This window comes from Perissodus microlepis, chromosome 14, assembly GCF_051167445.1.
Source record: "Perissodus microlepis isolate ML-2025 ecotype Zambia chromosome 14, ASM5116744v1, whole genome shotgun sequence".
NCBI classification, from domain to species: Eukaryota; Metazoa; Chordata; class Actinopteri; order Cichliformes; family Cichlidae; genus Perissodus; species Perissodus microlepis.
This window is the reverse complement of record NC_140474.1, coordinates 31,908,978-31,981,066: the sequence shown is the minus strand read 5'-3', so window position 1 is coordinate 31,981,066 and position 72,089 is coordinate 31,908,978. Positions and strand designations below refer to the sequence as shown.

Below are 72,089 nucleotides of genomic sequence, written 5' to 3'. Positions count from 1 at the left end.
ACAACAGAATTAGAATGAAAAAAACTGAATTAGAAGGAAAACAACAGAATTTGAAAGAAAACCCAAGAATTCGAATGACAAGAACAGAATTTGAATGAAAAACAACAGAATTAGAGTGAAAACAACAAAATTTGCATGAAAACAACAGAATTAGAATGAAGAGAACAGAATTTGAATGAAAACAACTCGATTAAAAGGAAAAGAACAGATTTCGAACAAAAACAACAGAATTCGAATGACAACAACGGAATTTGAATGAAAACAACAGAATTAGAGTGAAAACAACATAATTTGAATGAGAACAACAGAATTAGAATGACAAGAATGGAATTTGAATGAAAACACCGGAAGTTGAAAGAAAACCGCAGGAATTTGAATGAAAACAACAGAATTAGAAGGAAAACAACAGAATTAGAATGTAAAGAACTGAATTAGAATGAAAAGAACTGAATCAGAAGGAAAACAACAGAATTTGAAAGAAAACCGCAGAATTCGAAAGACAAGAACGGAATTTAAATGAAAAAAACAGAATTAGAATGACAAGAACGGAATTTGAATGAAAACACCGGAAGTTGAAAGAAAACAACAAAATTTGAATGAAAACAACAGAATTTGAAAGAAAACAACAACATTCGAATGACAACAACGGAATTTGAATGAAAACAACAAAATTTGAATGAAAAGAACTTGATTAGAAGGAAAAGAACGGATTTCGAACGAAAACAACAGAATTAGAATGAAAAGAACGGAATTTGAACGAAAACTCAGGAATTTGAATAAAAACAATAGAATTAGAATGAAAACCACAGAATTAGAATGAAAATAACTGAATTAGAATGAAAAGAACAAAATTTGAATGAAAAAACAGTATTAGAATGACAAGATCTGAATTTGAATGAAAACAACAGAAATGGAGTGAAAACAACAGAATTTGAATGAAAAGAACTGAATTAGAATGAAAACAAGAAAATTTGAAAGAAAACGACAAAATTTGAATGAAAACAACAGAAATAGAATAAAAACAAGATACTTTTAATGAAAACAACAGAATTAGAATGACAAGAACGGAATTTGAATGAAAACACAGGAATTTGAATGAAAACAACAGATATAGAATGAAAACAACAGAATTAGAATGAAAAGAACAGAATTAGAATGTAAGGAACTGAATTAGAATGAAAAGAACTGAATTTGAATGAAAACACCGGAAGTTGAAAGAAAACAACAAAATTTGAATGAAAACAACAGAATTTGAAAGAAAACAACAACATTCGAATGACAACAACGGAATTTGAATGAAAACAACAAAATTTGAATGAAAAGAACTTGATTAGAAGGAAAAGAACGGATTTCGAACGAAAACAACAGAATTAGAATGAAAAGAACGGAATTTGAACGAAAACTCAGGAATTTGAATAAAAACAATAGAATTAGAATGAAAACCACAGAATTAGAATGAAAATAACTGAATTAGAATGAAAAGAACAAAATTTGAATGAAAAAACAGTATTAGAATGACAAGATCTGAATTTGAATGAAAACAACAGAAATGGAGTGAAAACAACAGAATTTGAATGAAAAGAACTGAATTAGAATGAAAACAAGAAAATTTGAAAGAAAACGACAAAATTTGAATGAAAACAACAGAAATAGAATAAAAACAAGATACTTTTAATGAAAACAACAGAATTAGAATGACAAGAACGGAATTTGAATGAAAACAACGGAATTTGAATGAAAACAACAGATATAGAATGAAAACAACAGAATTAGAATGAAAAGAACAGAATTAGAATGTAAGGAACTGAATTAGAATGAAAAGAACTGAATTTGAATGAAAACACCGGAAGTTGAAAGAAAACAACAAAATTTGAATGAAAACAACAGAATTTGAAAGAAAACAACAACATTCGAATGACAACAACGGAATTTGAATGAAAACAACAAAATTTGAATGAAAAGAACTTGATTAGAAGGAAAAGAACGGATTTCGAACGAAAACAACAGAATTAGAATGAAAAGAACGGAATTTGAACGAAAACTCAGGAATTTGAATAAAAACAATAGAATTAGAATGAAAACCACAGAATTAGAATGAAAATAACTGAATTAGAATGAAAAGAACAAAATTTGAATGAAAAAACAGTATTAGAATGACAAGATCTGAATTTGAATGAAAACAACAGAAATGGAGTGAAAACAACAGAATTTGAATGAAAAGAACTGAATTAGAATGAAAACAAGAAAATTTGAAAGAAAACGACAAAATTTGAATGAAAACAACAGAAATAGAATAAAAACAAGATACTTTTAATGAAAACAACAGAATTAGAATGACAAGAACGGAATTTGAATGAAAACACAGGAATTTGAATGAAAACAACAGATATAGAATGAAAACAACAGAATTAGAATGAAAACAAAATTTGAATGAAAAAACAGGATTAGAATGAAGAGAACAGAATTTGAATGAAAAGAACTGGTTTAGAAGGAAAACAACGGATTTTGATCGAAAACAACACGCCCATCGGCAGGGAGAAAAGTGTTTGGCTTGTCAGAGTCGGTGGTTGGCTCTATTTTGGAAAAGGATGTGATGCCCTCCGAGGAGGAGGCGGGTTCTGATGCCAAGTGTCCTGATTCGTGATTTGAGGAAAGAGACATACGACTGAAGGTCCATTGTGCGTCAAAACAATGATTTTATTAAAACACATATATGTGGGAAGATGAGCTCTGCAAAACATCAGCCTCGATCTTCTTCGAACAATAAATGGGGTGTCATATATATAACATCAGGGTATCAGGAAATATAACGCCCCCTTGTGCGTCCAAGCAGATAAAAACATATGCATGTTCCAGTAATTCTGTCTTAGGACATATTCTAAAAAAGAACAGTTCCTTCCTCTGTTCCTCCGCCACCTGCCAGATGCTTCCTGTTATTCCACTTTCTGTGCTTCAGAACAGAACATGAGCATGCCGTTTACAAGCAAAACAAGTCTATATACAGTGCATGTGTGCAGGCAGCCCATGTGTCTGTGTTTTAACCTCAGTACATGACCTCACTCAACAAACAAAGACATTTTAGAAGTATACTTCCTGACTCCGTTTCAGTCATCTGTTACCAGGCAAACTTCAATGCAGCAGGCTGCTGAATGCACACAGGCCTTTAATATGTGGTAAATTGTACTGTAAGCATGTAGGCAACCTTTCAATAGCTGTACTTTGCTCCATTGATCGGCCAGACGTCGCGCTGCCCGTAGCTTCAAACCATTAATTAACTTGACCGAGCTTCAACTCTTTAATGAGCACAAAAATGCAATATGTGTATAACATGATTACAGTTGCACCTGCAATGAAAGATTATTGCATAACTATGCTCCCACCTGAAATACAGACTTTAATGTAACAGCAACAGTTTCAATAAATGCTCTAATGAAATGATTATGATAAATCATAAGTGATGCAACAGTAATAATAATGGTTATGAATAGTAACAGTAAAATAATATTCTCATCTCTACACAAGTAACTGGCTCGAGAGGTAGCTGAGCCTGCTCCTGAACCTGCAGCCCCCCCTCTCCTCAGGCGGGAGGCCCTTATGTTTGCTCAGAAAGAGGACCCATCATTAGCCAAATGTTTTGCCGCCGTAGATGAGAGTGATGGTCCGACAGGAGACAGGAAGAAGACGTTTTTGGTTTGTAATGGATTGTTAATGCGCAGATGGACCTCAAAGCCAGGGGAGGACTGGAGTGTAGTCCAACAGATAGTGGTCCCGGCTAGTTTCCGTCAGCTTGTGCTACAATTAGCCCATGATCATTCCTGGTCAGGACATAAAACGTATGACCGTATTCTGCAGCACTTCTTCTGGCCGGCAATGAAGGCAGATGTTGCAAGGTATTGTAATACCTGTCACACGTGTCAACTAGTGGGCAAACCAAACCAAACTGTGCCCCCCGCCCTACTATGTCCAATACCTGCCATTTGAACACGTTTTGGTGGATTGTGTTGGTCCGTTGCCAAGAACACGGGCAGGTAATCAGTTTTTATTGACCATAATGTGTTTATCCACGCGGTTCCCCGAAGCAATTCCTCTGCGGAGGATCACCACTGCAAACATTACTAAGGCGCTAATCAAATTTTTAACCACCTTTGGTCTCCCAAAAACAGTACAAACAGACCAGGGAACTAACGTCTTATCCCAAGCATTTAATGTTCCCTGTCCTCTGTGCCAGAAAGTTTCCTTCTCTCTCTGAACGTGACTCTCGTAATCTTTCACCAACTCTTCATTCATATAAATAGCTGGCCTGTAGACCCATCCAAGCACGTGTTGTTCCTCCCCTCAGTCCAAACCCTGTTTTTAATGCAGCTCACTTTTGAAGGTTGATACATGCTTAAAGCTAATAATGCACATTTTTGTTGCAAATGAGAAATTGTTAGAAACGGTTACAGAATCTAAAGAGTTCAATTTTACTTTATGCTTTTTGTCTTCTTTGCAGCACGTGCAAAGTTCTTGTAGGAGCAACTCTTGCCACTTTAAGGCAGCCCTACTTTAAACTACTCTGCGCACTTATTTTGAAGCCCAATTTAAACCAATCTAAACTGTATTTTAAAGGTCACCATAACATATCACTGCATGTATAGAATTAGCAGCCAAATATGGTTAGAGGTTCTTAAAAAATTTACTGACTTTGCTCTAAAAAAGATTTAAAAATGTTTCTTATGCCTTCTAAATTTTTGGTAAAAAGAGTTTTTATATAGCTGGCTTATACTATATAGCAGTTTCAAAGCATTTTATACAACATCCTCATCGATCCTCAAGCACTTTCTATCTAATCTATATCATTCACACTCAGATGAATACTTCAGAGGGCAACTTGTTGTTCGGTATCTTATCCAAGAAATGCTAGAGAAGCCAATGATCGAACCACCAACCTTCCAATTAGTAGATGACCTGCTCCTACAGCCACCCCAACAGGCACCACGGCAGTGAACCAGAGAAAACATCTGAAAAAATATATGAAAATGAAGATGAGCTAAAATGTAAAGCATATTATTTAGTGTTTTAGTCTGTGATTTTGGGCTAAGACACTAAGATTGGTCAGGCACTTACTTTTAGGCATTAGGAGCATTTGTCTGCCTTTTTTCTTTAGTATTCTCTCCTCCTGTTCTTGCTCTTAACCTTCCCTCTAATGAACCATCTTGTTGATTAGAGGGAAGTTTACCTGCAGAGAAGCAGAGAGAGGGTCTGCATCCATTCATCCAGGTCTGTCGTTAGCCTGTGAACCTGTGCGTCAAAGAGATTGCCATATGAGTTAAGATAGTCAAGTGTTGCACCTAACCCTAACCCTTTAATAAACGCTAAGCAGAATTGATATTGTCCTTGCAACATTGGAATTTCATAAATGCACGAATGGCTTGGCGCGCCAAAGAATAACGTCACAACAATGTGATTGGTCACTTGCAATGTTGATCCTGGAACAATATTTACTATGTTGTTCCAGGAACAACACCAACACGACGATATCAGATCATCCGTCAAGTGTTATCCGTGGTTTTTGGAGGCCTGTCAGCTCATTTCTGCTTGCAACAACAGTGTCGATGCAGCACGCAGCAAGCTACCACGACTGTCAGGCCACAGGGAAATATTTGACTTATCTCTTGTTTGTTTCTGTGTGTCTCCCTGGCCCTTTGGGTTTCTCTCTGAGGTCTTGTGTTCAACTGACAGCACAATGATTTTCACTCATGTTCCCAGTAGTTACCTGCATCTGCTTACCCGTTTACTATAGTCATCTTGATGTTCTAGCTGGCCTTGCCTTAGGAAACCATCCTCCTTGGAAACACACCTCGCCTGCCCACTCCACTTACCTCTGACCTCCTCACACCCATCCTACAAGAAACTTTCTAATTTATTTCTGTTTTGTTTTTTGTTTCAGTGAAAGCCCTGAGCTAAGTCTCTGCTTTCCTTGTTTGTGAGTCTGGTAGTTCTTGCTGAAATTGGAACAACAAACTGTTGAAATTAAAGAATTACTCTTTTGCTAAAATTGAGGAACAAATCCTATTTCTCAGACTTACTCCTACATACTGCAAAGAGTAGGAGTAACCTTTAAGGACAACAATCCTGTGATTAATCACATATATGCTTCAAGCAGGAGCCAAATAAAGGAACTGAAGCTAATAATGTCATGTTGGCACATTTTTAGCTGAAAGCTGAACTCATGAAACTACAGGCGTAGAGTATGAAAAAAGAAAAACATGAGCATTTACTTTCTAGCAGAGAGATTAAAAAACTGCAGGATGCTGTGTTTTTTGAGCTTTGCACATATTAAAAGTCAAGACATGCTTGCCTCTGCTGCTTCTATTTTAGTTTGAACTATTTTTGCTTCCTTTTAAAAAAAATCTCTACTTAAGGAAGTTTCCCTTTAGTGCTTACAGTGACACTTACCACACACAGGATTAACTGGCAATTAAGCCTCCAGCCAAACAGGGCTAAAATTCTTATGATAGGAAACTGGAACCATAGAGGACATTCACCAGAGCAGAGATCAAAAGGCTAGAACAAAAGATCCCCACATACAGCAACCACATGCAATCAATGACAAGCTTTCAAGATTGGGCTTCAAGCCCATGTGAAAGTGGAATGGATGAGCTACTGAGCGTGTTTTTAGTTTTGATGATGAAGATCTCTCAATACAGCTGAAAATTATGGGAGTTAGTGTAGTAACTCAGTTTTTTTTTAAACTATTGTAACTACTGGCAACAAAATAGTATTTGGACAGAATCACATAAGAGTATTTTTGATAACTGATGTTATAGATTAGATGTAAATGATCTTGCAGCTGGCTAGATGCTACTATAAATAGCAAAGTAATAAAAACCTTCCATCAAGTTAAAAACCGAGGGCCTAATGGCAGAGAACAGAAGGCACACAGGCCGAGAGACCAGCAGCAGATTGGGCCACATAATTGTGAGTAACATCAAGAAAAACAGGCCAGAAACAGCTCCAGAGATCACACTTCTCAGACCAGTAAGAACATGTACAGAGGGAGCGTGAAAGCCATTCACAAGCTCAAAGAAAAAAATAAAAACATATCTAGGATTAAATTAGTTAACAGACAGTGAGTTTAGGAGATACATTTTTTCAGATGGGTCCAAATTCAGCCTACATGGATCTGAGAAAGTCCTGCCAGAGGGGAAAGAATTATGTCCAAGAGAATTTGGATGCAAATTTAAAGAAATCAGCCAAAAGATTATTAAAGCAATGGGAGTGGGTCTTTCAATGGGATAATGATCCAGAGAAGACAGCTAAATACTTACAGAATATTTTACAAGGAGAAAATTAAAGTGCCGGAATACCATGGGGCAAAAAACAAAACAAACAACATAACAGTTCACTAATGTGCCACTGTGGGTGAACCCAAAACTGTGCTAGTCGAAACATGGAGCAAACTTTTATCAACAGGTGACAGTGCTCGGCTGAATCCACAATCAGATGGCAAGACAAAGAAAAACCACCTCGATTCTCTTTTGCTGTGATCTCCAGTTAAATAACTTTTAAGCATTTAGATTTTTTTTCCCCAAATTTAAAGGGTCTCAGTTTCTTTGTACTTTTTAAGTGTGATTTGGATGTTTAAATGCTTCTGAATCCAGTCGGATTGTGTGAAAATTCAACTGGACTGAACCACACAGAAAGTTTCTTTTTGATACTGATGCTCTAATTAGCACTCATACAGTAACTTAAGACCGTCTCCAGTTTTAATAAAATTCTTACTGGAGTGGTTGGCAGTGGCGTCCCATTTTTGGATAATAAAATGCTAATCACGAGATGATGAAATAATATGTAGTTATTATGTGCATCACTCAAGATGCTCCCACATGAACACATGGCTTTATTACATTCTGCACCCATGCAGATGGAAACTGTTGCTTATAATTACTTACACCATATGGCAGTTAGTACACAATGACCTGCCTCATACTAGGCACCTCAAATACGGGTAACATGTCATTTAAAAGCCTCTGAGAGGCATCAGAGCTCCCCCATGCTGTATGCTATCAGCACAGTATCCACTGCAGTAAAGTCCTCTGACTCTTGGTTTTAGTGGAGACACACCAAAACAGGCAGTAACACGCTCACAAGCAGTTGTGACGGAGCACAGCTTTCAAGAAGATAATAATGGAGATACTGGCATTGGTGTGTGGTTGTCATGGTAACAAGCCTATAGGGGCTAGCTCTTTGACTGCATAATTAACAATAGTGCCTTAATTTGCCTCTTATTAGACAGGTGTGTTTAAACAGCCAGCAGAAAGCAACTTCTTCTTCTGCCGCTGCTGTTTGAGGCAGCCTGCAGTGTGCGATTACATGGAGCCGCTTTTGAAAAATAAAGCAAAATGTATCTTTTCTACACCTTGTCAGTGAACCATGACTGTGCTCATTAGTAGTGATCCAGGCAAAACTGGCAGGAAGGCGCAACACCTCCCACTGACTTAATGAAGCTTCATACACACAGCACTAACAAAGCCGTGACCAAGTATTTTCAGAACTGGGTAAGGACTTCACTGTGCCTGGCTCGATGTGTCACGTGTGACTATGTCCGTACACCCCCAGACTTTTACATGAGTCAGGCTCTTTTAGAAGAGCAACAGCTTGTGCACTGGGTGACATGGTCTGAGGGAGACATTACATATTTCTGGTGTATTTGTTTTCTTTAGGAGAGACCACAAATCTTCTTCCACTTATCCAGTCCCAGGTTGTGCTGGGACTGAAGCCTATCCTAGCTCTCACAAAGCAAAAGGCAAGCTACACCCTGGACAGGTCACCAGTCGGCCAAGGGTTAACACACAGAGACAGACAGACCTAGAGATCTTAAGAATACAAATGAACAGAATGTCAAAACTCAAAACATCAGTTCAGAAGTCCTGGGACCATGACACTGATTGGATACAGCTTACTGTGGTTCTTCTTTCAATGTTTGGCAGTGTTTGGAAGGTTACTTTTAAAATGTATTCCACTACAGATTACAGAATACATGCCCCAAAATGTAGTTTGTAACATATTACGTTAAGTTACTCAATGTGAGTAACATATTCTGAATACTTTGGATTACTTATTATACTGCCATGCTTTTTACAACTACATGAATGTACTATTGCTGTGTGATTTATTACTATTACTGAAGACTACTTGCCACAGAGCTAAAATTTTTAGCTGGTATTAGCTGAGGTTAGTTCATAGACTGCTTTCAGAAGTGCACATGATTATTTGCAGCAAGCAGGTTGTAACAATGCTAGCTTGGTGGCGAGTAGCCTTCAGCAATCATAATAAATCACACAGCAATAGTACATCCAAGATTCTGAAGTGGCACATAACCCAGGTAGCTACCACAACTATCACAAGGTAGTTGCCGTAGACTAACATTAGTTTTTTTTAAAAAGAACTTTGTTCCAGATGTTTCTTTAGGTTGGAGGTGGAGCCTTCTGACGCTATGAGCAGCTTGGTTGCTAGCAAACAGAGTTTGCATTGAGTGGTCACATTTTGCCAATCCCTTTCTTCTTTAAATATGAAATGGTGTCGGAATTTCCAAGTAAGAAATGCATTCCTGCCCGTGCACTGTTGGCTCTGTTGTGCTGGCTTTGGGTCCATTGTGTAACTGACACCACCAACATTAACAGTACACTTACATTAGTGCCTATTATTTCGTGTTTTGTTTGTGTTTGGGCGAATGCGTAGATTTACAAAAATTAGAGAGGGGATAGAGAGGGGATAGCCTAACATATAAAACAGGAAAAGATCGCCGTTTAATCCATTGTTTTCAACAAAGTAACTGTATTCTAACAGTTACTCATATTTTGTATTTTAAATACGTAACACTGGTACATGTATTCCATTACTCCCCAACACTGCTAACAGGTACCTTCATGGAGTGCTATTCACTTCACCTGTCAGTGCTCATAATGTTAAGCCTGATTGGTGTTTATTGATGGTCCAAGTCTACAATAGCATGGACACTGATTCTCCTCCAGCTTAATATACTGAATGAATATACAAACTCTGTATTATGAAAATAATTGTCATTAACATGCTTGATTAGCTGTGTTTTCATTTATTTTGTACTTTACAGTCTCTTCTCATTCTTGACTAGTACCGGTGTCCCTCCAGACCAGGAAGACAGACGCAAATTAGCCTTTTGGCTTAGGTTTCCATAGTAACACTTATTAGATAAAAGGTTGACTCCAGACTAATGTTTGTCAAAAGGAAAACATGACTATCCACAGTCTGAGAGAAAGAAACACATTTAACATGCAAAATCACACAACACTCTAGCTTTCTCTTTTGAGTGAGCTGACAGGTGTGTGAGTACTTTCAGTGGATAAGAGCCCGTTTACAAGAACTAAAAGAGAAGGAAGTTAGCACACAATCAATTATTTTTACTGTGCTGCTGGAAACACTACAGAAGAACACCTCTCAGTATGACCTGAGAGCTCACTGGTTTAGTGACTGTGAGAAAGATAGTATTATTACGGTCTGCCCAGGAGAATAACTTCAAAACACAAGGCAATATGCTGAGAAGCTTTCTAAGATTAGGCACTAATGGTCTTTCTTTGGATACAAGAACTCCAAAGAAAGTTGTGGTTCATCAGAAGAGTCTGAGTACATTTCCATCCTCGTGTTATTAGTCTGCAAGAGGCTGTGAGAACAGTTCATACAGTGTGGATTAGAGTGGCATACTGAAATGCCACGTAAGGAGACAGAGCTCCGACGCCTGACATCCTCGTGAGGTGAAAAAAGATTAGCTTCCTATTCATATTCATAAGAGAGCATCAGTAACATAAAGAGTATTGTAATTGGGACTCTGATGGATGCCAGCTCAATATTTTACTCCAGCATCCACATGATCAAATATTCCAAAGGGAATATTTGATCATGTGGTACACTCTCTTCTCACTTTAAACATTTAAGAAAGGTGTTTGTTCTCTGTGGGTTCAAGGTTGTGGGCACTTTTCACACTATACACAATAATTTGATTCTTTGTTAATATACTACCATTGACTATAGCAGCTTTAAACCTTCAGTATTTTTACAAGATTTGCTTTCCACTAGATAAAAAAGACCATTAGCATGATAAAGAGTTTCATATTTCTGATGACCTGACAAATCCATCCATCCATCCATCCATTTTCTTCCGCTTTATCTGGGGAGGGTCGCGGGGGCAGCAGCCTGAGCAGAGAAGCCCAGACCTCCCTCTCCCCAGCCACCTCCTCTAGCTTATCCGGGGGAACACCAAGGTGTTCCCAGGCCAGCCGAGAGATATAATCTCTCCAGGGTGTCCTGGGTCTGCCCTGGGGCCTCCTCCTGGTGGGACATGCCCAGAACACCTCACCCAGGAGGCGCCAAGGAGGAATCCCTGTCAGATGCCCGAACCACCTCAGCTGGCTCCTTTCGATGCGGAGGAGCAGCGGCTCTACTCTGACCCCTCCCGGATGGCTGAACTTCTCACCCTATCTCTAAGGGAGAGGCCAGCCACCCTTCGGAGGAAGTTCATTTCCGCCATTTGTATCCGCGATCTCGTTCTTTCGGTCACTACCCACAGCTCGTGGCCATAGGTGAGGGTAGGGATGTAGATCGACTGGTAAATTGAGAGCTTCGCTTTCAATTTACCAATTTACCTTCACCTAGACGAACCTGTGCAGCGTCCGCATCACTGCGGCCGCAGCACCAATCCGTCTGTCGATCTCCGGCTCCCTTCTCCCATCACTCGTGAACAAGACCCCGAGATACTTGAACTTCTCCACTTGGGGCAGGAACTCATCCCTGACCCGGAGTGGGCACTCCACCCTTTTCCGGCTGAGAACCATGGCCTCAGATTTGGAGGTGCTGATCCTCATTCCCGCTGCTTCACACTTGGTTGCAAACCGTTCCACTGCGAGCTGGAGGCCATCACCTGATGAAGCCAACAGAACCACATCATCCGCAAAAAGCAGAGATGAGATTCTGAGGCCACCGAAGTGAAAGCCCTCTGCCACTTGGCTGCGCCTAGAAATCCTGTCCATAAAAATTATGAACAGAATATGTGACAAAGGGCAGCCCTGGCGGAGCCCATCACCCACCGGGAACGAGTCCGACTTATTGCCGGCAATGAGAACCAAGCTCTTGCAACGGTTGTATAGGGATCGAATGGCCCGTAGCAATGGGCCAGATACCCCATACTCCTGTAGCACCTCCCACAGGACACCCCGAGTGACACGGTCGAATGCCTTCTCCAAGTCCACAAAACACATGTAGACTGGTTGGGCAAACTCCCATGCGCCCTCAAGTATCCTTGAGAGGATAAAAAGCTGGTCCAGTGTTCCGCGACCAGGATGAAAACCGCATTGTTCCTCCTGTATCTGAGGTTCGACTAACGGACAAACTCTCCTTTCCAGCACCCTGGCATAGACTTTCCCAGGGAGGCTGAGGAGTGTGATCCCCCTGTAGTTGGAACACACCCTCCGGTCCCTCTTCTTAAAGATGTGGACCACCACCCCAGCCTGCCAGTCCAGGGGTACTGCCCCTGATTTCCACACAACATTGTAGAGGCGTGTCAACCAGGACAGCCCTACAACATCCAGAGCCTTCAGGAACTTGGGGTGGGCCTCATCCACACCAGGGGCTCTGCCACAGCTGTTTAACTGCCTCAGTGACCTCGCCCCCGGAAATTGGCGGGTCATCCCCCTCATCCCCAGACTCTGTTTCCTCCTCGGAAGACGTGTTTGCCAGAATCTCTTTGAGGCAGTCCGAAAGTCTTTTTCCATGGCCTCACCAAACTCCTCCCACATCCGAGTTTTTGCTTTAGCCACTGCCCGAACCGCATTCCGCTTGGCCTGTCGGTACCTGTCAGCTGCCTCCGAAGTCCCACAGGCTAACCAAGCCCGATAGGACTCCTTCTTCAGCCTGATGGCTCCCTTCCCCTCTGGTGTCCACCATTTGGTTCGGGGATAATCACCACGACAGGCACCAACCACCTTGCGGCTACAGCTCAGTGCAGCAGCTTCGGCAATGGAGATGCTGAACATGGTCCATTCGGACTCAATGTCCCCAGTCTCCCTCGGAATGCCGTTGAAGCTCTGCCGGAGATGTGCATTGAAGATCTCACTGACTGGGGCCTCTAGGCCTTCCCAGCACACCCTCACTACATGTTTAGGTGCACCAGGTCTGTCCAGCGTCCTCCCCTGCCACCTGATCCAATTCCCAGTAGGACGACAGACTCTCCAGGTGGAGCACCTTCCAGCACCCCACCCAGGTACTCTAAGAAGGCTGGGTACTCTGAACTGCCACTCGGCCCACAAGCGCAGATGACAGTCAGGACCCGTTTTCCTGACCCTAAGGCGCAGGGAGCAAACCCTCTCATCCACCGGGAAGAACCCCAACGTACAGGCAGCAAGCTGAGGGGATATTAGAATACCCACCTCAGTTCGCCGCCTTTCACCAGGGGCAACTCCAGACTGAGACAGAGTCCAGCCCCTCTCCAGGAGACTGGTTCCAGAGCCCAAGCCATGCGTAGAGGTGAGCCCGACTATATCTAGCCGGTACCTCTCAACCTCACGCACTAACTCAGGCTCCTTCCCCACCAGAGAGGTGACATTGCATGTCCCAATTGCCAGTCTTGGTAGCCGGTGATCAGTCTGCCAGGGCCTCCGCTTCTGGCTGCCGCCCGGCACTCAATGCACCCAAACCCTACGGTGCCTCCTGCAGGTGGTGGACCTGCGGGAGGATGGGCCCATGTCCCCTTTTAGGGCTGTGCCCGGCCGGGCCCCATGTACTAAGGCCCAGCCACCAGACGCTCGCCCTCGGGCACCCTCCCCAGGCTTGGCTCCAAGGCGTGGCCCCGGTAACGCTATCCCGGGCTGGGTAAACTGTTCCCTCGATGTTTTCCTCATAAGGGTCTTCTGAATCGCTCTTTGTCTGGTCCCTCACTCAGGGCCAATTTGCCATGGGAGACCCTACCAGGGGGCAAAAAGCCCCTGGACAACATAGCCCCTGGGATCCCTGGGACACACAAACCCCTCCACCACGATAAGGTAGCAATTCACGGAGAGGGACCTGACAAATGCAAGTTCTAAATAATTCCATTGACTAGTTTTTACCTTGCTGGTGTCTAACTTTGAGCTGTTTCCGTGACTATTTTTAGAGGTGTTTTGCTAAAAAAAAAACAGCTCCTGGTGGAAATTGGGTTGATAAAGGTGCATTTACACAGGACTCACTGCTGGGTTAGACGTGTTATTTGAGGGAGCTGCAGAGCAAAGTGCGAAACTGAGTGCCTTTAAAATTTCCACCAGGATGTGTTGTGTCTCTGCCTTGTTTCCACATTATCTCAAGACCTTCAGCAGATGGATAACAGATCTAACCTGTACTTACAGCAGGTTACAAACATGCAACTGATGTCTGTACTTTGATGAAATCTGTTTACAAGAAAGGTTTTTCATCATGTGGTCTTGATACAAAATGTAACATGTTGTAGTTTTTTTCAATTCAGACACATGCTATCAGCCATTCCTCCACTGTGCTGTTCCTGTCTGCTGTTGCTGACTGGATGGCATTTCTCTGGGCAGTCGTCACATTGCACACTGATCAGCGCACTGCATGAAATCACCTTAATGGTGCTACGAGTAACCCCAGCCCACTCTCTCTGTGGACCTAAGAAGAGTTGCAGGGGGGGCTTATGCAGCTAATAACTACCTATGGCTTAGTTAGTATACATTGTCTCTTGATGCACGAAAAATTAGCTGCTACCTGTAAGGCGATGTAAAACATTTATTCAGACATACAGCACAATTCAAATACTTCTGCTAATCCAGCCACTTACAACACTAATGCTAATTATATTTATAGGAAATCTGAATGTGCCTGTAAGTGGACCTGTTACATAAATGCACATTAGAAAGGCTTCATTCTGTTGAAATCTCCATGTTACACTTAATGAGATGAGAAAAGAGAGAACAAAAGGAAGAGGACGAGGATGGAAAAGGGGAGAGACTATGTTGGTGGTTGGTAGTGATGGTGGTGTGCGTTTGTGTGTGTCTGTTTGTATGTGTATATGTGTGTGTGTAAAAGAGGCCGAAGGCAGGATGCAAGCTCCACCATCGACTCCCACAGGGGGACACTAATGACACACATCCTGCTTCACAGTGCAGGAGAAGCTCCATGCATCACATCTGCTTCTTATTCTTGCCCTTGTTACACTCCCTTGTTCTCTTGCTTTCCTGCCCCACTATGTCTCTCACACACTCACACAGACGTTCTTAGATTGTGAAATAGGACAAAGGCAATTTGCAGATATGTTTCCCAGAGACACAGCAGTGCACCCTCTTTGACTTCCTGGTTGATAATAAATGAACGGTCGAATGTGTGGCTGTGGGTTGGCTGTACATCAATAATTCATGTGGGTGTTTATGTCGGAAATGCGATTTTGAACGCTTCAACAAGTCTGCATCCGTGTCAGAGTGTCTGGAGGTAAGGAAGACACACAGAAACAGAGACGTGCACAAAGGCTCCTCAATCACACTTTTGCTCTTCTTCTCATAGCATTATTTAAATGTGTTGCGTTCTGAAAAGATGACCTTCGTACGCTTACAATGATAGTAACGCGTATTAGCAACTCCTCCACTAGGAATGTCTATAGTAATATAATAATACAGTTTCTTTTCTTTTTTTGGTAATTGATCACCAGAAAAGAGCCCTTTAATGTTAATGCATGGAATGGGCACTGGGGCCTGACTACAACAGCCTAAAGAGTCATATCTCAGAGACTCATATTTAGGCCCTCGTACAAAAAAAATCTATTTGACCTGGATGGCTTCATTTGGATACTGAGAAGGCTTAAATTTAGATTTTACAGTGTGTGGACACAGCTGTAACCATTTGTTTACTGCCAGGCCTCAATGGCGCAAATTGGACTAACCCAAACTGGACCTGTTGGTGTTGGTAGTTTTTAATAGAATTCTTTTTTTCATAGTTGTCTGCAAGCACTTGCTATAACTACAAGCTCAGAGGTAGCACAATTTAAGAAAGTATGATGCAGACTGGAAATGGAGAATTCTTGGCTGCTAATTCAAAGGTTGAAGGTACATGCCTCAATTTTATGATGGCCCTGAGAGACCAAACGCACAGCAACTTAACAAAACACCAGCAAATGCTGCACAAATACACACAAAAATGGAAGAAGTGAGACAATAACATGATGGAACAGCTGTGGAAGTGGCAGAAAACAAAACATGCAAAGGATTGAGCCACACTTTTACAGAGGAGGATTAGTCAGTGTTGTGAGGGGAAAAAAAGATGGAAGGTAATGTGTGCTGTATTCACATTATTCATATAATACTGTAGATACGTTTGCTGTTAGTCGTTTACTGCAGCTCTCAATCACTTCCTTTGTATTTTGTTAGCTTTCATGGTGCTTTTCCTACTTCTGCTGTGTTTTGTGTGCTTTTGTAGTGTTTTTCTATTTGCTGGTGTTTTCTTAAGTTGCAATGCATTTGGCCTCCCAAGGCCACTCTTCCATTTCAATTCTGTGTGACACTTTTTAGTTTCAGTATGATTCAGAGAGTAACTAGGTCCGTGTCACTGAGGCTTTATTCCCTTGAGATTACATCATTATTAGGATTGTCACTTCAAAATGGTGGACAACTTAATGTCAACTGCTTAGTGGTCACGTGTCACGTCTGCAAAACCTCAATGTTCTGTGCTAATTACCCCCGACACCAGACTTTCCCATACCTATGTCTTCATGTCACCATTCCAATGCACCAAAGGTTTCCACTTTCCAGGTGAGTTACCCTAAAGTCAAGTCATTTAAATAATAAGCCTGCCTAGACTTTTGAAGCCATATGACAGCACAAGTGAATTTAGGTGTGCTATGGGTCAGAGTCTTTCTTTAAGTCCAGTTAAATTGTGAATAAAAGATAGAAAGAGTACACTGTACACAGCCAAGCTAGCTGCTGAGGTAAGCCACAGTGGTGCTTTGAGATAAATGCTAAAATATCATGCTAATATGAGACTAACAACTGAGCTGAGCCAAGTTAGCATACTGAGCTAAGTCAGCATGCTAACTTGGACATAGTGAAAATGCAAAAAAACTAAAAACCCCAAAAACAAAAAAACCCTGATGTTTGTTATTGTATGTTTAGCATAAAGTATATAATACAGGTAGCTATAAGCATATCTACATCCTCAAGCAAGCATAAATTTCTTATGAGAATCAAGCTGTTCAATGTTGAGGAGACATTGAAAGTGTTAATCATCCATATGGGCTTTATTTGTGCTGATACTATGGCTAAATACCAATTACTGTGCTAGACAAAAATAATTTAATAAAATTTAAAAATTTTATAAAAGAAGGTCAAAGCAAAAGCTCAAGGCTCTGTGCCAGTAGTCTAAATATCATGTTTAGGTCCCAAGCATAAGCATTCACTAAACAGTGTTGGTGGTGCTGAATACTTATGAAGTCAAGTGTTTCAGTTTTTATTTTGGTAATAAACTTGGATCACACTGACATTTGCATTGGGTCTGCTTTGATTCACATGAGAACTTTCAGGGGAGTGGGTACTTCTCTTGATAAGAACTAAATGTCTAATCTCCCGGGATGAGGCTGAAGACCATAAAAACTCATAAATCCATAAAACCAAATATTTAGTGTAGCTGACTTCCTGCCTTTCAGTTCACTGAAATGTATTTACAATGGTGTTAAATTGAGCATGCCTGATAAACAAAGAAGACAGACCCAGACCCTTGCCAGACACCTTGTGGGCCTATCAGGGCTGATACAGTGTCAATACATATACGTCATAAAGTCTTTACTTGTATTCCCCGTGGCCTTTGTTGGTGCTAATGTTGGTGTGATGAGTTGTCATTGCAGCTGTGAGCCTGCAGCGCTGCTGATAGCCCATGTTTGTGTGCGTGTGTTATGCTGGTGGACAGGGTTGATGATGCGGTGAAGGAAAAAAAAGACACACACACATACACACTCACATAAGAGTGAACTAAAAACTTGACATCTTTTCCCCTTCAGAGGAAAACCTTGGTGAATCATTGCTGCTGTCTGCTAGTGCTCCGTGTCAAATCACCACACGATAATGGAGGCTGATGGGTCTACAGATGCTGTCTGTGATCCCTCAGGTGGTCTGCTATGACCTTAAACCCCCACAACAATAAAAAAATATTAACAATAAATAAGGAAACAAATAGATTAAGGCTTGTTAGTTAGCTGACGGCAAAGGTTTGGGCATGGTCTGTATTTGAACTAAGAAGCAGAATTGTGTTTACTGTGATAACCCCTGCTGTGTTTTTTTCAGAACTGTGGAGGTTTAACTAAGGATATGTGCAAAGGAGATGAGCTTCAGAGGCAACGATACACTTATTATCAGCCCTATTTTGCATTATTCTAATATTAATCAAGGCTTTCTAAAAATAGTGAGTATTTCTCCTCATTTCATCTCCATCATCCTTATTTGTTAGGTGCAACAACTACAACACTGCCCTCCATTGGTGAATCATTAGAGTGCAAGAAAAAAAGACCTGAAGCTTGTGTTGGGTTCAAAAGCATTTATTCTTTCTGTACCACTACAAAGATTCAATTTTAAATTAAGCCTTACAGTGTGACAAATGCAAACCATATGTACAGTGCAGTGGTGTCATCAAGTAAACCTAACACAAAGATTGTGTACAAAGCTACAATTACATCAGAGCTTACACTATTTTTCAAGTGGGTTCCAGGTATACTTAAAAAACAAACCCCCCCCCCCCCAAACTTAGGGTTGGGTGGGCCAGAAAGAAGCCAGGTTCAGTTTCAGACAAAATATTTTCCCCACAAGAAAAGTCATCTGTCTTCCACTCATCCCCCTGCAGCAGGGTGAGTCATCAGCCCAAACCAGTGCAGTGGAGCTCAGTGTGGCGTCAGAAGAGAGGGTGGGGAGCTCCAGCAGGGAGGCGTCACCACAAAGTGAAGAAAAAAAAATCATGAATATACAGTAAAATCATAGAATATATGAGCAAATACTCTGATTTACTTGTATTGAGGATATCTGAGTTTGACATGAACAGAATTCACCACTTGGAAGTTCTTCCAACATATAACATGTATAATGACATCTGAATCTCAGCTTGTAGTTTTAAATAAAAGCAGATATACATTTAAATATGTGGCCTAACGTGGTGTCTGTGTGTGGGTTCATGCTGCCGCTGGGCACTCACTCATAGCCGTGACACCCTAAGTGATCTGAGAGCAAAATCTAAAACATTTCACACTCAGACTTCTTTGACAGTTCCCAGTCCCTTCATGGAACTCATATCATGAATAATGGTGGCTTGAGAAGTTGATGTTGGGCTGTTTAAGGCTCCTCTGATAGTAAGACGTCAGAGGACATCCTGATCTTCTCTCATGGTGGTGTTTCTTCTCTTTTGGAATGGGGGAGGTTCAGCCTGAATCATCCCCGCTGTTCTCGGTTCCTGGCTTCGCGCTCTCCTCCGGTCCTTCCGCCGGTCCCTCCGCCGTGCCGCTGTCGGACTCCTCTTCTATGGTGAGGCGCGTGTCCGCGGAGGAGCACAGGGAACTGATGCTGCTCTGCTCCGTGCACAGCACGCACGCCAGCGCGCTTTCATAATGAAGATTCCCAAAGTGGCCGCCGTGGTTGTTGTAGAAAGGCAGGGACACCTGCATCGAGCGCAGTCCCGAGGCCGCAGCGGGGCAGCTCAGGCTGTGCTTCTTTGGCAGTGCACCCCACTCCCGCTGTTCCTCCTCGTGCACCAGGCGCGTGAATATGTTCACCCTCCTTTTCTCCCTCCTCTTGGAGCGGAAGTAGCCTAGCATTATACCACAGAGGAAGACTCCGTAGAAAGACATGACTATCAGTATGTAGAGGTACGCGTTCCCGTCGCTTTTGTCTTCTCCGGTGCTCTGCGCGTGCAGGACGAGGCGTTTTGGTGAAGCTGTGGAGTTTTCCGAGTGCTCCATTTTTAAGTGCAACTTTTGTATAGGGGACCTAAAAAAAAAAAAAAAAAGATTTCCATCCATAAATATAAGACTTTCTGTACACTTGACGCACGCCATACGCGCGCGTTTTACGCACAAGGCAAAGTTTCTAAAGAGTGCCCCCCACCATAAATAGTTTTTAAAATTTTACAATTAAAATATTTTTCACGAGTATATCTCCTTCTTTAACATATGTAACTGTTAAAAAAAAATAAATCTATCTATCCTTTTCTGTCTCTTTTTTTTTTAACTCCAGTGTCCTGGGGCAAGAGGCGAGGTACCGATACAGGTCGCCGGTCTGAACCGGGGCCAACACTGAGAGACTGATAATCATTCACAGCTATAGGCGATTTAGAAAACGCTAATTGCTACCCTCTTCTATTCATGCACTGATTGCTTAAAAATATAGTTTTAAGGGTTTTTTGTTTGTTTGCTTTCAAAATTTTGCTCATTTACTATATTTTAATTAAGGTTTTTGTGCATTTCCCCAAAGTTGAGCAAAAGTTACCAGCAGTCAAAAACAGATTTAGTCTCAAACTAAACATTAAGAAAAGTGTCAGGATTTGTAAACTCACCAAACTGAAGAGCGGTGTCTCATGTGGACCTTTTTACCACTTGTGTCTTCTTGCAGCTCTTCTGGAGTTTGTCAGAACTACTAAAAGTTAGAAGTTATTTATACCCTTTCCCTGGAGCGTCATCGTGAGTCACATGACGGGGACTGATTGTAAGATGAGCCCTCTGTATATGGAACCCTTGAGGGAGAATCTTGTGTTTAAAAAAAATGAAGTAAAGTACATCTCTGAATATTCTTCACACCTCTGGAGGATTCTTATGAAACTACCACATGCTCATGAGTTCTTTAGATCTTATGAAGAATTACATCACATCTCCAGAGTCCAGGAGAAAGTGGCCCCTGGGAGGGCGTAATGGAAAAATACTTTTAGACTGCAACTGTTTAGAAGCAGCTGATGAAAAGTGAATTAATCCTGGAGTCACTGCTCACACTCTCTGCTGTCAAAGTCTATTAGAGTCCATATCTTATCAGACCACTCTATTTTTCCATCAATCTTCTGGACCATTCCGAGGCAAAAACTGTTTTCCATTTCCTTGCAAATGAGCCTGAAGTCTATGGATAAAATTTTAAAGATGTGTTTGAATAATGTAGGGACTTCATTTCAACATATCTGTGCTGACAAATATTCTGAGAACTCTAGTCTGACGGTGGTCTTTTGAATCTCCAGCAGAAGTATCAGTGTAACAATAAAATAATCACAAAATCCATCCTAAATAAAAGTGTATCAGTGCTGTTAGCATGACAGTCTTACCATCAGAAGTATTTTAGTGTCCTAGCTGTTAAAGGAGCCGCTAACTGATTTTAATCTAGTGGTTCACCTCATGGAACTCATAGAAGTTCTGCTGCAGACTTTGTTCTGTTCTTCTGTTGTTGTTCTAGCATAATTTCCACCTGTTGGACCTGGTTTAAAATGAGATAATCAGAGAGGCTGAGAAGGAAAACCATTTTAGCCACTGATAGAGGGTTGAAATCTAAATGCACTTCAGAAGACTAACACATTTTCTGTCTGTTGTTTTAGATATCAAATGTTCTCTTCAAAATCCAGGAGTAACCTTAAACATATATGTAAATAAATAAATAAAAAGTTAATACTCAAGTGCAGTAACAGTTTTTATGTAGCGGAAGAAGACTATAAGTATAAAATATCAGTGTATTAGCAAAGCACTATTTTTACACCTTCAGCAGTTATTGCAGTATGCAGCAAGAGAACTGTTAGTTTGGAGTTTTGTATCTGATCATTTTGATAGTGTAACTCTAATACTGACTGGCTCTTTGGTCTCTTCTTTGGTCTCCACCAGCCACTTAAAGGAAATAGCTCTACTTTATGTATCATGTATCAAAGAGAGCCAAGAGCATTAGGTTATTATGAGTTGTTATAAGGCAGAGAAGCGCTGCAGATTCATGTGAGATTCCCAAGTTATTTAAAAGCTTCAGTCTCTGGGGTTGAAAATGAAAGGTTTTGCTAAAATGCCCAAAAATTACAGTTTTTCAAGTGGCCACTTGAGGCCAGCTCTAAAAGCACGTTAATCTGCACAGAACGTGATGTTCAAATGGGCAACTTTATACGAGAAATAACCATGATTATGGCATGGAGCAAAAACTAGTTTTGAGTTCTACAGATATTTTAACCATTTCATAACAACTGCTGGTACAACACAGAACAATGGTACAGTTGAAAAACACCTTAGTTCTTCAACACAGCCTGAACTAACTTCAGCTTTCTGTAATTTATTTGAGTAATCAGCAGGAATAGTGTCAAGGCTTCTTGACAGACATCTTGATCCCAAGAGGATCCCACACTGGTTCAGTGATGTAGCAACGTGTCAGATTTTTTTTTAGCTAACAGCTCTGGAAATTACCTTATTGGTGCAAGGTACAAGGACTGAACTGAAAGTGATTGAAAAGCAGCCAATGTCCAACGAAAAAATTTGAAAGGCCCTCAGAAAGCTGGAGAACTTTTGCTCAAGACCTTTTTTTTTTTTTTTTTTTTTTTTAATAAATTCTAAGCACATCAGGCAAAACATGAAGAAATGGAGGGAGACTCTTTCGCACAGTAGAGTTCATTCTGCTTAGCTCCCTTTCTGTAAAATTCTATTAAAATTACTATGTTCAAAGTAACAAAAATAAATAGGGCTCAGATAAAAGGCCTGACCCTCCAGAAAGCAAAGCTAACATAGATGTTAAAGATCATGAAGGTCCCCTTGCAGTTTTATCTTCCATGTAATGTGACTGACCTGCTGACTGTTTCTGTCATTTAATTTCAAGGGCGCCTTCATTTGTTTTAAAACGTGGCATCCAAAGGAGATTTCACCAGACACAGCCAAGGATCAGTTTGCAAACACTCCAAAGTGACTCCTCAAAACTCCAATGACTGCTGAGCATTAATGGTTGAATTGAATTTAGTTCCAATTAACCATTAGCATTATTGAATCAGTGGAGGCTGATTTCACTCTGTAGCTGACGTTCAGGCACAAATAAATGTCATCATTTCTCTGTTGTCTGGTGACACAGGCATCACCCCCACACCCAGTAAGGCTAATGTGCTCATTACAAAAGAATGATAGTGCTTAATACTTTCAATTTAATTAGTCAGACTCGGTGACCACAGCGGAAATAAAATGCACTTACAAGGAGACCAAAAGAAATCTTTATTTACTTCATTGGAGAAGGCAAATTATGAACAAATAATTTTCATCACTAGGCTGGGCGATGTGTGACAGTGTTCAAACAGGAAAGCCAGTGAATCACAAATATTCATGTAGGTGGGCGTACAGCACATGCAGGAGGTAGTGTGGCTCACTGCCCCGTGTGCCCTTTTCACCAAATGCAATCATGGAAGACTTTGTTATATAATAATAAAAGAAGGAATAATAAAAATGACATATTCTTACACTTGCAACCTCAGTATAGAAAGACAACAACAGACAACAAAGCCCTACATAAAAGGTTTGGTCTAGTTCTCTAACATGATTTTGGAATAAAGGTGGGAAGACACATGATGCCTCAACTAGTTCCCGTTCTAGCACACACTTTAAATTGCACCTGACAGGTTGATTATTTAGCAGGCTACTCAAGGTCCAGTGGCCCTGAGCTGCAAAATACACACAAAAACAAACACTTCACTTTAGGGAAAAGGTAGGCATAGTCTTTTAAGATTTTGAATGCTGGGTCCAAAGTCTCTCACTAAATGTTGGTACTGTTCTTGTGTAAAATATAAACTGAGGGAATGAAAGAGGAGCCCTGAGGAGCCTAAGGGAATACTTTAACAAAGATATTCAAATGATGTACACAATATAGGCAAAGTAGAGGACCACATACACAACATGAAGCTCACAGTTTTTGTGCTGATGTTAATGCCACAGAAGGCTTAGGTTCCTGTCCTGCCTAAATGCTTCCACTGTGTAGTAATACCACTTACAGCTGATTCTGGAATATCTCGGCTGAACTCTTCAGAATGGCCCATTTTCCCACAGATGCTTGTAAAAGCAGACTGCGTGGCTAGGTGCTTGATTTTATCCAACTGTGCCAATGGGACAGAAAACATGTGAATTAAAATGTAGAGGTGTTGCCCAAAATTATACAAGGCAACTATTCTAAGAGTAGAATAGAAAATAACCTAAAACAGCCCTACAATATCACTTCTGTTTCCTTAAAGGGAAATATTGTGTTTGCACAACAGAGCCATCGCATCATCAGATTAGCTCACGTGTATCTGGTGCGTTCATCCAGTTGTGTCATTCTCCAAGTCAGGTTCTCACTGCAGCAAAGGAGTGCAGTGAGTTATAAGCCTGGTTTTTGATCATATAACTTCAGTTTAAACACAGCCGACACATTTGCTTCAGTGATGGAAATGTGTGAATAAGGAGGAACATCCGATCAGCCAAGATTGACAAAAAAGGCAAAAGGCTGTGAGGGTTGTGTACGTGAAGCTACACACTTGGCCATTCTCACGCAAAAGACAACACGTATGACACAACTTTAAAGAGAATGACTGCAAGGTAGACAAAGTCAGACTTCCATAAATGTGCTTGTTCTCCAGCCCACACACACACACACACACACTGATAAAGTTTTATTTAGATCCTCTCTGTAATCAACTGCCTTACTGGAGCAGATGCAATCTATTTTCATATTGCATTATGATTTATCAATACTACAATGATTACACAGTCATTTCATCTGTAATACAAGGAGTACCCACTGAAAATTGTACTGTATCGCTGTAGGGAATGCCTAAACATGCACTTTTGTTTCTTTTTCTTCAGTGTTTTAAAAGACCTATTAGTCACAATTTGGTAATTTTCTGAAAGTAGAATCATTGTTGAAACATAAAAATCATCAGATCACATAAAAGGATTTATCTTTGATTACCAACCTGTTTCATTGCACTCAAATGACTTTGTGCTTTTAGTTTCATAGTGTGCTGATGGGAGAGACGCCCCACGAGCGTGGGAGTCACAGACTCTGACTGTGGGAGGGAGGCAAAATAAACCACTGACAGAACACTAAACAAGTTAAAGACAAGAAAAGAAAATTAACCGTCTCCTGACCTGCAGGAAATTAGAAATTTGAAGTTAAACTTTTAGAAGAAGATCAAAATGAACTGATTTCGACACGTAATTCGACACAGGTGAGCAAAAAGCACCGAGGCTACAAGCGACCTGAGCTTCTGCTGTGGCAACTCAGACAAGAGTTCAACAGACAACACCAGCTTACGCATGCTCTGTTTCATAACTCACATCTGGAACAATAAAGACCTCTGGAATAGGGTCACACACCTGGATGGAAAAAAAGGGCACAAGGGATGTTTTCTTACAAAGACCTTCTCAGCCCGTCTTTTGCAACAAATTCAAGTAAAATCTGCTTCCTCTGTAAAACTGGTTTATCTGTGTTTCTGTGAGGTCCTTGAAACCACAAGATTTAGCACAGATTTATTTTGCTGTGGCTCTTTCACAGACTAAAGGAATGGGGGTTGGGGGTATGGGAGTGTTTCAGAGTTAAGTATTGTTCTGGTCTCAGGTCTGTGCTGGTCCTGGCTGTCATTTTCCACCATACATTCTCTCTATGTCATCCTGGTAATGTGTTTTCAGCTCCTTGCGTTTGAGCTTGAACGCATCAGTCACTAATCCTGTCTCAGGTGTCCACGGTTCTGGGCTCAGCCGGATCTTGCGGGGGATCTCAAAGCGTTCTAGCTGGGCTACAAAGGAAGAAGAAACATGAACTTGGTAAAACCTAGCTTGTGTCTGCAGCTCTGAGATGAAGCTTAACCCCTTCTCTGACTTTCTCACCTGCCAGTGCGGCCTCAGTAATGACCCTGAGGACGAGCTCCTCCACGGCTTTGCTGTTGCACAGCTCCTCCCATGACCCTCGGATACCGTACTGGTCAACCAGAGCCAACAGGTGCTTCTGATTGGGCACCACAAAGCCAATCACGTACGTCTCGTCACTGCAGAGCAGGAAGACGAGTCAAAGAGAAAGAAAAACAGAACAATTATTAGCTTAAACTGGTCTTCAGGATGTGGACGCTGGGCCGAATAAGGTGATGGAGCACCAGAGTGAGCATTCTTTGCAATCTTTTCGTCAGTGAGTGGCATATTTAGCCTTGTAAGGAGATGGAAAAACTACATGCTTGAGAGAGTGTGAACAGATTGAATGCTTCGAATCGCTTGACAAGCAGCTGCACTGTGACCCAGAACTGAGTAAATATTTCAGGCTGCAGAAACAGATCCAGGTTCTGAATCAGAAAAACAAAATGTTTTCGTGAATCTGTGGAAACACACAGAGCAGGAGGGCCTGCCACTTTTAGGGTACAAAATGAAGGTTTTTATTCCTACCTAATAATGAAAAACAGATCAGAGCCCTTTGTTATTAGCTGAGCTTAATTCACTATAGAGATGTCAACTCTGCCTGTTTGTTATCTCGTGCAGGGCAGATACATGGAGCTTAATCAGAAAAATATTGCACCGCAGATCACCAGACAACCAAAACTTTAATAAATGGTCCATTCATCTTCTTCTGCTTGTCATTTGCTAGTTATTCGTCCATCACATAGCTAACACAGATACTCATGCTCACCCTTATACCTTACAACCAATTTAGAGCCTTTAGGCCACAGATGTGGGCCTGTGGGTGTCCTGTGGACTGCAGCTTCAGCAGAATGGATTTTTTTTGCACATCTGCTGTTAATGAATAAGACTGAGACGTGGTAACAACTTTGGCTATTTTTTGTGTTCCCTCAAGCCATTCCTGAGCAAATTGCATCCTGCTGGGTGAGACTGCTGTCATTGGGGAGTGCCTTTGGCATGAAGGGTTTGCTTTGACAGCCCCAGTTTGTTAAGGTGGGTCGATATGTCAAAGTAACATTCATACAGATGAGGACAAAATTATTACCCACCAATTAAATTTAAAGTTTTTGTCAGAATTTTGTGTTGGTTTTTTTAACAGAGCAAAACATTTTTAATGTAACATTTCTTAACATACCAGTTTTCTTTATAACATGTCAATTATTTCTGTTTGCACACAATAACAGACTCATTTAAGAAAAAACAAAAATGACCAATTAATTATTAAATTAGTATCAATAAAGTTATTATTATTATTAGTGCCCTGAACCCTTTTTTGAACCACAGAACAAACTAGTGCTGTGCAATGATGTGCTTAAACTTTTACTGCTAAAAGAAAAAACTTCTGCAGAAAGACAGACTGAAATATGCTAAGGAAACCTGCATACTAGAAGCACGTCCTTTGGTCAGATGAAGTGAAAGTAAAGCTCTTTGGCCACAGAGATGCTGCTTATATTTAGAGAAAGAAGGAAGAGGCGTACAAATCTGGAGGGGCTTGAGAGATTCTCCAAAGAAGAATGGGCTGGGATTGTTCAGGACACGAGTTTGACTTACTGAAAACTACAACAAAAGACTGCAGGCTATTATATAGCATAAAGAACACATAATTAACTATTAGCATCAATAATTTTGACCTTGGTAGTTTTTGTAAAATAATTTTGCTTGTAAGCACACAAAATAAAACCAGGATGTTTGGAAAGGCTGCGTAAGAAATTCCTTGTTCTTCTAACTGGAACTTGGGAAATACACTTTTAAAAAAAGAAACTTTCATAGAGGGACTAATAATTCTGTCCTCATCTGTATCTGTGCCAGAGGGTCCTGAGAGTGGTTGTTCTTGATGATGTGAGTTGGGCTGTGAGCTGGAAAGCTGCGGCTGACTGAGGGTGTTTATAGCAGCAACTGGAGTTAATGAAAAGATGCTGAAAAGCATGTTCATGAACATGTCGCCTGGTCTGCCGTGGTTTGTTTACAGTGGTGCTGAAACCCAGGATGGGGGCACGGCAAATTCAGGACTGGGCTGAAATTGTGGCCAAGCTGGCGGCCACACGCGGAAGCAGGCGGGAGAGGGACCTGCCCAGGAAGGTCGGGCGCATGAGGGACTTGCACAGTCGGAGGTCACAGCGCTCGAGGGTCCTGCCCAGCCGGTGCCAGAGGTCATTGCGCGCAAGGGACATGCCTAGCCCGAGGTCGGTGTGCTGTCTGGAATGGCCTCACACTGTGCGGTCCTGCGTGCTGGCTGCCTGTCCAGCACTCTGTGAGCCCCGGCTCACATCCACGCCTGCTGCAGTGCCACCACTGACCACATGGGTGGCCCCCAGACCAGCTCCGAGGCTGCTGCTGGACACGTGCCCCTGGGCCCATCTCGTCACCAGTGCCACTGAATACCCGGGCGGCCACCTGAGCTCACACCTCCTTGTCTCTGGGCTAGGGGCTGGGGGTGCCGACAGTCCGGGCTGATTGCCTCTCGCACTTGTGTGGGGGGAGTAGGTTCAGCCAGATGGCTCCCTGGCCTCAGTCGGGCCATGGGGGTACGTGGCGGGGCGTGGTCTGTGGTGCCACTGCAGGGCAGGCGGACGCACCTGAGTGGCATCCGCAATCACACCTAGCTGGTATAAAGAGTCCGTACTGGGTCCGTCAGGTGTTGCTGTTGTTGTTAGTGTGTGTAGCTGGGAGTTGCAAAGCTTCAGCCAAGCAGGGTGTAAACAGCAACCGTGTGAGTTAATAAAAAGTTAATGCTGAAAAGCATGAAAATGTCATTAGGTCTGCCGTGGTATGTTCACAATTATAGATTATGGAAAGAAGCTAATGCGAGAGGTCTATTTTATAATTAAAAGTCAAACCAATACGATGATCTAAAAGAACAGGATTCACAGAGATAATAAAGGTTTCAGTGGATCTGTAAACTACTCTTATGTATATTTCACTGCCCCACTCCTCACACACCTGTTGGCATAGGCACAGATGTTATCGATCAGAGGGCAGTTCTTCAGCATTGCCTCCACCTTTCCCAGGGAAACGTACTCTCCTGCCTGCAGCTTCACCAAGTCTTTCTTACGATCTGGAAACACAGCAAAGGGAGCAGCCTGTAAAAACTGTGTATGTCCATGCATATATGTGGATATATCTTAAAAAGAAAGGAGGAAGTGAGATAGAAGGATGCATTTTCTACTCAGCCGTGTGCATCTGAACAAAATGAACATCTTGCATCTGAACATCTTGATAAAAGAGGAAAGTTGGGGGCTGGGGCTGGCTCACTGAAGTAAACAGAAACGTGAAATCATACTAGGATGCGAAGTAAAATGTGATTTGTTAAAAGCTTTTCTGACACACTGATAAATGGCAAGTGGAGATGAAAGGTTGTCTGGAACAAGACCAAGCATGAGAGTCACAACATGGGCACAGCATGAGAATGTGAGCTTCAGACTTAGTGGCGATAAAAACCAGGATAAGACCTTCTCGTTCTACACACTCCACCCACACACACACCTCCTCATGCCTCCTCACCAATGATCTTGAGACAGCCGTCTTCCTGAAACTCTCCAATGTCGCCTGTACTGAACCAACGCTGGCCGTTCTCATCTACAAAGAAGTCCTCTTGGTTTTTCGCATCCTTCTTGTAGTATCCCATGGTTACGTTGGGCCCACCAATGAGAATCTCTCCCCTGGGATAAGGCTTGTCAGTGCTACGGTACCCACCTAAAAGCATCAGCAGATTAGAAATGAAAAAACTTTTATTGGACTGAATCTGCTACATCATAACACTGCTGAGAAACAAAAAAAAAACAAAAAATCAGATGGTATGTTTACTTAAAATTCTATTTTTACTCTGCAAGGAATAAACTCAACTCGATAAGTATCAAAACTTCAACAGAGTGCAATGAAAGTGAGTTATGATTCCTTACGTAAAAAGTGGAGAGACCAGTGCTGTCCTTACAAGGTTACAGAGCAATGCTCAAAGTCCCATGTGTGTATGTGTGTAAAAGATGACCCATAAAGAAACAAAACATGCAGACTGATGTTTTTTTGAATATGAATGCAAATGACCTTGTTTATATCATCATAAAATGTGTGTGTGTATGTGCGTAGTGCCTCTCCCAGTCTCACTCACCCTCCACCCAGTCTTTAAGCTTGATCTCACAGCACACCAGTGGTCCTCCCACTCTCCCAGTGCTGTAATCCCACACTAGAACAGACAACACACATAGACACACGCACATATCAGGGAGCACACTAGCATCAAGGCACAACATTTATTGCCATAGCAACATGACCTGACTTGCTCCCTCACCATGGAAACCCCCATCCCTAAGGAGTGTTTGCAACTCAGTGTTTTCCTGACTCAGATGACCACAGTGGATTTGATGGGTCTGTTGGTCTGGTCTGCCTGGGAAAGGCTGATAGGGTTTCTTACATTTCGCAAATGCTTTGGCAGTGGAACAGATAGATTAATTCATATCTGATTATTGGGACAGACATTGGCACCGTAGTTATGTGAAACATTCTTGATCTTCATGTTTATGAGGGAATGGAGCCTCTCACTTGTGTCTCTTTTGTTTTCTTTTACAAAACTCATAAAATTTCACATTCATTGCTTTTTCTTTTTCCTTTTTTTTAAACTTGATAGGGTCTCAGTGTAGCGTGACTTATTGCTAATGTTGATTTTTCCACACCACTCTGCTGAAAACTCCCTTTTTTTGTTTACTGCAACCCACGCACTGTATATCTACTAATTATTTTCCTCTTATCCATTTTCCCATCCTGGCTATAAGGCCTCTTTCCCTCTTTGTGTTCTCCCCCTGTTTTTATCTCTGCTTTCAGGCTGTCAAAGTTGACGGGAATTTCATGGGGAAAAACCACAAAATAGGAGGGTGCCAGGATTTGCTTGGAAAAATATGGGAAAATTGAGGAAAAACTGGTAGTAAGTATATTTTTATGTTACGTGCCTGGGCTCTATAGATGTAAATTAGCAGCTTTACTAAAACCCAGCATGTTTACATCTTATATATTCACATTGATATCCAGTAATATGGAATGTCCCTGTTAAATAAACAAACAAATAAACAGAACAAGCTAGCAATTTTGCCTGAGAAAATGTGATTTGTGAAATTCTAAGGATGCCTAAAATATTGGCAATATCCCATTTTTATTCTTACATATCATGATAAAATCAGCAATAAAGTGTAATACTGTACATAAACAGTGTCTGTCCCTCTGTTTGTCTTTCTTCCACTGCACACAGACTAAGCATAACGTAACAGTGGTTTGGAGTGTTGCTTCCAGCTGTTTATGAAGCAGGGGTCCTGTCTGTGACTTTATTAAATGCCTGCAGATTTACAGGGTAACTTGCAGTAGCGCTGCCCATTTCGGTATCCATAAAGCACAATAGTAAAATGTGACCTTAAAATTATTTCTCCCACTATGATCACTAAAGGAGGTCTGTAGCTTTAGCTATGCTGAGATTTTTAGGTACACCTAGCAGTAGCTACTACAGTCTACTACCATTGTAGTGAGGCATTTCCCTTGTTTAGTCTAGCCTCGTTTATAAAAATAGGGTCAGCAGAATAATAGGCACAACTGTGAGTGTGTCACAATGATACCAATACAATCGGTGATCATACAGATGAATCAAAGCATGTGTAAAACAGTTTTAAAAAAAAAGGACTGTACTGGACTGAATTTGTTAAACTGGTTGAAGCTAATAAACTCACAAGTGAGTGTATTTTTTTCATTTGCACAGGACAGATGGAAACTGTGATCTACTGACTGATTGTTGCCAAATAGGATACAGGAATTTTACACTGAATGGGTTCAGCTCACATTAAAAATACTGATGACCGGCAGTGCTAACACTGAGACTCTGAGTAGCTACACCTGTGGTATGAATATTAAAGTCCTTGGTGATTTTCAGAAAACTTGACCTCTGACCTTGACATGGGTTGAGGTCACAGAGATTTGAACTCATCTGAGATTTTTAACAGATGCACCTTTGGTATAAGCTTGAAAAATTACATCTGCTCGCTCTCGATTGATCAATTTTCATATTCATCAACTTGGGTGTCCATCCCATCCGCTTACTAGGTGGGGTGATGACAATACATCATCAGCCTTTTAGGGCTGAGGGGTAAAAATTAATGACATAAAATGTTTTCGTTTTTCTAATTTGTGAGTGGTTTGAAATTTTACACATTTCAAACTAAAATAATTTTACACATTACAAATCTTACAGTAGGCATGCCTACTGTAAGATTTCCATTCATGCTCACACTCGCTAATGGTTCCAGCTCCACAGGTCTCCGTCAGGCCATATCCTTGACCCACTGGGCAGCAGAAACACACATTCATGAAACGCTGCGTGGCTGCTGAGAGTGGCGCTCCACCTGAAAGCAACACCCGTGTCTGTCCTCCTAGCAGAGAGCGGACTTTCCTGAACACCAGTCTGGATGAACAAAGGAGGAAATACATGAAGAAATTATGACTTTTAAATATTCCTTGAGAGTCCAAGCTGCAAATGCAACAGTAATTGGTGATATAAGTCTCCATACCTGTCACACAGTGGTGTGGTGTATCCTTTGGCGAGCTGCTCCAGTTTGTAGTTGTATGCCAGAATGAAGAGTGTTCGCTGAACACAGTTCATCTCCTCAACCTTGGTCATCACATTCTTATAGATACGGTCCATGATCTCCTGAAGTCAGGAGGCGGGACAGGGTGAAAAGAAAAAGAGCATTTGGTAAATAAATCAATGAGAGTTTATTAAAGTTTTTTTGAAAGCACGGAAAAGAATCCAGCCATTGTAAGTTGGAGCACGCTCTGCTGGACAGACTATGCGATGACACCGGTTCTAATGTTACCCTAAGCATGTTTTTTCAGCATCAATGTGCAGAAATGTTTGACATCTAAACCAACATATGCACTGATAGCAATATCCCTGTCACAGGACGACAATAGGAGTTAACCTTCATGTTGGGTGGGCTTAGACATATGGTCCCTGCTTTGGAGGTTTTTAAAAAAGATTAAACACTAATGTGTTCAAAACCCCCAAATCTCATATTTAAGCAACTTTATAAAACAAAAAAAAAGATCAACACAAGCACACATGCATGTGTGCTCTTCAAATCTGGTTTCATAACTATAAGGCTCCCCAATGGATATCTAATGTGTTTCTAATTTCTATGTGACCTACACAACTAAAAAAAAACAAAACAAAAGCAAACCAGAAGAGGGAATCTCTCTTTGGAATAAACAAAACCATGTGGTAAACCCACTACTAACTGTGGCCCTAAACATTAGATTGTTTTTTTTATATGTATTTTTTGACATTTAGCCTTTGTTGGATAGGAAGGTAGGGAAACACGGTAGGGGGACAACACACAGGAAAGGATTGGAGCAGACTCAAACCCAGGCCCCTGCAGTGGCAGCAGCTCAACCAGGTGAGCTAAAGCAGCTCCTTCTGAGCTCCTTTGTTTAAAGTATAACAATATGCGAGATAAGCGACAAAGCAAAACATTTGGGACTTCCTTAGAACAGCTTTCACAGGAGAATTATTACCAGAATGAGCATCTGTATTCATCGCTATTCTGATTTACACTAAGTTTCATCTCAAGTACTTTCTGAACACCAAACAACAGACAGACTTAGAAATGAGCTGGTGAACATTAAGCAGCAGAGGATGCAGATATTTTTCCACAGGAGTCCAAGAACAGAGTAAAAAAAAGGAAGTATCACATTTCAATCTGCCTGGTGGCCAGAAACTTGGAGGTCCTAATGAATGCACATGTTTCTCTGTTAATACTGGGTAACTAAGCCACTGTCAGTCATATCAGCTCAAACTATCTTCTTTCCAATGCCCAAAATGCCTTAGCCCAACATTCACAACAAATATCTTCTTTGCTAAAAACGGGCTGAAGTGGTACTAGGAACATGACAGTACAAGGAAGACCAATGTCAATCATGGGAAGTGGTATCAATTTGTATTACCAAAGGGACTGTGGTGCAGAGAACAGAAACCCACAGATCAAGAGCACTTCATCATCTACATCAGTGTCGACAAAAGGCTGGACATGGTGAAATGGGGAAAGGGCACAAACAAACCCCCCTCCCACCAAAAAAACAATAAAAACCAGCTGGTCCTGTTGGGTTTGTGCGTGTGTGTGTACGTGTGTGCATGAAGCAGTGAGAGAGGAAGTCGACACAGGATCCATGCAGCCGCCTGCTGTCATATCACAGCAAACAATTTGTATGTGTGTGCGTGTCGTGGGGATAACCACATGGGGCTTTCTCACGTTCTGTTTACAGCTGTGAATGGTTCCAGAAACTGGGGCCCTCTGGCCTTTACACTACGACCACTGGGAGATGGGGGGGGGTGTGTCTCCATGTGAGTGAGGGGGAGAGAAGAGTGCATCCTGTATTGAATACAACTAGCTCATTAGATGACATTCATTTTCAGGCGTCTTCAGTATTGGCAATGGTCACAGTCAAACAACAAGATATGGGAAAACAAAATCCTGAATGGAGGAAAAGTACCGAGATTATCACTTCATCAATGTCTGCAGTCTGTTGACTTTTGAACAACTGGTAGGTTAGCAAATGTAACTTTTCAGCCTAATAATACAGTTAAAACAATATACATGTAAATACAGTGTGAACTTGGGCATCAAACTGGTAAAGTTTTTTTAAAAAGGAAAAGAACTTTGAGACCACAATGTACACAGATTTGCTCATTATGGAATGTCATATTAATTTGGAGCTTTTAATGCTTTCTTTTTTTCTGTTCTTTTTCCAGACATCTTTAATGAAGCAAATAAAAAAAACAAGAATTGGCTGCATAAGTTTGAATTTCTCTAGGTTTTTCTCAAATTCTCTACACAGAATCAAAAGATTGCACAGATTGCTGTCCATGTATGATTGTAACAGGCAGTTTCTCTTTGCCAGCATAAAAATAATTTATTTCACAACACTCTTTCACTCACTCATTTCTGTCTGGGATTAATAAAGTTCTGATTCTGATTAGATGCCTTCTGGAGAGATGTTTTATGGTGAGACAAGATAAAGACTTGGCTATGTGGCCACAATGATAAGAGATATGTGGAGGGGTAAAGGTGAGGTTTTCAGTGAGAAGCTCAACTTCTGAAAAACAACCCCACACCATAATCGCCCTTCCACCAAACTTGTACACTTTACCGTTCTCCTGGCAACCACCAAAACCAGACTCGTTCATTGGATTGAGAGACCGAGAGGCATAATTCGTCACTCCAGACAACAGTGGTGGCGTGCTTTACACCACTGCATCCAACGTTTTGCATTGTAATTGGTGATATAAGACTTGCAGGCAGCAGCTCGGACATTGAAACCCATACCATGAAGCTCTCTACACACCGTTCTTGAGGTAATTAGGAAACCACATGAAGTTTGAAGGTTTGTTGCTAACATCGCTCTGTGATTTTACTTGGCCTACCACTTCATGGCTGAGTAGTTCTTGATACCAGTTGCTTCCACTTTGTTATAACCCACTGCACAAAGTGATGTTGGAGTGTCATCTTTTATAAGTCATTTTTGGACCTCCAATTTTGGTCCACTGAAGGGGCTGTTTTGTAACACCAGGCATTCACAATGAAACAGGATACTTGATACTTAATGCAAATGCTCTTTTAAACTTATAAAACACACTGTTTCATAAGTTTAAGAGCAAAAGGAATTTAAACATTTTCTAAATACTCTAACCATTACTATTTTACATAGATTTCAACATATTTAATATTTCAACACATTTCAATAAATGACAGTTTTAACCTGGTTACAAACAAATGAGTTGATTAACTAAAATACTATCTATATTGGGACCGACAGACCCAATATAGATTTAGTAGCAAGAATGTCACAAAAAATGTCACAACTGGACTTGTTGCACAGGTGGTATCCTATCACTGTACCACGCTGGACTTCACTGAGCTCCTGAGAGCGAGCTGTTCTTTCACAAATGTTTGTAGAAGCAGTCTGCATGTAGAAGTGCTTGATTTTATTCACCTGTGACTAGAATATCTGAATTCAATGATTTGGATGTGTGAGTGAAGACATTTGGCAACATGTTGTACAAGTTTCCATCCTAGAAAAAGAGCAATGAAGAAATAATTAAAAGCCCCCAAATTACCACGACCTTTATGCCCATGTTGAGTGGATGTAAACCTCTGACCACAACTGTATGTGTCCACTTTTATTGACTACTTGAAGAAATAACATTTATCATACTATGGCTGTAGATATAGCTGTTATAGCTTTCTGAATTGAAGCATGGATTGGACTTTAAAGTATTCCAAAAATACTACAGCCTCCAAAACACAATTTCAGTATATGAATTTTGTAGAATGTCCCGGGAAGAGACACGTATCCTTTTGGAGTTGTGTCAGGATGAGCATCAAGCATAAAACTCTTCCAAATCAAGCATGTGGCGCTACCGGCTATGACAACTCCTTGTGAATAAGGACGTGGTTGTAGAATGGGGGAAAATTAAGATACTGCAAGCTGGAAAATGCAAACTAAAAGACACTTTAACAGTAAAATATAATATAATTAAGACTTCTTTTGGACCTGTAGACACCCTGTTTCTCCAACACGACTGAACAGAGTGCTAAATTTTGTTGACTCTGAGTATTTGTATGAATATCTCTCGGCAGCAAAGCACAATAAAACTACAACCAGAAGAACCTTCAAAAGCGTGAACACTTGGATTCGTTTGAAGTCATGTTTCAGGCTACAGTCTGAATTTTAGTCCATCATATACTATCATTTTTTTCCCCCTTTTAATAATAATCACTTCATACACATCATACATCTACCAAGTAGCTACTAAATGTGGTTTTTGGTTTAGAGCAAATGGGGGTGGGGGGTAGGTTTTTGGACTCTTTCACTTAAAACAGCCATCTGCAGCATTTCTACCAAACCAAAAGTTGAGTGTTGTAAAAGGAAAGTGAAAAGACTGAAACAAACAACTTGTAGCTACAAATGACCTAATTTCACATTAAAGTTTTTTGCATTAACTGTGTAAAATGTTAAAAATGTCCACGTGATTACAGCAGCTTAAATTCTGACATATTCTGACTACCTTGGGGTGTTCTTTAATAAACAAACTGTAAAAAAAATTTAAGCAAAGCCCATCTCGGAGTCCTTACTGCTGAAATGGATTAATTAGTAAAATTGACTTCAAAGACAAGCTGCACTAGGCAACCACAAATATTCAACTTAGACCCCTGGGAATCAAACATTGTCTGGTGATTAAATGCAGCATTGACCATTGGTAGGATGTATTTACGTCAGACCAAGATCCAGCAGATCCAAGACTGCTGGACTCTATCACTGCTATTCCATGAGTAAACCTTGTGCACAGGCCTCAAACGCAAGCCAGCAGCATTGTTTGACACACAGACTCAAGTCGAGTGAGTCAGTGAGTGATACTGTTATTGTTAATGGTAATGGTTCTCTAACACTATACTGGACAGTGCATTAAGACATACCGGGACCGCTGCCATCAGAGTGGGCTGGAGCATACTGGTGTCTCCTTTGCTTCCTTTCTTGATCTTTGTTGACTTAGGGTGGGAGAAAGAAACATCAATTGATAATTTAAATGATCACATTTGTAATTAGCTGTTACCTCATTTTTGGGGTTTGTTTTGCGCATATTCGGACTGAAATGATGTCTAAAAATCTACTAGCTCCAGCTATATACAGTCATGAAAAAGTAAAAGTATCCCCTCTGTCCACTTTAAGGTTGTTTTTGTATCAGTACATAACAGAAAAATAATCTGATGCTTAGCGGGATCTAAAATTATTTAAATACAACCTCAGATGAATATGTTATATTGGTTCATTATTTATTTAACAAAAAGTATGCCCCTGCTGTTTCCACAGGAATTCAGAGGGTAAATAGCAAGCATGTCCTGCAAATCAAACACATGCTTAAAACTGATCATCTGCAAGTGTGAGCACCTCTATAAAACAAGAAGTTTTGGTAGTTTGCTGGTCTCGAGTATCCACATGAGTGTTGATAGATGCAGTGGAGGAAAGACATCAGAAATGATCTTAGAAGAGTAATTGTTGGTGCTCATCAGTCTGGGAAGGGTTATCAGGTCATCTCCAAACTATTTGAAGTCCATCATTCTGCAGCGAGAAAGATTATTCACAAGTGGAAAACATTCAAGACAGCTGTCCATCTTCCCAGGAGTGGACGTCCCAGCAAATTCACCCCAAGGTCAGACAGAGCAATCCTCAGAGAAACTGCAAAAAAACCCAAGAGCTAAATCTCAGACTCTACAGGCCTTTAACCCTTAAACTTCAGGTCAGTATAATTAGAAAGAGAAGTATTTTTTATTTGGAAGGGTTGTCAGGAGAAAGCTTCGCAACTAAACTTCCGCAACAATGTCCTTTGGACAGATGAGACCAAAGTGGAGATGTCTGGCCATACACAGCACAATCACCTTATATTAAATTTATACCAACTGTATAAGGCTTCATGATTTGGGCTTGTTTTTAAGCCACATGACCTGGGCACTCCTTGGATACCAAAGTATTCTACAGCCCTGTGTGAGGCCATCTGTTCTACAATTAAAGCTTGGCTGAAATTGGATCATGCAAAAGGATAATGATCCTAATTTCAGCAGCAAATCTACAAAAAATGGCTGAAAAGAGAAAGAAATCAAGGTGCTGCATTGGTCCAGTCAAAGTCCAGACCTCAGCCTGACTGAAATGCTATGGCTAAGAGACCGGCGCATAAAGGTATCACAAACCTCAATGAACTGAAGCACGACTGTAAAGAAGAGTGGGCCGAAATTCCTCCACAATGAGGTGAGAGACTGATAAAGTCATACAGGATGTTACTGTTTCTAAACGAGGTTCTACAAGCTGCTGAATCATGATGTATCCTTAGTTTTTCACACAATGCTTCTACATGTTGGCTTAGTTTTTTTTGTTGAATGAATAATGAGACAGTGTAATATGTCGTGTGTTCTTATTCATCTGATGTGGTGTTTAAATAATTTCAGAACATGGTAAAGATGTCCTGATATATAAAATCTTAGAACAGACAAAGGGTGTACTTTCTTTTTCACCACTATATATTAAATATAAAATACATGAAAGTCAACCCTAAAACCAGAATGCACTTCAGATGATACAGATGAGAGGTTTTACCTGGTCAGCAAGAGTCTGAGGCGATGAATAGCCAATCCTACAGCCATGAGACACACATACTAGCTCTGCACTGAGCTCCAGTACATGGGCAAGTGGCAGGTAGCCGATGTAGGTGTCTTCTTCACTAAAAACACACGCAGACTTCAAAACCCCCGATTTGATGTGGGCTATTAAATGTTTGAGACTACCGCGGACATGAAGGTCTTAGGGTCATCCCATCTCAAGTCAGACAATTTTTAGAAGGCTTCCTGCTTCACCTTTCCCAATTTGCGTAAAAACTTTACCTTTATATATAAAACACTTTTTAAGATATATATGCATATATTTTTTATTTTTTGTATTGTTCAAACATTGCCACAGATTTCCACAGAATGTGCCACAGAATGTGCAAGGCAAACTGCATGAAAGTGGGTCAATGGGTGTTTGGAAAAAAAAATAATTTGAAAAGGTATTTGTTAAAAAAAACTGAAATTAACAGCAATCATTACAGTCTGTATATTCAATTCGAATTTGGTTGGTTGATTTGAGACGGAATGACCCTTTAGTGAAATTAATCAGTCGTTTATTTCATCAAGCTGAATCAGTACTAAGACAAACTATTGCAAGTTATACATTAGTCATATTTTCAAGATATATACTGTTTATGAGCTACATTTCCTTTGAGTTCAGCCTCACCTACTGAAAACATATTCATCTCAACTCAAGTAACAACCAAATTTTGGGGAAATTTCCATTTTAGTGAACATGTTGTACATTCAAGCCATGAATGAGGGGGAGATTTACATAGCCGTGTTACTTAATCCACAAAGGAAAGCCAACATTTTCATAAGATCGACTGAGACTGTCACAACTAAACCCCTTTAACCTCCATCCATCTCACCCTGACTCCTTTTCTCCCACATTGTTCCTCTACTCATACTAAACTCCCTTCCTTTTCTGTTTCCTCTCACTCCCATCTTAATCCCCGGAGACGGGTCAGTTTCTCTTTTAATATAAGCAATTGAGCTGCATGATGATACCAGCTGAACAAGCATATTTCCCATAATGTTAGTTAAAATATTCCTTTGAAACATGCAGAAGAGAGAAATTTGAACATTGACCTCAGCTTAGTTTTGATTACAGTGAGTCAGTTTTGATTATATTTCTTCTGCTTCCAGTAATCCAGTGCATCACACTCTTCTGTTAATGAACAAACCTAAATGGCATGTTTGCTGGCTGGTGATTCTGCTTGGACGTGTAGCAGAGGAGATAAGCTGCTTTGGAAAGTGAATTTCCCTGCAAAACTGCCTCCATATTTTACAAACAGATGAGTCAAAAATCATCACATTTAAAACCCAAAACTATTAGACCATACCCCGGGGTGTGGTATAATAAGCACGTTTGAGGTCTTTACCACAGGTTGGGAATCCTCTCGGCCATTCCTGTAATCCCAGCGATGATGTTGCTGTGAGAGATCATAACGCCCTTTGGAATGCCTGTGGATCCGCTGGTGTACATGATGACTGCAATGTCCGAGGGCAGCGGGGTCTTGCGCTCACGTGTTGCTTGAATGTCAACAGAGAAAGGCGGTGGCAGAACTGGATTAATGGTTTATAGCACAAAAATGAACCAATTTTTAAACAATCCCCAGAAACACGGTTCATTTGTTGTGTGTGTGCTGGCTAAAAAAGTCTTTTTGTATGTAGGAAAAACCCCATGACTTAAGAGTCAAACACACAGAAATGTTAAATGGTTATCTCAGAAATTAAATAACCTAATTTCAACTAATCAGGTAACACATCTGGCACAATGCAGAGTTTAAATAAGTGTGTTCGCCAAAAACACCATTTGCACGTGTTCATCTTTTCTCTTTCTCATGTCGTTTGCTGCTGTCTGTCCTTTCTTATCTATTCTCTTCTCCCTCCTTACACTCTTCCTTATGCTCGGTTGTTCCTCTTTAATCATGGTTGCCCCTTTTTTTTAAACTATTTGAGCTGTGCCCATTTGATGACAAGTATGTTAACAGTATGGTGTGTGCAGACTTTAAAAACTGTGTATAGGTCCAAATCTTCTTTCAGGCCAACATATTTGCGTGAGAATGATTTTCTAGCTGTCACGTGGCGTGCACAAGGCTGAGGGTGAATGTTGGCATAAATTTTAGATTTTCGCGTATCGGTCCTCAAAAAAACGTCGCTGAGTAACAGATGTTACACATCAGCTAGTCAAGTATTTATGATCATCTTGATGATTTGACACCAGATGCGATTAGCACTGGCTAAGACAAACACTGTACGGTTATATATTGTAGTGACCTGTCAATCACAGTGCTGACCTGCCTCCCAGCAGGTAAGGTTAACAATCAAAACATGTGATCAAGTACAAGAAAAGCGGCTGTGAATGTTTCTTTACATCAAAGAACACAGCAGATAAAGGCAGTGAAAAAGACATTCGCATGTCTAGACAGCAGAGCACAATATGATGAATCTCTTGCCTTCTGATCCCTCTCTTGGACTCCTACGGTCTGAATAAATAAGTAAAGAGCAAGTCAGTTTCCAGCGGGAACAGAACCAGTTGGGAAACAAGAGATTGGTTTTTGTTTTTCGCTTTCTGTCGAGAACAAAAACAGATCTAAGAGGCTCAAGCTCAGCAGGCACTGACAAACCAAAGGATGAAGTAAAGTGCATCACAGTCACAAGGGCAGACATCGCTTCTCTCCCTCCAGAGACGTGGATATGAGGCGTGTGCAGTCCGAAAGCTGATGTCATGTGAAGTTAATAGCGCCATGTGTAAACATGACCCTCGCCTATATCTCGGTGCTCTATCCTCCCTTCCTACTTCCTTCTCCCTTTATCTGCACATGACTCTACCAGCTAGACATGTTTTGGGTCAGTCAGTTCAAGGGGCCTCAATAAAAAGTGAAGATGGGTGATGGCCTCTTCCTTATCTGTGCGCTAACTGAGCATGCACGGTATCAACCTTAATCTGACACAGATGTTAGCACTTCCTTCTTCACATGACCTAATGGGCCAGATACCAATCTGCCCCCACTCCATACCCCCAAGAAACAAGCCCTGACTATTTCATTTATTTGAGAGGAAGAGATGGCTACGTCAAAAAGCCTGGCAGATTAAAACACATGTGCTGTGAACGGTAGTGTTTTAGGACCTCTTAGTTGGAAAGTTGCTTCTCTTCAAGGCGCTCTGCTGTTTGTTTGTTTTTTTGTCTTCTATAAATTATAACAGCACTGCCTGCTAATAGATTTGTTTCATTTGCTTTTATTCACTTTAAGCTTGTAACAAGGCAATTGTGTGTTGTAGGTTGCTTCTGCTGCCCCCAAGTGGCCAACTGTCATTTTATTAGTTGATGATGTTGATGAATACACTTTTAAAAGAAAAATAATTAAATGTGTATATATAACTGAATAAACTAAATAGACATTCGGTTTTGAAAATCTGTATCCATGGGAAAACAGGAGCACTGCAAGCTGCTGTCTGTGTCCCAAGTGGCAAAGGGAGGAATGTAAAGTTTGGTTTCCACCAGAAATGCTGCCAGATCCATTAACAGAGCGCTGCTTAGTCACAGAAACCACACTAGCAAAGTTAGGACAGCTGTGTGGTGTAGGTGTAGCTCTCTTTGGACTTGAGCTTGGCTGTAACCTCAGAGGAAAACAAAAATGAAGTGGCAGTTCTGCAGTTCTTCTAGTCAGGCTGCATCCAAAAGAGAGTCAGTCCCTGTATGCCCGCGTGTTAAAAAACTAACTGTAATAAAAAGTATGTTTAGAGCCTGATACTGAATTGTAAGGATAGTTTCCTCTTCAAAACAGCCACATGAGTGGTGGATGCTTGGACTGACAGGTGTGGACAGTGGCAGCTACACCTGACTGATCTCTGCTAGGCCTCATGAACACTGATTGAAGTCACTGAACTGGACCCTTCAGCTGTGTTTGTGCTGCTGGAGCCTTTTGGAGCTTTTACAGTGGAATTATCTGACAAATAATATGGTGTGTTGTGTGCTGCTGACCATTCAGCTTAACAGTGAGATCAGGGCAGTGGCTAAATCAAGCTTTTTCCAATTGAGGCAGCTGGCCAAAACAAAGCCGACTGTTTCCAGGCTGATTCTGAAACCATTGTAGCCTCACTCCACTGTCTGCCCTAACATTTTAGGATTCATTTTAAATGTCTTTTCTTCCCTTTTAAAGGCCTCATTGGTCTTGCCCTTCCGCAACTCTCTGAGCTCCTGCATTCTTTTGCACCCACCCGTTTTCGTCTGATGAACTGCTCTTGAGTGTGCTTAAAACTGTTGTGGCTCCCAGAATGTGGAATGATCTGCCTTTGCACATTAGGCCGGCCTCTGTCTGATTTTTAAATTTCTTCTTTCAATCTCTTCTTCTCTTCAGTGACACCATATGAAACTTTATGACTTGTATTTCATTTCATTTAGTGTATGACTGTTGTTCTTCTCATATTTTGCGTCTTTTATTTATTTCTGTTAAAAAATATTCACACCGTACTTCTAAAGGCTTTTAAGAGGTTTTTTTTGTCAAACTGTAGTTAAGGCCACAATTTTAGATCAAAATGCCTCCTTAGAGCTCCAAAATCCTTCACTGGAAAATGGCATTTTGCCATAGTGAAGTAACGTGGAAAATATTAAACACTACATAGATCTGTTTACACTGTTAATGTCCTGCAAGAAAGTGCTTTATCTCAAGTGGAGTGTGGTGACTAATTGTCACTGTGACTCACCATGATACACAAAACTGTAGAGAAAACCTTTTTCTTAATGGGCAAGCAGCTAAATACTTTTTTAATGTTTTAAAACGGAGCAATCCTAATTCTGTGAGTCATGAACTCTTTAAAGCAAACTTCACATAAATCAATGAACAGACACACAGACAAAACCTACCATTCTCAGGCCTGGCTCCCAGCTTCTGAACCGCAGCCATGTTGTGGATGCTGATGCCACGTGGATAGCCGGGCCACGCAGTCGGTGTATTGTCCACTACAATGATGTGTTGCAGCCTTGGAACGTCTGTTAGGATGGCCTGACACACACACACAGACACACACACGCATGCACACACGCACACAAACACACGCACACACACACAACAAACATGACATCTTGATATATGTTGTTTCTATATTGACAAAAGATAAAGAGTCGGTTTTTCTGTGAACAAGTGAACAAAGGAACATTCTGTTTATGCCGCCTCAATAAAAATGGAAAGATGAAATGCAGGAGCACTGCTTGTCTTGGCACTGAACCTGGCCAAAACATGCCAAAGCAGTCGGCACGTGTCTTCTAACATTTACAACTCTGTTATGGGATGCTGCAACTTCTCTGTTCTGTCAGCGCTGAACATTGTGTTCTATCTGATTGAAAACTTTGGCTCCGACGTTTCCTCAGAAGATCAGATATATGAGATATTTGTCCACACAATGATGTTTGTCACTGTAATGTTCGCTGCTTTATACGGCTTTGTCTAGTAGTTTCTTATACTTTGTGATGAAAAATAAATTTCCTGTGAAAAAAGATTTGCAGAGAGAATTTACTCTGTGTATTCTAACCTTGAGTCTGGTCTCCAGAAGCTCCCTGCTGGTGATGATGTGGGTCACCTGAGTCTCATTCAGCCCGTGGGCAATGGCGGGACCTCCCAATGTGGAGTAAATGGTTACCACTGCAACCCACAGGGACACAGAAAAGGCACATTAGAGTATAATAGACTAAAACATTAATGGCCCCACAGGCAAATTTGCTTTCCACATAGTAGTCCAACAAAATATATACATGCATACACAGAGGACGTACAGGACCCACATCCAAATGTACTCATCTGCCACTATGAAGCGTGAGGCAAAGGTGGACTTAATGTGGTGTGCAAGAGGCAGGATGGGCTGTTTATCTAAACTGTGTTAATTCAAGACAAGCCTGTCTGTGTGTGAACACAGTGACCGCGCAGACATGTGAAGATGGACCATGTACGTGCTGACTGTCTACAATCCTCAGTGTCCCTGATTTAGGCCCCTCTCACTCAGATGAGCTCTTCAGGCACCTCCAGAGGCTGCTGCTAAAGCTTCCGAGCCAAACGGCTCTCGTTGCATGATAAGTACTCTTTGGGGGATATAAACAAGTACTGATGTTTGAGAGGGTTTACTGTTTTGACTAAGTGCATATGTCTAATGAAGCACTGTGTGGTTGCATGAATGCATGCACTCAGCAAACCAGGGTTAGCGTTTCAAGCCGTCCTTTAAAACCAGATATTGACTCTTGCCTCATGGCTCATATGTTATGGATATGATCTACTTTGGTTACACATCATTGTGCTTCTTTGGGAAGACTTGATCTGAAGACTGATCAAACTCTGAACACCCAAATGATGCACCTATATGTGCTTGTTTAACATCTTTATAAAACTGCATTTTGGAACCAGAGGTGTTTGTATGGGGTTGACTATGTTGACTCTGTACAGACGTTCTTCACGTTCTTTGTGCTATCTGCATGTGCATGAAGGGTCATGTCATTTTTAAACAGGAAACGGCATTAGCCCGATTTAGAGCCACAAATTTAGAAGCTTTTGATTTTCTAAAATATCACTGGATGTTTCAGCATTATGATTTGCCTTGAAGGGAATAAAAAGGATCAAAGGGACTCAAAACATGACAAAAATATCCCCAGATCATAAGCACAACTGAGTATGTAGTTTAAATTCCCAAACGCAGATCATAAAGTTTTTAAGTGAATTATGTTTATGTGCTTTTACAAAACTTCTCAGCAGAAGAAAGTTAAAATAAAGGTTTTCTCTTCTCTACTTGGGGCAAAAAAACATGGTTTCCCTAGAGAAGTATAATCAAAAAGGGTTAGAAATCACAACATTAAAAAAACACTTATTTAAATTTGGACAATTTCCCTTCAATCTTCTTATGCATGTTTGATTGGCTGTGTGTGTTATATGTTCACACCATACCAAATGTTCACCATATGTATGGTCTCTTTCTTCCTTTGCATTTTTTCCACTCTGTCAATTTTTAGAGCAAATTTAAGACCATAAACATTTACCTGTACCCAACGAGGAATACTGTGCATTTTTAGAAAACAGGACCACAGGCCCATTAAAAGACAATTTAATCCTCCACAACTAAAATACAGACAATAAAACCTCACTTCACTATCCATATGATTCCTACAATTGTTTTTCTTTTACTTAGCTAAATATATAAACCGCTGCATGCATAAGCAGATATTCCAAATTCATTGGTATCCTATGCTTTCATTATTAGTCACTTCAATTATATCACTTCAATTTCCCCTTCTCTTTCCCCTCACCCCCATCTCGTGACAGCAGATGGCTGCCCCTCCCTGAGCTTGGACCTCTTAGAGGTTTCCTGCTATCACCTAGTGCTTGCTCATGACTATTGGCAAGTTCTTTAATGTTATAGTCTTTTCCTTATGTTATTAAGGTGAATGCTGTTGTGATTTAATTCTAAATAAATTCAATTGCTTGACTCAAAGTTATTGTGGGACTCGCTCGCATTGTGTCACTAATGGTTATTTCACCTGTTGACACCACATGTTGCAGAATTTGTTCTCTGTTTGCTTCTAGTCTCTTCCTGCATGGACCCCCCCTTCCCCCTTTCAAGTTGTTAAATAAAAACACTAACAGTACTGATTTTGCTTCATGTCCAGCTTGCGATTATTATTCAGCCTGGTGTCTCACTGAAGTACTTAACGGGTACTAACATAATTGTGATTGACTTAATTGTTTGCCTCAAATTTTCTTCATTCTTATGATTTAAAAAAAGCTTTTGCTGCATGTCCTTGTTGTGACTGATTCCCTGAAACTTAATACATTTTATAAAAACTGCAATTATTTCTTCTTCACATTAGACAGGATGCACATTTACACAGAAAAACTGAAAAAAACATAATATAATTAGCGCTCAGCTGAAGAATGTGTTTGTTTTAAAAGATGAGAGCAGGAGACAAAAAAAACAGAGGAAGGAAAGAAGGAGAAAAAAGTAACAAGAGGAAACAACAATAGATACACTGACAGCAACAGAAGCAGGCTAGCACAGAATAACATAGTCTGCAACCCTGCGTCCCGGCTCTGACACAGACACAGGGGTTTATGGGACAGGGATTTGTGACATCAAAATCTTGCGTCATGGAGCTCCAACACTTCCTGCGCTGCTGCTGTGTGCGGGTGACCATGTGTGTGAGAGGGAGAGCCATGACACCTCCAGTCGTGAGATCTAAACATTCAATGTGGCCCAAGCTTAACACATACACACACTGTCACACACTAGATGTTAGTACAGGAAGCTTAGCAAACATCCAGATTCCACTAAGTAGCAACAAAGTGGAGTCTGGACTCTTTTTTTTTAGTTTGATACAACAAATGACATCTTGAAAGAGAAGCCTATCCTTGACTCTGCGAGGGGGAGCTCTGCTGCGCAGCTGATGCTTGTGATACACCTTTTATGTAACTTATATACGGTAGAGTAGACAGCTCACAAAAGTTGGCCTTCTGAGCCAATGTACAGTGAATATGAAGTACAATGAAAACACATACACACACACTAAGTATGTGAGTTCACTGGGGGCCTTTGGCTGACTCCTTGATGCCTCTGTCAACATCAGATGCTCACATAGACTCTCTCACCCCTCTTCTGACGCCATCGTCCCTCACTTGTCTTGTTCTCCTTCCTCCCCTCTGTTTCTTCCTCTGCTGCTCTTTCCAACCTTTAAGGCCTCTGTGTGCTGTCCAATGCCCCTGGCTTTTCCACTCTCCCACTGTTTGTGTTTGCATCAGAGGAAGATGAAATATAAAGATGCTTTCTTGGCTTGCGTGGCTGTGTCTTTTATGAGAATGACAGTTTAATGGAGCTTAAATTAAAGTGGATAGCCCAAACAAAAGGGTCCTTTATGGGTAATCAAAAAGATTTAACGAACTGCCGTGGAAGCTTGTGATGAATAAAAGGTGCTGCAGTCTTTGCTATGGAACATATTAAAGAGTAAATCATGCTGAAGCCCACAGCTGCTTTGCTCTCTCTGATTATTAACGTTTTTATTCAGAGCAAGAGAAGATCTTTGCTTTGCTTTTCTTTCTTCCAAGTAATCCTCGCTGGCTTTTATTGTCGTGATTCTTGACGTTCCCAGAAACACACATTAAGAAGCTAAATCAGCTTCGCCTAACACTGAATGATTCATTCAGTGGAAGAAATGAAAAACTACACCGAACGAACCACTTTCCATTACACAAGACACGTTTTTGCTAAGTGTATGAGTGCCGTACAAGTACAAACACCATTCGTGTATAATTTTTTTTTTTCAAAAATGTACTCTTGTCAGCGTTTGAGCATCTTTTCCTAACATGAACTCTGGAAAACGGATGGGGAAAAGAGAAAGCACCAAAGGAGGAGAAATGGGACACTTATATAACGCCGAAGCAGAAGGGACAAATTGACCTTCTTCTGTCTCAGCTGGGCCCTCCATGTTACAAGTTGTCCGCTAACATGAAACCACTAACATGCAAACACACACAAACACATTTTCAAACACACATGCACACACACAAAAATGGCTATAAATCTGCCACATCAAGACTTATTTAGAGCTACTCAGAGGGAAAGACCAAAAGGAAGAGAATACAGAGAATACAAACCATATAGCCAAAACTGAAAGCACAAATTATCTGTATGTCCGTGAAAAAAGCAGATCCATTTGTCAGCCTGTTTTACTGTAGGCACTCTTACTTTTCAAAAGATACTCTTCATTAGGACTTTTTACTGTAACACCTGTGAAAACATCAAACACCTTTTACTTGGGGAATGACAAAGTTACACGGCAGGTGTGGCTTACAAGTGTAGAGTGGGTCAGATACTAAATGAAAGGCTAAAGGGTTCGATTCCTGGCTCATCCAGTCTATGGGCCAAAATTTGATAATGATAATGATGATAACAAAGCATCTAAAGGCATAAAATAAAAGTGCTGCATGTGTGAATGAAGCTTGTAGTAGAAAAGCAATATAACTACAAGTCAATTTATAAGTATAGTTGGAATTGTTGTGGGAACAAGGTTGGTATATTATCTAAAATAAAACATTTTAGTTCCCTAATAAAATTATCCAGGATGTGTTACAATTTGTGTCTGAGTGCCTCTGGTGCATGTTTATTGATACTGGGATGTCTATTATGAGCCAATCAGTCCCTCATGTGAACGTGGTCCAGCAGTTTCCCACGTCACGAGTCTGTTTATTGCTTTCATACCATTCTATTGAGCCTACTTTATTTATTGCTTCTTTCTTTTGTTCCTGCATTTAAAAAAAACTGTAGGAGTAATGGGAAAAAATCCATACAGCAGAGCACTGCAATATTTTGTTTGGCAATATTGTATCCATACAGGGACACCGAATATCAATATTTAAAAAAAAAAAATAAGTTCAACTACTCTAAAAAAAAAATACTACGATCGAGAGAGCTCATCCCCTTCACCACACACCTGAGTTAACATTATCTAAGAAAACTTGAAACATCAACACTGGAAACACTGGAAACAAATCTTCCTCCTAAGAGCTCAGTCACACAAGCAAAATAGGACAGCAACCGCCTTTTATCTCCAAAAAAACAAACTGGTGGCTGCTTTTTTTTCCACATTCTGTGACTAATTATGGCTTGTGATGGTTAAATGGTTGCCCAGAGTTGAGGCTGTTGCACACTCATGGCCGCATATGATCACAAAGTGATTGCACCCGAGCACAACTCAAGTGGACTCAACTCAACTGGCTGCCAGCTGCTTGTATTGTTGTTATGTTTCTGTAGAATACAAATGTTTCAGAGTGCAAATGTAAATATTAAATGCAAATTTCCGTCTATGTAGAGAGCAACGGGTATGTGATTTTTGATGCTTTATTGCAGTTAATTGTTGTATTATCAGAAATAAATAGGATATAATTGTCATAAATTGACCCCATACAATTGCAGACAGATATGTGAGTAATATCAGACCGCTATCAGATGGATTCCATTTTATGGGAACATTTTATGTATTGCAGTTTTAGTGACAGTGTTGGTATGCTTGAATATCTTATTTTTCAGCAAAAAAATAACTGAAGTGAGAAAACATGATTAATCACAATATATATTACTGAAATACTCAGCATATCGTGAGTTAAGTATTGTGATAATATTGTATCATTCGGTGTCTGGTGATTCTCACCTATAACCTCTTCCCTGTGTTTTTATGTACTATATCGTGGTTCACTTTTCGCAGCCTCGCTGTTTCGCTGATTTTTTTGGGTGCAATTTTGCATGTTTTTTTTTTTGTTTGTTTTTTTACAGCGCATTGTGTTCTGCGTCCTGATCGGCTGTAGACCATTTTCATTCAGTCTCGTGCCGTGTCTCCTGTACAGTACAGAATGCATCCAGCTTGTCAAATTTAAATCTTCGCTAGCAGAAGAAAACAAAAACAACAGTGTTGACGTCAAAGGATTATAAGGCGCATTAAGAGAAACCAAACAGTCGGATAAGTCAAACTTTACTCAACTCATTCTTCTTGCTTCCTCTACTTTCGTACCATTGATTCATTAATGTTGTATTCTCTCGCAGCTGCTCTATTCCCAGGGTCTGGGCCTGAAAACAGAGTGTGATCTTTGGTTTCATTCTATAATACTGGAAGTATTTTTCTTTGAGAGAACTTTGAGAGTGTTAAAACAAGAGAGAAACGTGTGGAAAAGTATATAAAGTGTGTAGTGAGGGATTTTACAGCCTTACAACATCTATAATAATTGTAAAAAATAAAGTTCGCTACTTCGTGGATTTCACCTATTGCGGGTTATTTTTTAGAACGTAACACCCGTGATAAAGGAGGGACCACTGTAGTGTAAAGGAGGGCAAATGGAAAGTCCACATGAAACAAAAAGATGCATAGTAGTATAGAGAGATCGATGTTTCTGTCCTTGTGTTAGCATTATGTATGCAATGTTCGCCGCATGTTTAAGTCCTCAGAGAAACCTGGACTTACATGGGAAGTTGTATGTGAAACAAGCCTGGGCAGCTATTATCCACTCTGCTCGTGTCTCACAGAAGATAGCGATGTTGGTTTTAGGCCGCTGCCCCAACGCCGCCAGACCGCTGCCCAGATGGGAGGCTGCAGTGAGGGTGTCCTTGTAGGAGAGCCAGCGGTACTCGCCCAGAATTACCTGCAGGGGTGTTGGAAAGAGGGGAGGCCGGAGAAAGACGCATAAATATCTTGCTGTCAAGTAAGAAAAAACTGTTTCCAGTCTCAATGAAGACAAAGTATAAGTATTAATGGGCTTTATTCATTCATTTTGTCAAATATACAGGGTTTTATTAAAGGAACAGAGCAAGGAAAAAGATGAATGGTAAGAAACTGAAAGATGGAATAATGCAAATCTATTATTTCCTTAAAAAAGCCACTGAACTGTTGCAAAGCCCTGCTCCTGTGTCCCATCCCACAGTCACATGCTTGGCCTGTTCCTTATTAAGAAGTCACAGGAAAGGGAGCAACTGTCCACTGTTGCCAAACAGAAGTACTTCCTCTTGCTGTCATTCTCATGCTGCTGCATGTCACGGTCATCAGCTGCACGAGAGAAAGATAAGCATAGGCTTCTGGATATTCTCTTCACCACTCACACATTATGTTCAGAGAGCTGCCTGCACATGTATTAGTGAGCTTATACCGGCTCCTAATGGTTAATAAATGTCAGTGCACATAAGCACGCAGAAGGACACAGAGCCACAGTGACTACACGGTGCTGTTTTCCACTGGTTGGGAACAATAGCTCGCTAAACAGCCTAATTATGCACTATTGCAGCAATAAGTGTTTCAACAGTGGAGATTCAATGGATTACAGGGATCAGGCCACTGGGTTTAATGAGGTAATTCACAAGTAACATAAACACCTAACTGTGCAGGCACACTGAAGAAGAAAACATATAGCCAAAAATCTTGAAAGCAGAAGTCTTCTTCCTTTCTTTCTGCTCCAATTTACACTAATTCTGGATTAATAACAAATACTTTTTTTTACTGTTTTGATTTTGCTACTTTGTATTCATACTCTATCCTCTGTCCTAACATTTGCAAGGTTGAAGGAAATAAGTGGTCTAGTAGACAAGCTGTCAGCTGAAAGAGTAGCAGCATCTGGAAGTGGATTTTGAACATTTTAAACATTAACAAGAGGTTTGTCTAGACAGCAGGCCAAGAGAAGTCACAGAGGAACATTTTGAAGACATTTGGAATTTTACAAACTTTATTTTTTAGAATATGAAAAATGTCTAGCCTCCTCTTTTCCTCATTAGTTTCTGAAAGCTGTACCCTTGACAGCTTGCCTATTGATTGACATCTCAGAATCCTTCTGCTCTTTGCCCAGTCCCTATCAGAGGCTTCCTTACACTGACTGACACCCTGTCCAATATGGCTATGCAATCTCTTGCTTATTATCCAATAGATGTGAGGTTTTCATATCACACCATAGAAATCCACACATTGAGTGATAACTCTCTAAAACTATTGTCTTACAAATACACGACTGAGCCACAGTGTTGCACAGCGTTGCACTTGAATAACAGGATCCTTCAATAATAAACAGTAATCTGCAGATGAAAATAGTTCACAACAAAAGCTCTTTTTAGTCTAGAGTGAGTAACTTTTATTAAAAGCTACACTGCATAGCTGGCTTTCAGGTATTCATCCTAAATACATAAAAGATGTTTTTTTAAATATGAGGTTGGGGGCTGAGAGCTGGGCCTGTTAGATTTAAAGAAAAGGTGCCATGTATTTCAGTGCTTTGCTTTAACAGGCACGTTGCTAACATAACTCACACTAGATGAAGAAATGAGGCAAAGCTTGTTTAAACAAGCTTTAAATGAGATCAAAGGTTTGCACGCTGGGTGTTAATGCAGTTCACAGATCCATACCACAGTCATTATGAAAATATGAATTATAACTGAACCACTGTCGATGCAATTTTCCTACATGGAGCTACACACAAAGGTGTTTATGGGTCGCAATCTAGTATCTTCTATGCTATCCCACATGGGAAAGAAATTAATAAAATTGGTAAACATTCATCCGTTGGATATATATAAAACTTATGTTTTATATATATGGTACCTTTCATAAGATATTATGTCTCACATTTCCTGAGAAATCCTGAAATTGTACCCATTTTACTTATTTCAAAATCAATATTTTTATTCTTGCACTCTAGAGCAGCTTTGTATGATTCAACGAATGCAATCCTTCCTTTTTCCACCGTTCTCCCGGCTCTAGATGCAACTTCCAACCCCACACCCTGCAACTGCATAGTGAGTCTTTCAGTTTCAGTCCCACTTCTAATATCACTCTCTGTGCACCTTCTTATGCTATTTCTATTACCCCATTTGTAAGCAGACATACTTCTTAAATTTAAATGCTGTTTGCAGCTGCATACTTAAGGGACAGATAAAAGTGTGTAGTCCTTTAAGTACCTGTAATAGAATGTTGGATAGCCCCTTTTTAGCTACACTGCTACTACAACACAACATTTACGTCCTCACTTCCGTATCATTTTTTACCTTCTTGAACACCTTCCCGTTGCTTTGTCGCTCATCTTCCTCGCTAATCACCTCTCTTGTCCCAAGGCAGTCTCTGTGGGGGAACCTCATGGCTGCGTACTCGAACATCTTATCCAGTGTGTCCACTCCCGGATGTAGAGATGTGACCAGCTTCTTCATGGAGCTCACTGCTCGGTATGGTCCCTCTGGTTGTCCCAGGACCGAACGAGCTTTGGCTCTCTTGGCTCTCTCCTCCTCTGAGCCGTAGAAATTCCCATCAGGTCTGGACACCCAGCTAAGGAGGTAGGAAGGCAGAAAGGTGATGACGGTGTAGATCCACACCATGAGGTGGAAGAGGAGCAGCAGCATGGGGTTCAGGTCCTCTTTCAGCTTCATCTTGGCAAAGCTGTGACAAGCAGAGAGAAGAGAGTGGGGAAGAAGTGCCTGCTCGTGCTGGTTCAGTTGCTCCCTTGTTTCTTCTGTTGCCTTCTCAATTCTCCCTTTCTGCTAATGCAATGCCCACAGCTCTGCAATACTCCTAAAAAATATCCATAACATGGCATTAGAGGAAATTTTTAAACTAGTTTCAAAATTATGCTTGTGTCTACAACACTCCTGTGGTTTTCCAAGAGATTCATTCTGAAACTGAAACAAAGCACTGTCTCACATGTTCTCGCTGATAGTAAAGCAGAAGCTTGTTATTATGTTATTGGCAAGAGATGGTGTTACACACCGACTCTCTTACTCAAATGTTCCTTCCCCACCCTGCAACTCCTGTGTCCGGTGCACTCACGCCAAAGAAGAGAGCACATCAGTCAATGTCAGTCACTGTTAGTGTCGAAGACAGCAAAACAACACAGACAGATGAAGGGGTGAGGAAGGAGACCAGAGAGGAAATATAAGGAGAAACAAATCAAAAAGGATGGGGACACGTAGGAAGAAGTGAAAAAAGTAAAAAGGTCAGCTATAACAGACATAAACTACACTAACTGTGAGGTTTCTGAAAGTCTACATGTGGGCTGTGTGACAGGATTCAAGCAACTCGACAGAAGGAGATAGCCAAGTCAGGAGCAGATAAGAACAGGGAACAAGCTATAGCTCAAGAATCCACCCGTTAAACTCCATGATGTAAAATTTAGAGAGAATGTGATGAGGTTTGCGCAGAGGGACTACCTTACATCTACTTCACTGGGTAAAAGGTGGCTGTATTGTGTGTGCGTATCTTTGAAATTTCACCTCATCCCTAGCTTCTTCAGACACACACAGAACAGATATGCACTTGGTGACGGAGACTGTAACCTACAGAAGATGAGTTTGGGAGCTATCCAGAGTCCTGAACAGAGATTAGCGTTAAGGTTATCTTACAGACTTCCTGGTAAGTGTAGTTCCCTATAACCCATGAAGGCAATTAGGCAACATTATCATGTCAATATAAAGGCTCCTTACCAATAGGTACCAGTTAGGTACAGTGTAAAGTGCCGATATCTAATTTTCAAGATAGATACAGAACCTGGTCAATGACCTAAAAAATAATAGGTTCAGCATGAATGTTTATTTCACACCATGAAGGAAAAAGCAAAACAATTAGTGAATTTTGAGTTGAGATTATTTTGCAATTTAAAAAGCCTACACTGACTGAAATTTTACATTATCCTATCAATGGGATTTTTAAAATTATCTGAAGCATGTAGTTGTAGAAGAAATCAGGACGTGGGTGGGTCCGGGACGGGCGTGGAGGCTTGGGGGTCTGGGGGAGCTCCGCCCCCGGTCTGGGGTGCTGGCTGGGCCTTGGGGGCTTGGGTCCTGGCTGTTGTGTCGCCGGAGCTGTGGGCGGGTGGGTGCAGGGGGGCTCAGCCCCAGTGCAGGGGACCTCTGGTGCATCGGCCCAACTAGGGGGCTCTCTAACTGGTGGGGAGGTTGTTATATCTTTGCAGGTGGTCTCCTCTCTACAGGAGCTCACTCTGCAGGTGGGGGAGAGATATAGGAGAGGTAGAGAATGAACTCAACCTGGGTGTCTATTGTCTTGTGTAGTTTGGGAGATGATTGGATGATGGGGTGGGTGCAGTCTGGGGTGGAGTCTGGTGGGCTGCCCCGGACTCTGTGGGGCTGGGCGGTGCTGCTGCTGCGGGCCCTGGTCCGGATGGGCCTGGGCCCCCTTGCCCTGGTGGGTTCCAGAGTGTGGGGGTGCCTACTGGGGTCAGCGGGGGAGCTGGCCCCAGGGAAGGGCCGCTTGCCCCTCCCTTTCTTCCCTCCCCATCCTCAGCTGCCTCCCTATTCCCGCTCTACATAACACATACATATAGGGCCTTGGGGGTGGGCACGTTCTACAGCATCCAGAGGATGGTCAGTGTATTCCAACCCACCTCTGACGCTGGTGCCCTACCCTCAATTTTACATGCACATAGACACTAAGGGTTTTCGGGAGGAGCCGGGCTGCTCTCTGAGAGGAAGCAGGAACCATGCTCTCCTGTGTTTTAAATGCACTTTAGAACAGCACACAGCAACACTACATATGAGCGGGCGTAGGGAGGTTTGGGGTCTTCACTCACCCCGGTTCTGTTAGCCGTCAGGGCTGGGGGGCTGGGAGGAGGTGCTGGCCGTCAGATTGGGGTCTGGGATGCGGGGCCTCCCTGCTACTGCAGATAAGGAGGTGGTCCGCTTGCCTCCACCCCAGAGAGAAGGGTTACATCTCCTGGATCTAGGTGTGGCTTGCCCCTCTGGGGGCGGGGGTACCTGGACCTGGGATATAGAGTATGTTTGGGGAGTGTGACTGTCTGTGCAGTGTCTATTTGTGTCTGTCTACACGTTGGGTGAGTGCCGATTATTTGGTTGTGTATATGGGGGTGGGAATGCACGTTTGTGTCCGCATGCGCCTGTTCGTCTGTGTCTATATGTCAGGTTGGGTCTTAGACTCAGCCTCTCTGGGTACATCTCAGGCCCTCTAAAGTACGGAGGCCTATCTCCCCTCACCACACTCCCTGCCGGTGGCTGATGCCCTCAGACGTTGGTGTGTTGGTGGTTCTTGTCGACTGGGGCTGGGCGCTCATGTATGTACCGGCTCACTCCTGGTGGCCGATTGGCGGGGCCTGGCGCCTGTGGCCCGGCTGGGCCCCTTCCGGGGGGTGGGATGCCCTCAGGCCTCTGGCCTCTGGGCCTGAAGCTCGGTCCTCTCTGGCACAGTTGGCTGCCGGCAGAGCCCGCGGGCACGCCACTGCAACCCCCTCTGGCCTCTGCTCCGTAGCTGCTGGGTGACCTCTCGTTTGGGGCTCTACTCAGCTCGTCCCAGGAGGGTGGCACGGTTCCCCCCCTTTTGGTGGTCCTCCTTGGGTCCTCGTACTCTGGGGCCTCTGGATGTCGGGGGCCTGGATCTCCTCCATACCTGCTTCATGCCCTGGAGGACGTGGCTATGGCTCCCCACACTCCCTAGCAGATCGTTACATGGAGAAACCTTTGGAATACAAGCATGCTGATCCACACAGGTGTACACACGGGTGTTCACAGACGCGGACTACACCTTTCTTGGCTGCTGCCTCAAAGCACATTGTGCGCTGTCTATCTTGCGTGCTGCACAATATCGTTTAATATTCAGTATCTACTGTTATTTACTGCTAACTAGTTTATTGTGATGGTGCTGTATTTATTATGTTGCTCTTTTTTTGTTTGCTTTCTCTTCTGTTTTTTTTTTCTCCATACAGGTGATCCTGGTGTTTTGTTTGTTTTTCTTTCTTTCTTCCCCCCTTTCTCACCGTCTCTTCTCCCCTCTGATTTTCTTTCTCTCCCTCTCTTTCTTTCATTCTTTCTCCCTGTCCTATCCCCCAGTCATGTCTGTCCCGTTTGTAGCAACCGAAAATCAAATAAATACATAATTATAATAAAGGTCAATCAAATGGACCAATATGGCAAGGCCATGATGATCCACTTGGTAAAATAAATCCGCTTGGCATCTTTCTTGGCCTTAAGACAACAATTCTGATGGCTAAAGATCCAAACGGGACACAAAAAAGAAAAAAAAAAGAAAAAAGAAAGAAGAAATCAAGACGTGTTTTCATTCATCTGAGTTTAAGACCAGATTTTTTTTTTCATGTCCTGATACACAAAACCTCAGAATTTAAAGAGAGCTTACTTTAATGTTTACCATGACTCTATATACCGAAAACTAAATGTAAATTTGCCATCAAAGAGGCACAGAATTAGGAGTGCACTGACTGGTTTTAGTACAGAATGTTGAGGATGAGTCACGTTAAACAGTTTCTTTTGTCGAGAGAAACAATGATTTCAAATTTGGGGTGAGAAAACAGGACTGGTAAATAAAACTAGCTCCCAGTATAACCAAACAGTTAAAATGTCTTCATCTCTATTAATAATTACAGTGATTCAAGTAAATTAAATGTCATGCCAAGCTGTAGAAGAACGTCCCATTGACTCTGAGACACCACAGACACCAGATCACGATTACTGTGGATTATAGGATACCCACACCCAACAGCCGAATAATATGACGATCTGGTTGTTAGGTGTGGTGACTGAGCTGGAAAAATGCTTATCTTAAAACTGTCATCACTACTGGCAACCACTTAACCACTTGTTGATACAATATGAGCATGATGTTATATTTACCAAGGCATTAAACTAGTGATGGAGACTATAAACCTATCAGTAAAGTACAACAGTTTAAGTGAGCTATTTTCATAGACTGTAACCATAGACTATACGATCAGAGAATCAGCCCCCTCTTTGGTTTTAGGCTAGTTAACACTTTTTGATAAGCTGTTTTCGCTACTCAGCTCTGTGCTATATTATGTATTATTTTGTTATTACACATCTTTTAGTTTCTGGGTTAATAAGGTTCTTAAAGTGTTATTTACGGGCACCACTATGACAAATAACCATAATGTTTATTGATGTTTCTATTCAGGCCATCGGCCGTCTTTGCAGCTGCGCAGCTAAAATAACACCGTCTGTCAAAACAGCTTGTGTGTGTATGTGCACACATTCACACTCTACAACAGTCCGTTTTAGCAGCAGTAATTTATTATTCATAGGAGGAAGAGGCTCATCTTGCCGCTTCACATTGTTCCCCCACCTCTCAAAAAATTTGCCCGCTGAAAAACACACACACTGTGCCCACCTTCCTCCTGTACACACTCATCCCACGAGTGTCCCTTTGAGACTCATAAATAAATTAAAGATTTTACCAGCACTGCTCTCCCAGACCACCATCTATTCCCTGTGGGACATGGACTCCTTTCTCTGCAGCTCTGTGGTTCTTCCTGGTGTCTCGTTACCCACCAAGGACGCCCTGCTTCATCACAGGATGCTAAAGCTTACCAAAACTGTACCCTGGTGGAACACAAGTTTTACCCCATCACTCTTCAGTGTTCGTTTGTTGGCCCCACTGTATGAGGTGCCGTAAGGGACATTATTACTGAAACGCTCTCACACACACTACTGAAACGCTCTCACACACACTACTGAAATTTTAGCTCTCACACACACTACTGAAACGCTCTCACACACACTACTGAAATTTTAGCTCTCACACACACTACTGAAACGCTCTCACACACACTACTGAAATTTTAGCTCTCACACACACTACTGAAACGCTCTCACACACACTACTGAAACGCTCTCACACACACTACTGAAACGCTCTCACACACACTACTGAAACGCTCTCACACACACTACTGAAACGCTCTCACACACACTACTGAAATGCTCTCACACACACTACTGAAACGCTCTCACACACACTACTGAAACGCTCTCACACACACTACTGAAACGCTCTCACACACACTACTGAAACGCTCTCACACACACTACTGAAATGCTCTCACACACACACTACTGAAACGCTCTCACACACACTACTGAAATGCTCTCACACACACACTACTGAAACGCTCTCACACACACTACTGAAACGCTCTCACACACACTACTGAAACGCTCTCACACACACACTACTGAAACGCTCTCACACACTACTGAAATGCTCTCACACACACTACTGAAACGCTCTCACACACACACTACTGAAACGCTCTCACACACACTACTGAAACGCTCTCACACACACTACTGAAATTTTAGCTCTCACACACTACTGAAACGCTCTCACACACACTACTGAAATGCTCTCACACACACTACTGAAATGCTCTCACACACACACTACTGAAACGCTCTCACACACACTACTGAAATTTTAGCTCTCACACACACTACTGAAACGCTCTCACACACACACTACTGAAACGCTCTCACACACACACTACTGAAATTTTAGCTCTCACACACACTACTGAAACGCTCTCACACACACTACTGAAAAACCAAAGCATTTCAGTTAAACAGGAAGGCGTTTCAGTTGAACAGGAAGGCATTTCAGTTGAACAGGAAGGCATTTCAGCTGAACAGGAAGGCATTTCAGTTGAACAGGAAGGCATTTCAGTTAAACAGGAAGGCATTTCAGTTGAACAGGAAGTTAATTCTTGACAAGGAAACTGAAGGAAAAAGTGGTAGATTTCAAACAAACCACTACACAGATGTCTACTCAGCAACCTGCTAGTTAGGGGTGGGTTTTTAGAATCGATTAAAATCGATTCTAGCTTGGATAACGTGAAATCGATTCATTAAAATCCTGAATCGATTTTTATAATATAAATTTATTTTGCCCGAAATGCCAGAATCTCAGGTGAAACCTCACAAAATTTCAACAACCACCAAACAGCTAAGACAGTAAATGAGAGCAGGTACACGGATTCTGCACAAAGACGTAAACACACAGCGCGGACCCGCGGATCAGAATCAGTGAGATGTCGCCTTTCTCACCTGACTGCACGGAAACGGTCGGGGCTGAAAGCCGACAGCTAGCTGATTCTGATCTGTCGAGGGTCCGGCTTTGTTTTCACGCCGTTTTTGCGCCGATTCTAAAGCTGTTAGTTTTATCTCTCTCCAAACAATATTGACCGAACCAGCAGCAAAAGAAGATCCAAACTGAGCTTCACATAAACATCGTCATGAATTCCCTCTGACGTTTACTGTTTTGCTTCCACCACAATAAAATCACACTTCATGTACAGCTCTCTCTCTCTCTTTCTCTCTTTCTCTGTACTTCAAGAACAGTTTCCCGTCTAAAAATCTGTTTTCTGCATTATTCGCTTGCTTGTTATGCACAAGTCTACCGTTGTTTACAGCGCTGTCGGCCGCTGTTTTTTTTTTTTTTTCATTTTACATACTTCCGAAAAGAAAACCTAATTTCTGCCGTTCAATACTGAACAAATTTAAACTTTTTAAAATTGTGCAAAATGCAAAACGCTTAGCCATGTCTCTAATAAAACCGCTGGAACGTCAGAGGTAACGTTCATATGTTGATTAATGGTTTTGTTTCGTTTTTGATGTACTGCAGAATATTTTTTATAAAATCCCAGGCCAGGAAAAATCACCTTCATGTTTTTCTGTGTTTTATCTTCAGCTACTTTTACACAAAGGCATCTGCTGTGACACTTATACCTTTGATAAAGTCTTGCGTGTGTCAGCTTCCTTTTTTTTAGATACAAAAATATGTAAATGTACTGATCTGAATTATAATATTTCTGACTGTCAAAATCAAATCGAATTGAATTGAATCGAATCGTGGAATGAATCGATTCTGGACCTTAGTGAGACAGCTGCATTACTTAACAATATATTAGCCTCAGCATAAGTCAAAATTTTGAATAGCAGGAGACGGGCATTATCCTGGTTATTTTTCTGGCATATGTGCTTTTTGTCTTTTTTAGGAAAGAAAAAAATATCTTAAAATCATCAATAAAACCAGGGAGAGAAGGCTTAGCGTTCCTCCATTTAGCACAATGGATATGATATTTACTCAAAAGTATGATGATGTTAATAATGTCTGAGACACCCAATGCTAGATGATCCATATAAAAAAATTATGATGTAATTCAAATAGTGGCACATCATTAATATTTAGGGAAATCCAATTTTTTAAGTTGCACCAAATACATTGTGTGATAGGGCATAAAAAAAAAAAAAAGATGTTCTAGGGTTTCATTTTCATCAGTACAAAAAGAACACTGATCCACCTCAAAGCCAAATCTCTTTTTTTAGAAATTCTGCCACAGGATTAATTTTGTTTAAAGTGTGTTTCTTTAACTTTAGGTAGAATAGGCTATTTCATAAATTTTTAGTATGCTTTATCCAGCGTATATGAAATAACTAAATTATAACCATGCAATGTAACCATTCTGTTGTAACTATGAAATATTTTGTCTTTGAAGAAACTACTAACAAATTTCTTATTGCATTTTTATCAAACAGCTGACATTGCCCTAGCAATAAATTTGGGAGCACTGATGAGAAATTATTGTATATCATAAAATTTTTAATCAAATGAAGCAGAGGCAGTGGGACCAGTTCACAAAATTTGTTATATTCTCTTTGAGAACAGTTTAGACAATATTTTTCTGAAAAGTCTGTGTAACTTAGAATGACACCATTATCATCCAACAAATCTGTTATGAATATAATCTTTTTGTTCAAACCAGTCACTCTCGAAAATTGATTTTTGATTAAGTGTTATTACCCTATTATTCCATAAGGTTGAATTATGGGGAGAGGTTGTGGGTAAATCTCATTTTCCCAAAAATGCAAAGTCTGTTTTGGAAAGTTTGATATCTTTATGGGGATTTTATTTACCGCAAAATCACATTTCAAAATAAAGTCTAATCCTGTATACTATTTTATTAAACAAGGATCAGCCGTCCCCAACCCCCAGGTCCTGGACCAGTACCGGTCTGTGAGTCGTTTGGTACCGGGTCGCAAGAGTTGAGGCTTGAGTTTGAAATTTATGGTTTTCATGGTATTTATCGTTTTTTTATTTTTATATCGTTTACGTGGCGCAAAAAAGGTTGGGGACTGCTATACTAGCAGGTTGCTGAGTAGACATCCTTGTAGTGTTTTGAAATATGCCACTTTTTCCATCAGTTTCCTTGTCAGGAAACAACTTCCTGTTCAGTGGAAATGCCTCTGGTTTCAGTGGAGTGTGTGAGAGCTAAAATTTCAGTAGTGTGTGTGAGAGCGTTTCAGTAGTGTGTGTGAGAGCGTTTCAGTAGTGTGTGTGAGAGCTAAAATTTCAGTAGTGTGTGTGAGAGCGTTTCAGTAGTGTGTGTGAGAGCGTTTCAGTAGTGTGTGTGAGAGCTAAAATTTCAGTAGTGTGTGTGAGAGCTAAAATTTCAGTAGTGTGTGTGAGAGCGTTTCAGTAGTGTGTGTGAGAGCGTTTCAGTAGTGTGTGTGAGAGCGTTTCAGTTGTGTGTGTGAGAGCGTTTCAGTAGTGTGTGTGAGAGCGTTTCAGTAGTGTGTGTGAGAGCTAAAATTTCAGTAGTGTGTGTGAGAGCGTTTCAGTAGTGTGTGTGAGAGCTAAAATTTCAGTAGTGTGTGTGAGAGCGTTTCAGTAGTGTGTGTGAGAGCTAAAATTTCAGTAGTGTGTGTGAGAGCGTTTCAGTAGTGTGTGTGAGAGCGTTTCAGTAGTGTGTGTGAGAGCTAAAATTTCAGTAGTGTGTGTGAGAGCGTTTCAGTAGTGTGTGTGAGAGCGTTTCAGTAGTGTGTGTGAGAGCGTTTCAGTTGTGTGTGTGAGAGCGTTTCAGTAGTGTGTGTGAGAGCGTTTCAGTAGTGTGTGTGAGAGCTAAAATTTCAGTAGTGTGTGTGAGAGCATTTCAGTTGTGTGTGTGAGAGCGTTTCAGTAGTGTGTGTGAGAGCGTTTCAGTAGTGTGTGTGAGAGCGTTTCAGTAGTGTGTGTGAGAGCTAAAATTTCAGTAGTGTGTGTGAGAGCGTTTCAGTAGTGTGTGTGAGAGCGTTTCAGTTGTGTGTGTGAGAGCGTTTCAGTAGTGTGTGTGAGAGCGTTTCAGTAGTGTGTGTGAGAGCGTTTCAGTAGTGTGTGTGAGAGCGTTTCAGTAGTGTGTGTGAGAGCTAAAATTTCAGTAGTGTGTGTGAGAGCATTTCAGTTGTGTGTGTGAGAGCGTTTCAGTAGTGTGTGTGAGAGCGTTTCAGTAGTGTGTGTGAGAGCGTTTCAGTAGTGTGTGTGAGAGCTAAAATTTCAGTAGTGTGTGTGAGAGCGTTTCAGTAGTGTGTGTGAGAGCGTTTCAGTTGTGTGTGTGAGAGCGTTTCAGTAGTGTGTGTGAGAGCGTTTCAGTAGTGTGTGTGAGAGCGTTTCAGTAGTGTGTGTGAGAGCGTTTCAGTTGTGTGTGTGAGAGCGTTTCAGTAATAATGTCCCTTACGGCACCTCATACCACTGTCCCATTTGTCATTTTTCTTTTGCTTATAGTGGAGCTCAAGGAAATATAGACAATGGATGAGCGGCACTGTGCTAAACAACCTATTAAACAAAAGGAAAAAGATTCAGGAAGGCATGGTGCTGGCAGACTACAACTTCTTCCACTGCTGCTCAGTGTCAACAAGGAACAGATGGCTTAGATCTCCTGTAAAATATCAAATAATTTCCACTATCTTCTGCTAGTTGTTAAAAATGACTCCTGACTTCCATTAAGCAATAAAGTTAAAATCTGTTTTTCTTCTGAACTCAGTGACTCTGTCCTTCACTTTGCTTCAACTCATTCAGAGGGTTTGACACATTTTATACCACGGCAGAGGTTAAAGGCCCAGTGATTTATGTTTTAATTTAGTTTAGTTCTAATGATACAGTGCTTTTATTGTAGTGGATTTTTTAAAAATTGAGAACATTTGACAGAGAGATTAAAAAAAATTGAGAAAGTTTAGCAGGATAGACCCAGACATACTGAATTTTACTCCAGAAAACACAATGTCACCCCGTCATGTCTTTAGAGATCCCTTACTGCTAAACAGTGACATCTTTTAAACTTCATAGCTCTAGTTAGTATCAGAGTTCAGCTGCTTTGGCTTTGGTCAGGACTTTGAGGTCAGTTGGCATCTTTCCATCAATTCAATTCAATTCAATTCAATTTTATTTATATAGCGCCAAATCACAGCAAACGTCGCCTCAAGGCGCTTCATAGATACAGAGAAAAACCCAACAATCATATGACCCCCTATGAGCAAGCACTTTGGCGACAGTGGGAAGGAAAAACTCCCTTTTAACAGGAAGAAACCTCCGGCAGAACCAGGCTCAGGGAGGGGCGGCCACCTGCTGCGACCGGTTGGGGTGAGAGAAGGAAGACAGGATAAAAGACATGCTGTGGAAGAGAGACAGAGGTTAATAACAGATATGATTCAATGCAGAGAGGTCTATTAATACATAGTGAGTGAGAAAGGTGACTGGAAAGGAAAAACTCAATGCATCATGGGAATCCCCTGGCAGCCTACGTCTATTGCAGCATAACTAAGGGAGGATTCAGGGTCACCTGGTCCAGCCCTAACTATATGCTTTAGCAAAAAGGAAAGTTTTAAGCCTAATCTTAAAAGTAGAGATAGTTTCTGTCTCCCGAATCCAAACTGGAAGCTGGTTCCACAGAAGAGGGGCCTGAAAACTGAAGGCTCTGCCTCCCATTCTACTTTTAAATACTCTAGGAACAACAAGGAAGTAATTCCCAACCTGGAAGTAATAAATGCATGAACTAGTTTTTCAGCGTCACTCTGAGACAGGATATTTCTAATTTTAGAGATGTTGCGCAAATGGAAGAAAGCAGTCTTACATATTTGTTTAATATGTGCGTTGAAGGACATGTCCTGGTCAAAAGTGACTCCAAGGTTCCTCACAGCGTTACTGGAGGCCAAGGTAATGCCATCCAGAGTATGAATCTGGTTAGATACCATATTTCTAAGATTTTCAGGGCCGAGTACAATAACCTCAGTTTTATCTGAATTAAGAAGCAGAAAGTTAGCGGCCATCCAGGTCTTTATGTCTTTAAGACATTCCTGCAGTTTAACTAATTGGTGTGTGTTATCTGGCTTCATGGACAGATAGAGCTGGGTGTCATCTGCATAGCAGTGAAAAATGTATGCTATGTCTTCTAATGATGCTGCCTAAGGGAAGCATGTATAATGTAAACAGAATTGGTCCTAGCACTGAACCCTGTGGAACTCCATAATTCCACAGGCTCACTAAAATAGGAGCAATAAATATTTGTTGGGAAGCTTTTCTTGTTGGCTTATCTCTTCCCTTCTCTCTCTCTCACACACAGTGTCAGTAGAGGAAAGAAATTGTGAGAGTGTGACCATGAAAGTTTGCATACTATGCCCTAGAAAGCATGTTTCATAGCTGTTGTTTGTTCTCACATTTCTGCTTTTTTTCTACTGTCTGAAACATGTATGTGTGAAAATTATGAAAAAAAAAAAAAAAGAAATCGTGAAGGGGTAATACTATTTTACAGCACTGTACTTCCTGTTTTTTTTTTGGGGGGGGGGGGGGGGGGGGTTGATGGGGGGGAGGGGTTATAAAAAGTCTCTGTTTGTTTATACAGATTTTTCTTGCTTCTTTGTGGACATCTGCGTAGTGCTCATAAGATTCCCCTGTGCCTGATCATTTTCACCTCTGTTTAAACAGTATTGCTTCTCTCCTTATCAGTTCTCCATTTGCTCTTTACTTGTTCCTCTTTTGCTCTCTGTTTTTTAGAATCCTGCTGTGGTTTTGAAGCCCTTTGGACTTTGTCTACCTCAGCTATTAAAGGTTCATCTTTTGCAATTTAACGTCCCTCTGCATCCTGCATTTGCAGACCCTCACGAACCTTTACAGAGGAGTAATACTCCCATTTTGAGGCTAAAAAACACACAATGTCCAGCATTGTTGCATCTTGAACAATATTTAAAACTTAACAGTGGTTAGTGCTATTGTGTGTGTTACAAGGTACCATTAGTTCATCATCATCATCATCATCGTTAGTTTGCGCAAGGGCAGAGAAAGGACCTGATAACTTCACTACCTTTTTTAGCCCTCAAAATTGAACGTAAGATATCTTCATGGACACATACAGGCTAAAAAATGTTGGAAAAAATAAGGCAGTTTAAAAAGTACCCAGTTGCACCCCAAACCTATGTGCTTATAGGCTTCATAACTCATATTATGAAGCTCAGATTTCACTTGGCTACATTAAATATACTCAAGTTAGCATAAATAAAAGATTGATGGTCCTGGTTCTACATCACTAACTGCCCTAAATAGCCATTTGCTGACAATAAGACAGCATCCTGACCTACTGATGGTTTAGAAGAGGCTTTTCACAACCACATGCAGCCTGATTTACACACCAGCTGCACTATGTCTTTGCAAAAAAAAAAAGAAGGATCAAGAGTCTAAACTGCAAAACTGCAACCAATAACAAGGCTGGCTCTAATCGCCTACATTCAAGAATGGGTATACATAACATGTAGACTAATGGTTACTGAATAGTTAGCTTTATGCAACAGCGAGAGCTCTGCAGGCAGTCTCCACTCACTGAGTTAATCACTGGATTAATTGAGTAATATAGTGGTACGGTCTACGTAGTGGTGGGGTGAGCCGGCATGTGTGTGCGCCTGTGTGTGCGCCCGTGTGTGCGTGAGGGAATCTTTGCTTCCTCAGGAGATGGCGTGAATGGGGTCTTTTGTGTGCACACGTCACAGTGCTTACACCCACTCGGCTAAGCAGGCGGCCTCGAAACCTTGCAGAAACTTTAACAAGGACATTGTGGCGAAACAATGCACCGAACGGAAACAACCGGGGTCAGGGTTAGCAAATATAATCCTTGAGCCGTTTGCTGTGTGGGTCAATCGACTCTGAAATGGGGCACATCAAGGCTAGAGGATCACACTCTGTTTGTGTATGTGTGTGTCTGTTCCTGTCTAGCTATCTTTGTGAGGACCGAAATCTGCATTCTACTATACTCGTGAGAACCAACAGTCACTTGTGAGGACACACACACCGGTGCTCACAAATTTGAAGGCCTTTTTGAGGCTCAAAATGTGGTTTTAGTGTCAGGGTTACAATTAGGTTATGGTTAGGTTTAGGGTAAGGGTTAGGGCTAGGCATTCATTTTTAATGGTAAAGGGGCTAGGGAAACCATCATGTCAATGAAGGTCCTCACTAAGATGGCTGAACGGGGTTGTGTGTGTGTGTGTGTGTGTGTGTGTGTGTGTGTGTGTAAAAAGAAATAGGATATGAGGTTCGTCCGTATGTTTGTGTTTGGTTTGAGGGCCCAGATTTAAAATAATGACACAATCAAAACCAATGAAGTGTGATTTCAACAACAGTGAAAGCACAAAACACAATTGCTTGGATTATGCGGATCAGACTGCAGCTTTACTCTGCTTCTGTGGTGACACAAACTACTGGCATGCATGCCAATCAACAACTTATTTCTTTCTCCGATATGAGCTTAGAGGGTGTTCACAGTTAAGCAGAAAAATCACAGTAAATTTAAATAAAAATCCTTGTTTCCCCTCCATACCCAGCTTCAGATGTGTTTTATAACAGCACAATGAAATAGACTAGTGTCTTGGCTTGCAGGAAGGAGTGTGTGTGTGTGTGTGTGTGTGTGTGTGTGTGTGTGTGTGTGTGTGTGTGTGTGTGTGTGTGTGCGTGTATGTGTGTGTGTGTGTGTGTCTGTGGGTTTGCTGATCACATCGGACCATCCCCTGCAAGACAACAGCGTCTCTGTCTCTAGGTACAGGAGCACTCTAAAGGACCTGCATCATTTGATAACTGCCACCACAGGCAAGTTCCCGTCAGCTGTGTAAATAGAAACTAAAAGCAGCCAGCAGGTTGGGATTGTACGTGTTAGAGCAAGGATTGTGGTGAGGTTGACACACTTTCCGCTCTGGGCCTTTGAGTACAACAAATGTTCTTTTAAAATGTGCTCCACTTGTCTGCTTTTCGTAATTGGGTAAATGTGAATACCAAAGGAGAGATGGAAAAGGGACATTTATAAAAGTTTCCACGTCAAAAAAAATTAAGACTGTAATAAGCTGACCTATATTAGCTCATGAAGAAATGTTACAAAATTATTTTAAGGGGCATGAATCATTCCTTATTAAGGCTTAAGAGTGAGGCCAAAGACATGTAACATGTTGTGTAATTTCAATGACTATCAGTTCAGTGGGCTCAGCAGTGAGCCACAGATGTTCCAGCTGCAACATTCAACACAAACCAGTTACCGTCAGTTACACTTCCGGTTTCAAATTCTAAAGTAAAACACTTTACAACATGGAAGGTAATGCCCACATTTCATTTAAGAAGAAAAATAAAATAAAAAAACAATAAAAACAATAATAATGGGCATTATTTATCTTTACCTGCAACGAAACAAGTCAGGAAGCTAATAGCAAAACTGCTATTTAAAATACTTAGTACATAAAATCCCCCCAGTCACTGGCTCTTTTATTTGGCAGGCCTCTAAGTTAGCTCCCAAATATTTAGAACATGTGACATTCAACATCATTTAATAAACCCCTTAGACCCCTTTTGTTTTTAGACGCATAAAGTTTCTTACTTCCAGAGTAGTCTTCATTTTTTAGTGTAGCTTGACGGTGCCACAGCATCCTGTGTGCTCGTCACAAAACGACGAGGAAACTTACCGGTAAATGTTTCTGTTAGTTTATCGCTGGCACGTCTTCAGTGTGTCTGTGCTCAGGCTCTGTCTGTGACGGCTCCGTTCATATGTTCATCCATCGGCTCTCACTCTGCCTGCTGATGCTGTGCGCTGCCCGGTCCGGAAGTGACACGCGCGCTGTGTTGTTGTACGAGGACGACTTGGATGGCGGGTTGGGAGGGAGAGGGTGGGCATTCTTTGAGTTATGATTGGACTCGCGGAGGTGGCGCGTGCTAGGGGCCGGCCGACATGGAAGGAAGGCTCGACATGACCGCATGGGTTACTGACGGTCACAAAAGAGCAAGATGTCACGAGCACGACACCCGCACACAAACCAGTGCGCGAACCCCGAATTCACCTTTATAGACAAATTTAAGATGGGATGCTTGTCGCCATGACAACGCGCGGTGTCGAGCTCCTCGGTGGTGGGAGATTCCTGCCTGGGTGTTTGTTTAATGTATATAATCATTAGCTCATGCAAAATAGTGTTCGTATAAACGTAGTTATTTTATGTGTAAAACCACACAGACAGCGGTTTAAAATCAACCTCTGGGTAACACTTCAGAATAAGTACACACTGTTAAACAGAAGATTTTACCCTGGCATCATCAGAACAATTTGAAGTTTTTTAATGTTTCAGTTAAAGTGTGCTTTAAATCTCTGCATCTTCTTTTTTTTTTACCACAACAATGAAAGTCTTATTGAGCCTATTAATGACAAACCTCCCTCTGTTTGAGAGCACTATAACATCATGACATCAACAACACCACTGGACTTAAAACCTGTTTTCATTCTATCCTGTACTGTCGTCAATAGATAAGTTAGAAAAAGATAGACTATTCCAGAAAATAATATTTTTTAAAGCTATTACTATTATTAAAGAGTCTAAACTTGCCTATGATATAACACACAATGCTAATCTGACATTTCATTGTACTGCATACTACAATATTTCACCATATATGGTGAAGTTCAAGTGTTTTTAACAACCTGTTTTTTATTTTTGTAGAATTCATCAACATCTGTGGAGGGATGTATTTGAATATCTCCAGTGACACTTTTCCTAACCTGGAAGCTGAGAGAGGGCTTAATCCTGACCAAGCGACAGATCTCAGTGCTTGGCATAGATGTTACATCCTCCGTGCAACAATTCCACTAAGAGAGCAACGATCATTCTCTACGATCAGACACAAACCTGTCTCTTTCTGCTGCTGTGGTTGAAGCATAGCAAGATAACAGGGAACAGATAAAATAATAAATACTTAAACTTCAGGTATGAATCCGAAAACTGAAAATCAACTCTATTACCTATTTGCTTTTTGTCCAGGTGTATGGAATGGCAGTGCGATTGTTATGCCTTTACTGAATAATGCTATTTTAATCACGTAAAGTAAAATTGACTGACTTTATGTGATTAGGAGAGTGAAAAAAGAGACTGAAACAACATTCTATATGTTTCTCATCATATCTACTTTGCAACAAGTTATTCTTTACTTACTTTGAACAATGTTCGTCCAAAAATCGAATCAGGTTTGATGACTAAAGAGTCGACACTTAAACGCTTTAGAGTGGACATTTCTATATGGAAAACTGTAATCTTTCATTCTGAATCATTCTTAGACTTGAAAATAGGTCATCCAACTTAGATTGCTTTTGAAAGTATCATTGCAATGTGTACTCTGTTGATTTGATTAGAAACAGACTGAATATGTTTGCAAGCAGCAAATATATGATCATGTGTTTGGTTCATTTCTCTCCGGGTACTCCACAGCTTCCTCCCAGGTCCAAAGACATGCAATTAGTGAGGTTAGGTTCATTGGTCCTGCACCTGTCCAGGGTATACCCTGCACCTGTCCAGGGTATACCCTGCACCTGTCCAGGGTATACCCTGCACCTGTCCAGGGTATACCCTGCACCTGTCCAGGGTATACCCTGCACCTGTCCAGGGTATACCCTGCCTGCTACCTGTGGTACTCAAAAAAAATGAAACGTTGACTTTAATTAAAATTATTTTGTCAACAGGTTCCACGAAATTGCATTGTGTTAGTTTAAAGCAAAAATCTTTAGTTCATCTAATTTTAAAAAACTACTTAAGATTAACAAGAGATATTTAAGACTACCTAAATCAAGTTATGTTGTATGAACATAGATGATATATTTACAGGTTAGATAGTTTAGATTAGTTACTTCAACACATTTCTTATTTGTGGCAGTAAAATGTTAAATTTAAGTTAGATTAATTCAAATATTATATTTTCAGCCACCTTGTGCTTTACTAATTAGTTTTACATAAATCTATTTTGTCAACAGGTTCCACACAAATGAATTAAGTACATCCAACTTATTTTTTTAAATTTCTTTTATTGCCAACACATTCAGTGAGCATTTGTGTAAAACCGGTCCGAAACAAAACACGACAGCTCATTAGGGTTAGTAACTAACAGTATGTAGACAGATGCAACATCACGACTTTAAATTAAATGTCTGTATCTGCCAGAAATAGAAGAAAAAAAACAAAACATTGAAGACCACATAACATGTTGATAAGATGACACTTGAGTTATGCACATGTGATGCTAGTAAGGTCTGTGGAGTGTTTTTTCTTTTAGTGTCTAAAATGGATAGCAAAGTTGCTATTTGCAATGATTGCTTAGGGTCAGTCCAGTAACACAACGCCAATGAAGTGCTTTCCTTTAACAATGCAAAGTGAAGTGTCCACCTCAACAGCCACAATTTAAAAAATTAATGTGATAATAATAATAATAATAATAATAATAATAATAAATAGTCCACTGATATTAGCAATCAAAGAAAATTATATCACCATCCCAAATAAAACTTTAATAAAACATGCCAACATTATGGTCTAACAATAAAACAGCTTGTCAGCGGTCAGTTTTTTTTTTGCAACAGCACAGCAGT

At 41.1% G+C, this 72,089-nt stretch overlaps 2 protein-coding genes across 3 annotated transcripts; both read right to left on the bottom strand.

The window, feature by feature from the left end:
* Positions 1-18,550: 18,550 nt before the first annotated feature.
* On the bottom strand, positions 18,551-20,669 carry kcne4 (potassium voltage-gated channel, Isk-related family, member 4). The gene is made up of 2 exons (XM_084951871.1): positions 20,572-20,669; positions 18,551-20,006 (listed from the first exon to the last, which is right to left on the bottom strand). Exons 1-2 carry the CDS (start codon positions 20,592-20,594, stop codon positions 19,442-19,444), a joined length of 588 nt encoding a protein of 195 aa, XP_084807997.1. The 5' UTR covers positions 20,595-20,669; the 3' UTR covers positions 18,551-19,441.
* Positions 20,670-23,198: 2,529 nt separating this feature from the next.
* On the bottom strand, positions 23,199-69,323 carry acsl3a (acyl-CoA synthetase long chain family member 3a). Of its 2 annotated transcripts, none has more exons than XM_084950607.1 (15): positions 69,154-69,323; positions 53,641-54,025; positions 51,086-51,263; positions 44,635-44,744; positions 43,970-44,108; positions 40,482-40,632; positions 39,089-39,212; positions 37,417-37,488; positions 32,455-32,594; positions 32,176-32,348; positions 30,021-30,095; positions 29,417-29,608; positions 28,856-28,970; positions 25,859-26,016; positions 23,199-25,767 (listed from the first exon to the last, which is right to left on the bottom strand). In XM_084950607.1, the coding sequence occupies exons 2-15, from the start codon at positions 54,013-54,015 to the stop codon at positions 25,610-25,612; spliced, it is 2,160 nt and encodes a 719-aa protein (XP_084806733.1). In that variant the 5' UTR covers positions 54,016-54,025; positions 69,154-69,323; the 3' UTR covers positions 23,199-25,609. The 2 variants fall into 2 exon arrangements, with proteins under 2 accessions (XP_084806733.1, XP_084806732.1); XM_084950606.1 differs by having other exon boundaries at positions 53,641-54,157; positions 69,154-69,322.
* Between the last annotated feature and the right edge of the window lie 2,766 nt (positions 69,324-72,089).

Excerpts from the sequence above, each read along its gene's own strand:
- acsl3a (XM_084950607.1), bottom strand. The coding sequence starts at position 54,015 with ATGAAGCTGAAAGAGGACCTGAACCCCATGCTGCTGCTCCTCTTCCAC. Across the intron at positions 37,489-39,088 it reads CTCAGACTCTTGCTGACCAG|TCAACAAAGATCAAGAAAGG; the intron begins GTAAAACCTCTC and ends TCCCACCCTAAG. Across the intron at positions 32,595-37,416 it reads CTCTGATGGCAGCGGTCCCG|GAGATCATGGACCGTATCTA; the intron begins GTATGTCTTAAT and ends TCCTGACTTCAG.
- kcne4 (XM_084951871.1), bottom strand. The coding sequence starts at position 20,594 with ATGAGACACCGCTCTTCAGTTTG. Across the intron at positions 20,007-20,571 it reads AGACACCGCTCTTCAGTTTG|GTCCCCTATACAAAAGTTGC; the intron begins GTGAGTTTACAA and ends TTTTTTTTTTAG.